The sequence below is a fragment of the Panulirus ornatus genome, chromosome 2 (genome assembly GCF_036320965.1).
Source record: "Panulirus ornatus isolate Po-2019 chromosome 2, ASM3632096v1, whole genome shotgun sequence".
In the NCBI taxonomy this organism is placed as follows: domain Eukaryota; kingdom Metazoa; phylum Arthropoda; class Malacostraca; order Decapoda; family Palinuridae; genus Panulirus; species Panulirus ornatus.
In genome coordinates, this window is record NC_092225.1 from 88,037,955 (window position 1) to 88,110,043 (window position 72,089).

General features: G+C 43.9%; 3 protein-coding genes across 3 annotated transcripts; all 3 read left to right on the forward strand.

Annotated features, from left to right (window-relative positions):
• Nucleotides 1-4,538: 4,538 nt before the first annotated feature.
• Nucleotides 4,539-10,752, forward strand: LOC139753235 (uncharacterized). The gene is made up of 2 exons (XM_071669469.1): nucleotides 4,539-6,397; nucleotides 10,502-10,752. The coding sequence occupies exons 1-2, from the start codon at nucleotides 4,539-4,541 to the stop codon at nucleotides 10,629-10,631; spliced, it is 1,989 nt and encodes a 662-aa protein (XP_071525570.1). The 3' UTR covers nucleotides 10,632-10,752.
• A 2,826-nt stretch (nucleotides 10,753-13,578) lies between these two features.
• On the forward strand, nucleotides 13,579-19,126 carry LOC139753019 (uncharacterized). The gene is made up of 3 exons (XM_071669145.1): nucleotides 13,579-13,699; nucleotides 16,032-17,500; nucleotides 18,936-19,126. The coding sequence occupies exons 1-3, from the start codon at nucleotides 13,691-13,693 to the stop codon at nucleotides 19,081-19,083; spliced, it is 1,626 nt and encodes a 541-aa protein (XP_071525246.1). The 5' UTR covers nucleotides 13,579-13,690; the 3' UTR covers nucleotides 19,084-19,126.
• A 3,124-nt stretch (nucleotides 19,127-22,250) lies between these two features.
• LOC139753035 (uncharacterized) lies at nucleotides 22,251-36,791 on the forward strand. Its single transcript, XM_071669146.1, is given in 4 exon segments — nucleotides 22,251-22,942; nucleotides 32,601-33,314; nucleotides 33,316-34,121; nucleotides 36,219-36,791. Coding segments are annotated over 4 exon segments (1,656 nt in total). The 5' UTR covers nucleotides 22,251-22,933; the 3' UTR covers nucleotides 36,346-36,791.
• The last annotated feature ends 35,298 nt before the right edge of the window (nucleotides 36,792-72,089 follow it).

The following is a 72,089-nucleotide window of genomic DNA, read 5'->3' on the forward strand; positions in this document are numbered from 1 at the left end:
ACCTGGACCAACCAATTACTGGTCCACAGAAAAGCCAGGAGAAGAATAAACATCCATTACAGTAGAATTCTTACACTTAGAAGAAAAAGAAATAAAAAAGAATACTTTTCTTAACTTATATGTATACGTTTATGATTTTTTTTAAACCTAAAATCAAGAGGAATATTAGCGGCACCACAGCACGATACCTGGACGTAATATATAAGTTAAGGTGGGTCCACAGACCAAACGGGAGACTGAAAGTGTTCCACTAGCTAGAAGAAAGGTTAAGAAACATTGACCCAGACCACATGCTCTGCTAAGACCACATGCTCTGCTAAGACCACATGCTCTGCTAAGACCACATGCTCTGCTAAGACCACGTGCTCTGCGAAGACAATATGCTCTGCTAAGACCACGTGCTCTGCTAAGACAACATGCTCTGCTAAGACCACGTGCTCTGCTAAGACAACATGCTCTGCTAAGACCACGTGCTCTGCTAAGACCACATGCTCTGCTAAGACAACATGCTCTGCTAAGACCACATGCTCTGCTAAGACCACGTTCTCTGCTAAGACCACGTGCTCTGCTAAGACAACATGCTCTGCTAAGACCACGTGCTCTGCTAAGACAACATGCTCTGCTAAGACCACGTGCTCTGCTAAGACAACATGCTCTGCTAGGACCACGTGCTCTGCTAAGACAACATGCTCTGCTAAGACCACGTGCTCTGCTAAGACAACATGCTCTGCTAAGACCACGTGCTCTGCTAAGACAACATGCTCTGCTAAGACCACGTGCTCTGCTAAGACAACATGCTCTAAGACCACGTGCTCTGCTAAGACAACATGCTCTGCTAAGACCACGTGCTCTGCTAAGACCACGTGCTCTGCTAAGACAACATGCTCTGCTAAGACCACGTGCTCTGCTAAGACAACATGCTCTGCTAAGACCACGTGCTCTGCTAAGACAACATGCTCTAAGACCACGTGCTCTGCTAAGACAACATGCTCTGCTAAGACCACGTGCTCTGCTAAGACCACGTGCTCTGCTAAGACCACGTGCTCTGCTAAGACAGACAACATGCTCTGCTAAGATTACATTTTCTATCAAGATCGTACGTTCTGCTAAGATAATATGCTCTACTAACAGTATGCTCTGTTAAGGTCGCATGCTCTTGTATCATCACATGCTCTGCCAAGATCGAATGCTCCTCAGAGACCGTATGCTCTTCTAGGATCGAATGCTCTGTTAAGATCGTGTGCTTTTATAAGATCGTATGCTCCGCTAATAGCGTATGCTCCTATGTCATCATATGCTCTGCTAAGATCGTTTGAATTCCTTTGTATTCTTTACAAACAGTAGATGACTACGCAACGTCCGTGTTACCCGGTAAATTCGCTCGGTATGCAAGTTATCTGAAGAAGTTGACAACGATCTCAGCGATCCACTCAGCTGGCACGCTCAAGACAATGGCTTACCCTCGAGTAACACACACACACACACACACACACACACACACACACACACACACACACACACACACACACACACACACTTGCCTGTGACCTAAGACACACTCGGTGGAAAAGCCCCACGCTATAAACCTGACTTCCCAAACACACTCATAAGTGTTGGAGTGTAGACACACAGTGATACATCATACATACGTGTGATACACACTGACACCTATACTGATACATCATACATTCGTGTGATACAGTCTTGCACATATACTGATACATCATACATTCGTGTGATATACTCATAGGTATACACTGATATATGACACATTTATGTGATACACTCTTACACATATGCTGATACATCATACGTTCGTGTGATACAGTCTTGCACATATACTAATACATCATACATTCGTGTGATACACTCATAGGTATACACTGATATATGACACATTCACGTGATACACTCTTACACATATACCGATACATCATACATTCGCGTGATACACTCTTAGACATATGGTGATACGTCACACATTCGTGCGATACACACTTACACATACTGATACATCATACATTCGTGTGATACACTCTTACATATATACTGATACATCATACATTAATGTGATACACTCAGAAATATACTGATACATCATACATAGGTGTGATACACTCTCAGACATACACTGATATATCATACAATCATGTGATACACTCTCGGAATACCGTGAAAATTCATCATTTCCCGTGAAACAGTCTCCACATCATACAGGCCTCTCTCTCTCTCTCTCTCTCTCTCTCTCTCTCTCTCTCTCTCTCTCTCCCCTCCAGTGGTGTGCTACAGTGAGACACAGAGTTGATGGTAGTGGGCGGGTGTGGCTCGCAGGGAAGGTACCCATCTACTTATTCATTTGATAAATCCTTGACTAAAAGGGAGAGTTACTCCTTTATTTAATCTCTCGAGCTTCGACGGTATGACCCTAGAGTTTGACCTTGGTGACCTTTGACCTAACCAGTTAGATGTCAGGTCATGAATCACGCCAAGGGTTGTACCGTCGTGCTCAAGGGTCGGGTCCAGATGGCAGAGGGGTTGTTTACCCGCTCGTAAAGTAGTAGTGAAGATACCCCGTCTCGACCACCATTGAGAGGGACGTGGTGTACTTAGTCTCATGCTGTGTGGGTGACTGACTATCTCTGTGCCTCACGTAGTTCACTACGAGTGCGCCTTTTATGACGTAACTCACTAGCTCCTCCTCCATAGGTGACGTGGTGTATTAGCTCCTCCCCGTGTATGACGTAATGGAAACTTTGCCCTTTCATGATTGATGAGCCACGTCCCTATACGTGACGTACCTGACTAGCTGCCCCCATTGATGACGTAGGTTATTAGCTCCGCCCCCCCATGCATAACGTCACTCATCAACTTCGCCCCCATACATAACGTCACTCATCAGGTCCGCTCTCATGCATAACGTCACTCATCAGTTCCGCCCCTATACATACGTCCTTTATCAGCTCCGCCCCATTATGACGTCACTCATCAGCTCCGCCCCATTATGACGTCACTCATCAGCTCCGCCCCTATGCATAACGTCACTCATCAGTTCCCCTACCCCCTATGCATAACGTTACTCAACCAGTTCTGCACCATACATAACGTCACTCATCAGCTGCACCCCCATGCATAACGTCACTCATTAGCTCCGCCCCAATACATAACGTCACTCTAGGCTCCGCCCCTATACATAAGGTCACTCATCAGATCCGCCCTAATACATAACGTCACTCATCAGCTCCGCCCCAAAACATACGTCACTCATCAGCTCCGCCCCAAAACATAACGTCACTCATCAGCTCCGCCCCAAAACACAACGTCACTCATCAGCTCCGCCTCCACCACCACAAGCTTAAGACATGTTCCCGCTACCACAACTGTACGTATCTACATATACTCTGTGTTTACAGTGACATGTTCTCTGCAGGTGTACACCACTGTGCTCAGTACATGGTCGTGTGCTGGCAGGCATTACAACCGCTAACAACGTATCAACTACCAATATCATCATGCTAACAACCAAATAACAGAAATACAACTTCTCCAACATTCTTCAACCTAACAAATTTCCTTGGTTACCAAAAGTTACGTCGTAACGAGCTCTCTGCAGATGCTATTTGCATATCTGGATACTCCCTCCGCCCCTACGTCATCTTACAACTATACAATGTCTTTTTTTTTTTCCATCACGTTTGTAAAATAGCAATATGTAAGTCAAGCTGCTTCATGAAATATATAAATATATATATATATATATATATATATATATATATATATATATATATATATATATATATATATATATATAAAATCACTTTCTTGTCACAAATCTTAGTTCTTCGTGTGTCTTGTAATGAACATAATCACCTGGACCAACTCTAGTAATTTTCAAGAGCACATCACACACACCACAATAACTGCCCAGCATATTTTGCTGTCACTCCTCTCTCAGCGTGACACGTTCTTGAAGACTTTTTTTCTATTTCTTTTTTTTAAGTTGGCTCACAGGAAGAGTTGTAGGTCGTGTGAGGAGTGGTGTAGGTACACAGCTACACCCACCATCACCTCAAACACGAGCCGCCCACCTCAACAACAATTAGCTGTTTACATTTTCGTCGTGTTACCGTTACCACGGGGAACGGGATCTCTTGTCTCGATGTGGCGGTGGCGGCCGATGTCCGCGAACAAACATTTCATCTCGTGAGTGTGTTGTGTGTGTATGTGTGTGATGAACATACGTCAGTCAGTCTCACGTACCCTCACAGTTCTAACGGACGGATTCTCTGTAATCCGGCACGACTGGAGGGAGGGTATCGTAAACGCAATGTATATTTTCCCCCCTCCACTAACCAACAGTCCCCACCAACACTTGTCATCAAGTACAGTATCATACCTTTAATGAACATTGCTATCAACTTCCCAACACCACGAGTATCATCCATCACATAGTGTACACAGTCGCTAACCCGTCGTCCTGTAAACAGTTTGGTCAGTTCATCGTCAAGTGTTTCATTACAGATCTTGGGTCAACAACGAAGATGGTGACCTTCGTCTTCGTCTACGTCCTGATGATGACTGTCGTCAGCTGGGCCCGGGTCAGCGAGGGCTTCCCAGAATCACCGACTCCGGAAGGCGAGGCGACTGGTCAACGGATGGGTCTCGCTGGCAGGCTTACAGGCAGTTTATCGGGTGAGGCACAGAGCCCAGGGGCTATCGCCTCTCTGCTCTTGCCAACGCTTCTACAAAAATTGTCCAAAGCCGAGGGGCTGAAGACTGCGGTATCGGACACTCTTGGAGTTAAGGAAGACTTTATGAAACCACTGGTCAGAATTGTTAGTGAAATCAGTAAGTTGAATATCGAACAACCGTCTATCAACAAAAAGGCCCAACACGGCTTGTCTGAGAATTATTCTGGTATTGATAAAAACAAAAGATTTGAAGACTCAGCCACGGATCGTGCAACAGACAACATCATGAACAAAATAGATACAGAACACAATTCCGTTGATCATGTGTATCCCGAATCACAAGGACCAGCCATCAACGAACAGTTCCTGAAATTCGCGAAAACCATTTTTGAAGAAGAGTTTGGCCGCCTGGACTCCATTGCCATACCCTCGACCACCGATGACCCAGCTGGAGGGTCGGGAGACTTGAACGTCACCGCCTCCAGCGTGTGGATGATGATCAAGTCCACGTGGCAACGAATCCTGGCTTACGTCGAGGAGGAGAACTCCCTCCAGTACTTCATGCAGCTGACGCCCGTGAGGATCATCGACAGACTCCTGAACCTCGGAGACGAAGTCAACCTCATGAACTTCTTGGCCAAGAAACTGGAACCAGAATTTGCCATGTATCTGGTGAATGAGGTTGACCCTTACCTCGGTCCGTTCAGAGACTTCGATACTTTCTACAACTTCACCAAAGACTACGGCATGGACGGCGCCCTGGACTACTTCAGGTCTGAGAGATTCAGCCACACTATAAACACACTGTCTCGCCTCGTCTCTGCTTACTTAGAGGACAAGATATCTGGAGACATAGTCAACCAGTACATAGAACTGATCTCCTTCGACAACACGGAGCTGCATAACTTTTACGAGTCCGTCCTCAGAACACGAAGCCAAAATGCAACCACAGATGAAACGAACAGATCACAACGCTTCAAGAGGAACGTTCTCGACTACATAGCCAGCAGCTTCAAACACAGCGGCTTTAATCACGAGGAATCTGAACCTGACGACCTCCAGCCTAAGAACTTCAAGGTGGAGGACTACGAGTCCACCAGAAGCGAGGGTTATACTCTGGATGACAACAAGGCTCCGCGGGAGATGATATCCCGCGACGGCGGCTACGGCGGCGGAGGCTACGGTGGCGGCGGCGGCTACGGTGGCTACGGGGGATATGGCGGCGGCTACGGTGTCGGGTACATGAGCACGCTGGACCCGTATGTGGTGCTGGGAGCTCTGGCGCTGGGTACGCTGCTTGGCTTCCTGCTCTTCCGACTCATCAACGGCACGCGCAACGGAAGGCGCGACATCGGCGACGGCTCGCTGTCCCTCTGGCTCTCCGACATGCCAGACAAGTTGCTGCCTTGGGGCAGCAGCGTCGAGAGGATGAAGCGTCACGTCCAGAACTTCAACACGACGGGTGGAGACGAGTTCAACTTGCCGGACTCGCTGAGGGGCGACGTGTGGTCCACGGACCCACTAGTGGGCGACAATCTGCTGGACGACGAGTATGAGGAGGACGACATCGCCGACCACCTGAACCAGCTGTGGAGGGTGTTCCAGGAGACGAACTCACCAGCTTGCGTTCACTCTCATCTGTGTGGCGTCGTGGCCAACAGCACCGCTGAACATCTCACTGGCAAGGACTCCAGCCTGGCTCTCCTGATGTAAGTTGTCGTCATAAAAGTTCTCGTTTTCTACGATGATTAATTCCGACCTAATCCCTGGCTTACAAAAGTGTCTGTAATGGATAACTAATCTTTTCTTTTTTCAGAATTACTATCAAAAAATTTAATCATTCTATAGAGGAAATAGCTTTTTGTGAATTCAACTCATTTTCATCTTAACAACAGTCAACTCATGATTCATGAGGTTACGGAATATATAGAGTGGGATTGTTCCATATGATTATTGAATCACCCTCCGTGAAAATCATGTCATACATTATTTCTTTAAGAATTCCGTCTATGTCACGACGCTTCAAATTTCTTGTATTTTTCAGTAAACCAAAACATTAATAACAAACTCACACTTCACCGTAAAGAAAAAAAGAATCCAAAAACTAAATTCAGAATTAATCATAAAATCTTCGCGTAAACCTTGACAGAAGAATTGCGTCGTAGGTACTCGTAGGTATGAAGTAAGTTACCTTACTGCACTCATCATAGCAATTTTCTACTGTAGGAAATACATCGTATCTTCCCTAAGTTACGCGTAGTTTGCTAATAACGTGCCTACGAGAAATGATAAATAACGTATCTTCAAAAAATTAATTTCAATTTTCTATTAGCATCAATAACTTTTTTTTTTTTCTTGAACCTTGCCACCATATCCAGCCCCAACGAGTCTCAATCACTCGCACTTACTTTCAAGCAATCATGTATATAATGTCTCGAAACCACAGCCCCCTATCCAGAACCTTCCTACAGACCTTCCCTTAAATTACCCCTGACCCCTTCACATACCCTGGTTCACCCCTGACCCCTTCACATACCCTGGTTCACACTGACCCCTTCACATACCCTGGTTCACCCCCTCAGTAATAACTTATCACTGATATTCTAACGACTTAATCGGACGTAAACCGACTTTATCCTAACTTCAACATATCAATCATATTTTGGTTTAGCTAACTGTAAATCGTTAATAACTTACCTTTGACAAATTTACTGACTTCTTCAACCGAACGTAAAACTATATACATCAAATACTCAACAAATTCAAGCCTACTAGGCTCCATAGCCTAACTGTTATAGTCCTAACTCTAACACAGATGAATCAACACCTGCTATCATAGAAAGCATATATATATATATATATATATATATATATATATATATATATATATATATATATATATATATATATATATATATATATATTTTTTTTCTTTTTTTTATACTTTGTCGCTGTCTCCCGCGTTTGCGAGGTAGCGCAAGGAAACAGACGAAAGAAATGGCCCCCCACACACGCAAATATACATACCTACACAGCTTTCCATGGTTTACCCCAGACGCTTCACATGCCTTGATTCAATCCACTGACAGCACGTCAACCCCGGTATACCACATCGCTCCAATTCACTCTATTCCTTGCCCTCCTTCCACCCTCCTGCATGTTCAGGCCCCGATCACACAAAATCTTTTTCACTCCATCTTTCCACCTCCAATTTGGTCTCCCTCTTCTCCTTGCTCCCTCCACCTCCGACACATATATCCTCTTGGTCAATCTTTCCTCACTCATCCTCTCCATGTGCCCAAACCACTTCAAAACACCCTCTTCTGCTCTCTCAACCACGCTCTTTTTATTTCCATACATCTCTCTTACCCTTACGTTACTCACTCGATCAAACCACCTCACACCACACATTGTCCTCAAACATCTCATTTCCAGCACATCCATCCTCCTGCGCACAACTCTATCCATAGCCCACGCCTCGCAACCATACAACATTGTTGGAACCACTATTCCTTCAAACATACCCATTTTTGCTTTCCGAGATAATGTTCTCGACTTCCACACATTCTTCAAGGCCCCCAGAATTTTCGCCCCCTCCCCCACCCTATGATCCACTTCCGCTTCCATGGTTCCATCCGGTGCCAGATCCACTCCCAGATATCTAAAACACTTCACTTCCTCCAGTTTTTCTCCATTCAAACTCACCTCCCAGTATATATATATATATATATATATATATATATATATATATATATATATATATATATATATATATATATATATACTGCCATTAGGAAATATCCAACTACAATTAAACATGGTACTAACTCGTATTATCATATTTCCAGAGGAACAACATTGTAAAACGTACTTCACCTTACCTTAGATAATCATGGGATAATATGACAAAAGTCAGAGTAATACACCCTTCTTTATCCAATATCACCCTATCATACCTTATCCTAACAAAAAAACATCACCAAACTCACTTTCACTTACCCGCAGTACTAGTCAAAATATCCCCCACCGGCTCACTGAAGCTCGCTGACGACACTGCGGAGTGAGGATGTATTCTGTAGTCACGCTCACAAACAACACGTAGTTATGGCATATTGTTTTCATAACAAGAGCCGAGGCTGTTTAACATACGTCTTCGTGACACACCACAGAATGTATCGATACACGTCAGTAACGATGACAAGCACCATTTCGGAAGACATACGTCCACCGACACCATGTCAACAAAACTGGTAGGGTATCCCGACGAATGGTGTGAGTCTGAAGCTACGAACCTTGCTGCTTCGTGATTCACACTCGCTTTACAAACGAACCACTGATATGTTCGACACAGGCTTCGGAGCGAGCTTGGAACTCGCATCACAAATTTGAAATCGTCGTCTGTCTTGGAGTTCGTTGGATCTGCTTGTATCTAATCCAAGGTCCATATATATATATATATATATATATATATATATATATATATATATATATATATATATATATATATATATATATATATATATATACGATGTTTTAATGTATTTAAGAACAATGATATGTTTTGATGTATTTAAGAACAATAATAGATAAGAGTTTCCGTCTGACACAATATACTTTGCTAAAACACAATAATGCACTTCCATAATGTCGCTAGATGTGACATTATTGGAATACACAGTTAACAGACACCGTCCCCTTTTATCATTTGTATTTACAATTCTTTGATTATGATTTAGTCCTTGATAACCAATGGAATAACGGCTATGCTTACAATGTTACTCTGAGAGTGGAAAGCTACTTTCGGAATGGCTGTTAGAAAGGGGTATAGCGTCGTTGGAAGTCTATGCTTTCCCTGCTCCTGCGCAGAGCGCTACGTCGAAGCTGCAGGGGATCCATAAAAGGAGTCCGGCGGTTGTTCAGTGATAATGATAATAATAATAATGATAATAATAATAATAATAATAATGATAGTAATGAATAGTGACAATAATAATAATAATAATAATAATAATAATAATAATAATGATAATAATAACAGTAATAATGAATAGTGACAATAATAATAATAATAATAATAATAATAATAAAGAATAATGATAATAATAATAATGATGAATAATGATAATAATGATGATAATGATAATAATAATGATAAAGGGGGAATGCTTCCAACATGCTTCTTTACTGCAAATTTAGAAGAATCCATTTCCCAGCACCAGCAATACATACAGTGGGAGTGTGTTGTGTTATGATAACAGAAGTTCTATCCTGCTACTCCTACCACTTTAATCCATACGTTTCTGTTCTCTTCCACTATCACGAACAGCCTCGTTAGGAGCCAACGGTTTGTTACTGTACGAATTCAGTCGTTAAACTCATCCTTATTACGTCACTTTCAGTGTTTGATGTGGATGGATCATGTATTTTGACCCAGTGAGCACGACAGTGCCTGACCCTTGATCTGACCTCATATGGATTAGGTCAAAGGTCAGGCCATTATATATATATAAACGAAGGGTCATTGTCCTCGTATTCCAAGGGGTAACAGATTTAGATTTCGCTCGTTGAATCCCTGAACTCTGAGGTCGTTTTCAGCAACGTAAGATGAACCTCATAATCTCAATGTCTAATTTTGAAATTTGATGACTGCTACAACAATAACGTGACCCTAAATGGTCCTTGTTCATTAAGGTCATCCATGATGATTACGTGGTTTAAGGTCATATTGTCTTTATCATTGTAAGTCAATATGTAGTGTGTGTGTTTGACTGGTTTTGCCAGTGTTATCAAGTGGTCTGTTCCTCCCTGCACAGGGCGTCGGTGGGCAACCTGATGGGCGCGGTCAGACCCGGCCAGCTGGTGGATCACGTGACCAACACTTTGGTGGTGGGCAACCCGTTCACCTGTCCTAGCCTCACCAGCTGCCACCACCACCTGCTGTAGCTGGTTAGACCACGTACCCGAGTCTCACCAGCTGTCACCACCACCTGGCTGTAGCTGTCTAGACCACGTACCCTAGTCTCACCAACTGTCACCACCACCTGGCTGTAGCTGTCTAGACCACGTACCCTAGTCTCACCAACTGCCACCACCATCTGCTGTAGCTGGCTAGACCACGTACCCTAGTCTCACCAGCTGCTGCCACCACCACCACCACCACCTGCCTGGTGCACCCCTCCTTCAGGTGGGTCATCGTGCGTCGCCCTAAGGAACACCCAGGTCATCCACTATAATCAACGTAGCAATAAGAAGTTGTGCTCCTGAGTGTGGATGATATCACCACGTCCCATCACACCCCCCCATCAAGGACGCACGGACAAGCGGCGCCTACCAACGCCCTGGCAAGCCGTGAACACACGCGACGCTGCTCCAACCACCAACACAAGACAGTCGAACACGACGGCCACAGCGTCCACAATCTGATGGCCAACGTCTTTGTCGGCGAGTGGACCAGCACCCGGTTACAGCACTGACCCCCTGAGTGGAGTGATCCTCCGGGGTGATGATCCCCTGATATATCCACCCTCCGCCCTACACCTCAAGCCAGCCTGACCCTCCATATATATATATAGTTTGCCACCCGTGGCTGACACCTACAGTTCCAGCCTATACCTCCACACAGTTCCAGCCTCCACCTCCACACGAGGAGGGGTCTACATTATGTTGTATACTTGTATTTATTTTCACTAGAGGATGTCTAATGCATAGGCGAAACGTTGTGTGTAATATTCAATAAATTACGAAAAGTTACGGAAAAGTTGTCTTGGCTAATCCTTCTCAAAAAAAAAAAAAAAAAAATATATATATATATATATATATATATATATATATATATATATATATATATATATATATATATATATATATATAAGAATAAAGTGCATATGAACGCGTAACTTCATAGAACATACAAACCTCCAACAGCCAGGATCGAACCCGTGACCCTTGTGATATTTTTTTCTATCGCTTTTGACAGGCGGAGGAGAGACATCAATAAGCTATTCACAATAGAGGTAGAATAAGTTAAGGAGAACCATAATAACTGTCTATAACTCCCTTGGAAGTCGTGGGGATAAGCTATATAAAGAGGATGTGATTGCTTAGAACACTGGCCAGTTGGGGATCGATAAAACAGAAATAATATGGTAAGGGGAGCGGGGAGAGGGGGTGATGATAACAAAACAAGCACCACACACACACACACACACACACACCTGTCCTCCACATATCCTATGACGAAACAATCACAAATCAACTTCAACGGTAACGACTGCTTGAGGGCGTCTTCCTCTCGAGTACCGTTGAGTGACCATAGCAACCGGTGATAACTGTCGTAGACTCGTTTCCTGAGTGAGGCCTCAACGCGTTGCCCTCCACCTCATTTGTTTACCATTAACGGGCAGCGTGTACCGTAGAGTTAAGACTTTTTCACGTGTTCTGATATAATGTCCTCACGTTTCGTCAGAGTTTGGTGCATAAATCGATAAGAACGGGATCGTATATGTGTCTCTTTCACTCTAGAGATCAGAAAGGTCGCAAGGAGTGGGTTCTTTTCAAGCGGGAGAATACTTCAGTAAGCAAGGATATGTCACCGGAATCAGGATAAATAGTATTCGAGATTTAGACCGAGCGAAACAAAGCGGATGAAACAGTGATCGATTCACTGAGGGCTTCGAATCACGTTAGCGAACACGGATTCTGATCGTCCTCACGTCCAGCTGGGCTGTGGAATGCCTGATGATGGTGACGTATTCCTCTGTATTTATCTTCTTCAGTAGCACGACAGGTCTTCCTGCTCCTCCGAGGTGTGTGACCAGGTGGAACAGGTAGCTAGAGAGAGGAGGAGGAGGAGGAAGAAGAGGTGGTGGTGGTCAGCCAACTCAGCAGTAGTGACTCCCTCCTCCGGCCTCCTGCTTGCCAGCCACTCCTCAGGCGGCTCCCCAGTCAACAGCTCGCACTACTGGCCAGCCCGCCCCTCCACGTTACGCTGAGACACCCGGCGGCTACGGTGGTCTTGTATCGTGAAGTGGTTGTGATCGTGGTGCAGGAGGCGACACCATCAGAAGGTAGTGGTGCTGGTGCAGGAGGTGACACCGTCAGGAGGTAGTGGTGCTGGTGCAGGAGGTGAAACCATCAGGAGGTAGTGGTGCTGGTGCAGGAGGTGACACCGTCAGGAGGTAGTGGCGCTGGTGCAGGAGGTGACACCATCAGGAGGTAGTGGCGCTGGTGCAGGAGGTGACACCATCAGGAGGTAGTGGCGCTGGTGCAGGAGGTGACACCATCAGGAGGTGGCACCATCGGGAGGTAGCGGTTGTAAAGCTGAAAGTGACCTCGTAAAGCCTGGCCTTGACGAGTGATAATGAAATAACGAAGTGATTCTTTACGAGTAACGAGGGTGAGCGGTTGATAGTGAGCAGTACTGGCTGTCCCTGCTGCTGATAGTGAGCAGTATTGGTCGTCCCTGCTGCTGACAGTGAGCAGTATTGGTCGTCCCTGCTGCTGATAGTGAGCAGTATTGGTCGTCCCTGTTGCTGATAGTGAGCAGTACCGGCTGTCCCTGCTGCTGATAGTGAGTGGGATTGGTCGTCCCTGCTGCTGATAGTGAGCAGTATTGGTCGTCCCTGTTGCTGATAGTGAGCAGTATTGGTCGTCCCTGCTGCTGATAGTGAGCAGGATCGGCTGTTTCAGCTGCTAACAGAAAGGAAGACCGGCTCCTTCAGCTCCTGAATGTGAAATAAACTTTCAGCCATTAGCAACAAAAGATGATGGTCATTATTCCTACTAAAAGCGCGAGCTTATCGCCTTAATCTCAAGTGTCGGCAGTGGGGTCATCGAAGTTTGCCACCCTCAACCACACGTAGGCAGCGCCCCCACACCCCACACACACACACACACTGCTGCAGTAAAGCCTCGTCAGCGAGTCGGCTCCACAGCCCCTCAGGCCGAGTGACCTGTGCTCCCCGTCGCCACCTCGCACGACGGTACTGACCACCACCAACATCATGGCACAAGTAAGAGTGATTATGACTACTGAACCTTTATGTATTACACGACGTTAAGGTCTCAGGCTGGAACTATACTTAGGGTGTATTGATATCTGGTAACATCTATGGTGGGTCGGTGAGCAAGGAAGAATATTTAGTGTCTCTTTGTCCTCCTCACATCCTAAAGTGGAGTCATTTGATGTGTGTGTGTGTGTGTGTGTGTGTGTGTGTGTGTGTGTGTGTATGTGATTAACTCTGTATCAAAGGGAGGGAGTGTTACACTCGTACTGCCCCATCTCAACCCTGCATAATAAGTACTACAAAGTGAAGAACACTGCGCTCCACGGAAAAAGAAAAAGAGGCTTTAGAAAAAAGGTTTTTGTATCATAATGTGTAATGGCCTCTAAGACTAAGCTCTGGTACCCATGGATCCTGTCTGTGATCCTTCGGTCTTTTCTTCATCATTATATGACGTTACTGGGCCGTCTAATTCGGCCAACGTGCTGTAGCCTATAACTTGAGCTCAGATTCTGAAGCACATACATTCTAAATCAGGAGCTTTTAGGTAATATGCTTCAGCTAAGAAAAAGTGACACACACACAACTGAAAAAATATGCATTTGATTTCAGACTCACCACCTCAATATGTTCAAGCCATATCAGCACATCCTCTTCAGCTTCCTCAACCACACGCCCCTGACTGCCACACCTCTCTCAACCACACGCCCCTCACTGCCACACCTCTCCCTCAACCACACTCCCCTCACTACCACATCTCTCTCTCAACCACACACCCCTCACTGCCACATCTCTCCCTCAGCCACACTCCCCCAACTGCCACACCTCTCTCTCAACCCCACGCCCCTCACTGCCACACCTTTCCCTCAACTACACGCCCCTCACTGCCACACCTCTCCCTCAACCACACTCCACTCACTGCCACACCTCTCCTTCAACCACACTCCACTCACTGCCACACCTCTCCCTCAACCACACTCCACTCACTGCCACGCCTCTCCCTCAACCACACTTCACTCACTGCCACACCTCTCCTTCAATCACACTCCCCTCACTGCCACACCTCTCTCTCAATCACACGCCCCTCACTGCCACAACTCTCTCTCCCTCAACCTATCACATCTTACTCGATCAACCTTCCTCACACACATACCGTCGTCCTCACGCATTTCAGCCCCAGCTCATCCATCCATCCTCCTCAGCACCTCTTTGATCCAGGGATCCACGCCTCACATCCATACAACACCGTCGACACTATCATGACATCCAACATGCCCATCTTTGTCACCAGAGACAAACATGATGTTATGTGTACACAACTCATAATGGATCACACAGCTATAATAATCATTTCAGCTCACGTAAAGAACGCGGAGAAGAAGAGACAAATGAGAATGTTGAACCGAGAAAGAGGAAGAGCTGGTTCCTCATTGTGTAAATAAGCTTTGTGTATAGAGTGTTCGCTCGGCTTTATATCATGCTCCTCCTCCGGTTCAGAACACTTGGCACCTCTGTTGGTCCTGCGTTACTCGTACGGTTACTGGGCGTCGCCGATATTGGCCAGAGATGTTATCCGGACGAAGGATTGACTGACCCGTTAACATACACGTAATTATTATCCGAACGGTGGGTGAATTGACCCAATATCGGTCATAACTTTTATTCGCACGGTGGATGAATTGACCGGGTAACGAAAAGAATCATTATCCGGACGGAGGGCTGACAGACCTGGTACCGGCCATCATTAGTATTCGGACTGTCTGTGGATCCAGCTGGTGCCATAAATGCTGTAAGGTACCATTCATATATATCACCAGGACGTTCATTGGACGTAGACGGTACAATAAGTGCTATCCGGACACTTAGTGGACTATCCGGACGAAGTAAGGCCTCAACCGGACGGTTAGTGGAGCTAGCTGTTGCCGGTCATAAATATTATCCAAACAGTTAGTGGACTCATTCAGTGCTATAACTCTTAATCCGAATGGTTAGTGAACTACAAAGCTAATCGGCGACTCTGTGTTAAAGAGAAACCATATTGTTATCAGTACAAATAAACTAATGATGATAATAATATGAATATCGATGATATGAATGATTAAAACGTTAATGATGATTATGATTAATGATACTGAAATCAAGACGAAATGAAAATTTATTCATCCCTCACGTATGATCTCTCTCCTTTGCAAACGAACTAAGTCAACAAAGGAAAATAAATCTCTGCATTAAACACCATTATCATGATTTATCATTATCTGTTGACTATTACTCATATCATCAGTTCGTATCTATGGCCACTAGGTCTGTCTAACGTGATATCTCTTATCTTCGTCCACAGTTGTTGGTGTCCGTCTGGCAAGTACTGCTCGTCCTCCAGGCGGTGGGCAGCCACACCTCAGCGTTGAGCCTCCGGAGGATGCGCAAGACTCAGGTAGGGTCAGCGTCCAGCGAGCCCAGCAACAGCGGGGATGCAGCTGGTCTGGTCCCAGGGTCACTGGTGGCGTGGGGACCTTCCCCTGATCCGACCACCACAACCACCATCACCACCTCCTCACACCTCTCTACCACCGCCCCAGCTCCCTTCATCCACTACCCTACAGCCAACACAACCAACAGCGTCTTAAGTAGTTTGTTCCAGCTTGGCCTCAGTGACATTGAGGAACAAGGTGCCATCAACAGTGAGAGAGAGTCACCTCTACGTAACCTCATCAAAGACCTGGGTAATATGACTTCCATTCCTCTGGCAGCGTGGGACGGTCCGCTCTCTCTAGACGATGATGACGCCGCTCAGGACAAGACTCTTCTGCTGCAGTATCTGGATGGTATTAGAAACGACGCCTGGGCTCAGTTCAAGTCTATGATTCTCGGTTACACCGAGTTCCTGGAACGAGAATACGAAGAACAGGAGCGGACAGATGAGCTACCGTTGGACTTGATCAAGAAAATACTTGATCTTGGGGACGGAATGAACTTTCTCCACGTTCTTGGGAGAGATGTGGATCCAGAGTTACCTCAGTACCTAATGAGCCAGCTGCAGCCGCTCTTGAGTCGCCTCAGTAACGTGAATACTGGAAGGACGCTGGGCGAGAGTGTGTCTTCCATCATTGGTACCTTCGTGAGAAGTGCAGCATGGAAATCCTTACGCTACTTCGTCAACCATGTGCTCAGCGTGGCGGAGGACTACGTCAGTAGAGAAGAGCTTGAGGAATATAGCGCCGAACTGACCTCAAGCATTCCTATAGTGGCTGAAGGTCTTGATTTGATCCTGAACGATCCAGCGAGACCTTCAGTCACCAGGGAAGGCCGTTTTCTAGCGAGCTGGCTGGGGTATGGTGGAGGCGGCTACGGTGATGGTTATGGCAATGACAACAGAGTGGGCTATGGAGGATATGGTGCCTATGGCGACTCGTACGGCACGTCAAGTTATAAGTACGGGATTTACCTGGACCCTTACCTGGTGCTGGCTGGGATCGGGGCTGCGGCTCTGTTGTCCTTCCTGGCTCAAAAGATCGTCATGATGACACCCATGCCTGGCAGACACCTGGGTAGTGACTATGACCTGACGCGCTTAATGGGTCTGTCAGATTCGCCTGGCGTCGTCGGCTCGCTCCACACCGCGCTGGAAGCAGCGGGGGACAAGTACGAGTCAAAGAGATCGTCAGGATCTCAAATGGACGACCTGATCCACCAGCTGAACTCGTTGTGGTGGGAGAGTAAGAAGGACGCGGGCTGCCTCAGGTGCTTGGTGTTCAACTTGACTGCCAGCCAGGCCCACGCCACCCACAACCTCCTCAGAGACCTCACCCTGTAAGTCATCGTTATCAAATAAAGAGGTTGTAGGCACCGTATGTGTTAACGTATGTGACACACGTCTTGCAGGTTATACGGTATGTCTGTTTCTCGATGTTATCAGTATAATGCTCTAACTATCTCTATACTTATCTTTACGGTAATGTACACATATGTTTTGGATACGATGAATATCACACGCTGTCCATGTATACATGTAGGAATGAGGTGACATATCTTCGTCCATACATCAGCGTATTACACTCCCATAGCGCCACCTATAGACACTGATCACAACTGGTATGTATCAGTCTATCCCTTTCTCTCTATCTATCATCATTACCAACATTCCCAGTCTTCATATGAGAAATATTTGCATTTTCATGATCAATGTTTTAAAGTCGTTTGACGTGCACGGACATCCAGTGAAGCTCAAACTGACACAAGCAACAGTCGGAGAGACTGATGAGGAACTGGCCAGGACGTGAGACGTGTCTGGAGAGATGATCTCTCTCGGCCTAGCTTCCCTGGCACCAGCCGCTTGAGAGATGTCTTCAAATTCGCTTAAAAGATTTACCGAAGAAAAAATAGATGTTGAGTTGGGTTGTGGTGGTGAGAGTGTACAGCTTTCCTCATGTATTTATAATCGGACCAGGATGAGAGAGATAGATGGATAGATAGATAGATAGATAGATAGATAGATAGATAGATAGAGAGAGAGAGAGAGAGAGAGAGAGAGAGAGAGAGAGAGAGAGAGAGAGAGAGAGAGAGAGAGAGGGTTTTAGGTGCTGTCCATAACAAAATGAGCCAAATGTTACATAAACATCTCAGAATTGTTCGGCAAAACAAGTTAAATACACAAACAAACAAGAAGACAACTAATACAAACACGAAGGCGTCATGCACTGTCTTAATGCTGAAGTAAAGGTGAGACTTTAACAGGAATCCACACAATACTGAATGTAATGATGTCTTCTTCACACAGCAGGATATGTTGCTTCTGAGGTGGGAAACTTGGTACATATTCTCTTTTGATATATACATATATATATATATATATATATATATATATATATATAGCTTTGTAGTTTATTTTCTCCTTGTACATTGTACATTTCTTTGATGATCTTTGACTCTCATCTTGCAAACTGTAACAAGAAATCCCATTATTGATAATAATAATAATAATAATAATAATAATAATAATAATAATAAACAATAATAACTTCCCTTACCATGTTGGCCGTACAGTTAACGTAACGATAACCTGAGATTCATTTCTTCTTCATATTGTAATACTTATGGAGGAACTCTCCTCCCTCTGCATTGCCTTCGGATCACTATTTGGCATCGTTAAAGTCTCCTTACACTGAGGGAAGATATATCGTCTGTTGTTGTTCTATATTTGTAATATTTCTCGCCCTTTGCTCATCATGTGGTTCTGTTGTTCCAGGGTTGTGGTGGCACACTTGCTGGGGTCCGAGAGGTCAGGTCAGCTGCTGGACGAGGTCACAAGCCTCAGGCTAAAGGGCACTGAACCAGTCACCTGTGAGCGGGAGGCCAACACCTGCAGGATCAAAGGACGTCAGGGGATATCCTGATGTGTCTCCCATCCTCAGCTGATGTGTCTGTCATCATATGATGTTCCTCCTTCGTGATCATCTCTTCCTCAGCTGATGTGTCTTCGTTGCTGGTATTTCTCATGGCTGATGGCATCGTAGCTCTCATCTCCCCTCAGCCACTGTCTCTCTCTCTCTCTCTCAGCCGATATATCTTACTCAGCTGAGATGTTTTCTCAGTCTCTCTCTCTCTCTCTCTCTCTCTCTCTCTCTCTCTCTCTCTCTCTCTCTCTCTCATTAATACCAGGGCACTGAGTACGTACAACATAAGTCGTGTCAATACAGACGTATGATAACTTATGTCATCTATATTCACTCGCCATTTGTTACATGTGAATATTTTATATATTTATATATACATATATATATATATATATATATATATATATATATATATATATATTCATCAGCGATACATAATGAGTCAGAGATTCTGTGTGTTGTAACGCATTCCTCAGCAATGTGTTATGTGGTTTGTGAACTTGAATATCACACGTTGTTCGTCTTCTGTGATCAAATGTGACCATCTACTTTGCAATAGATGACAACACGATGACTTAAAGTTTCTCATCGCTTTATATGCGGAGGTTAAGATTTACCACAAACATCCATAATGATATAAATGACACCTGTATTGTTGGAATAATAAACTATTACTTTTTAATTTTGTCCATTTCATTAACAGCATTACTCGTAACCAACGAAAGAATCATGGCAACGGGGTTCGTCGCTGCAAGAACCCCACAAGAGAGGTTCTAAGGATACTACACACACACACACACACACACACACACACACATCTGTATTTGATGTGGCGTGTGTGTACATCAGGAACGCAATCGGTCGAGAGGTGATAGAAGATGTAACATTCCCTGATCAAATGGTCATTTCAGGAACACCTAACAACATATCAGAGACCTGGTTATCTGTGGACAAGACCCCGCGGGAAAATGACAACCCCTTCACCTTATCTGATAACAATATACTATAACCACTACATCTATAATGTTATCAGTATACAAACCTGGATCATATGGAACTCACAGACAAGTCTTGCTGGAACGACAATGTCTACGTAAATGTTAATGAAGTAAACGAAGTTAACGAAGTCCGTAGATGGAACTCATTTAAGAAGAACAACGACCCCTAGTCTTCCATCCTTGACTGAACATATAATATAGGTCACAATGGTTATGACCTTCCCTTACGTGTTTCTCTCTTGCAACCTTTAGTCCACGGTTAACGATGAAGTGGTTAAACGAAATGTCGGTACACTTACCTACGCGGTCGCTACGAACTTCCCCAAAGCTTGCATCATCATAACAGGATCCGCTGAGCACTAATTTAAGCACCAAAAGAAACAAACAAACTTCAGCGTAACCAGCTGGCGGTGCTTGGCATATGATCCCGTTGCTACCGTGCGTCTCACGGCGCTGCCGGCCGCACGATCACTCCCCTCCCAACCCCCGCCTTGCCAACAGACACTGGTGCATTCGCTGACCAGGGAGCATTTTTGTAATAAGGCATAGAGAAATACGCTTAAAAGTCTTACTAATTATAAATAAACACTTCTCTAACTCATCTCGATTCAGGATAAGGCGAAGAAGAAAAGTTGATATAGCTTGCCAATACATGACAAAATATAGGAAAAGCTGTGCCTCGACTTGTGTGGTGAATTAAGTATAACAAGAATCGTGATTGGCACGAACTCCAGAAGGTATCAGAACCCTTCAGATTTCACCTCAAGTCCAGGTTTTGTCTTTTGATGTGCTTGTGTATTTACTAATACCACACGTCCAACAATATTTACGCAGCTATTAGGGAGGGATTGCCATCTACCAACAATGAAATTTTTGACAGATGGACTAGGCTAGCGAGCAAATTTTTCCCGCATGTCTTACCGGGAACGCCAAACTGTTTCTAACCGTTGCTGCTCTGAATGATGATCAATCCTATGTTCATTAGAAACGGATTTCAGGCATGAGAGAGAGATATTACCGAAACATTTTCGTAGGAATCACAATGCAATAGTAATGTTTATGATAACATTACAGCCTAGCCACAAATAAAACCTAACCTTGCCTGGTTACCAACGAGTGTTTGTATCCCTGTGTCCCCATATGACTTACATGCTTGGCTATTTAGTGACGACCATATTTACGCATAGATATAGAAATATCTTCTGTGGAAGATGAAATATTTGATGTCCAGAGAAGCTATCGATCACATACATACGTCATATTCGTCCTCTTCCATCTCCCATGGCGGGTCAGTAAGCGAAAAACATATTAGTTTATATATATATATATATATATATATATATATATATATATATATATATATTGGAAAGGATCATAATTTTGCGCGTGATCAAGTATATCCCTATGAGTCCATGGGAAAAATGAAACACGATAAGTTCCCAAGTGCACTTTCGTGTAATAATCACACCATCAGGGGAGATACAAAAATATAACAGTCAGTTGATATACAACGAACAGACGTAGCTACGACGCCATTTGGGATATGAAACACGATAAATTCCCAAGCGCACTTTCGTGTAATAATCACATCATCAGGGGAGATACAAGAAAGGAATATAACCGTCAGTTGACACATAACTAAGCGACGTAGTTAGTAATGGATGGCCTTGATTAAGGCCTCAGCTACACGTGCCGTCTCAGCTAACATCAAAAAGAAATTCCAAACCTGCTTTTACAGAATCAGCGATTGCGATTCTTAAAACAGGATTCACACCATTACAAGTTCTTGAATCTCTCTCTCTTTTTTAACGGTATTTGATATCACAAAGAAAACTACATACCATCCAAGCAAATTCATCAAAATATTCCGTAATATGGGGAAAACAGTTACTAAATCAAAAGTCAACATAAATTCGCTAACTGAAACCTAGCGGCGATGTTACCTAAACACCAATCAGACCGCGAACGATTAAAATGTCACTCCCTTCACCAACCAGACATACTATTCGAAAACTGATGCGGTTACTTAAACCAATGTCGAATTACGACTTCAACGGCAGGTTAAACAGTTCATGTTTTTACCTAGGACCCAAGAAGGGTGTCCCGCGCGGATGAGCGGGTGGCTGGCTGGCTGGCTGGCGAGCCAGTGTGGCCATGCTGAGTCGGCTGTGAGGAAGCGGGTCATTCTACCTCCGTCGCTGGTCAGAACCTCATCGCTTCCTCCCTCCGCCTAATGTTCATCTCCGACTTGACTGACTTCCAGGATTACTGCTGACACAAATGGATTTCTAAGTGTCCATGGCTAACTGTGAAGGTTTACTGGCTCGTCTAACAGTCTAGCCTAGCCTTGTGAAGGTTTACTGGCTCGTCTATAGCCTAGCCTAGCTTAGTTACTACCGACTTCTAGTGGTTGGTAGTGTGGATTACATATTCTTCCTGCTGCTTGCTGACAGTGAGGGTTACTTCTCGTACCTTCAGCTTGACAGTAAGATATTACATTTTGCCACAGATGCTCATGGAGACGTGTACAAGTCTTCAATGTAGCTGAAGCTGTAGATCTACAGTTTGTATCAACTGCTGCCGGCAAGAGCCCCTTAACCAGTTTCCTCTGCGCTGCTGAAATTTACGAAAGGGACGACGAGGAAGCCCATGTACAACCCCCATGAAAACCAGTGAGGGTGAATCTTCCGAGACAATGCTGATGGGGACCACAAGTTGGCTAGCAGGCGACGTATGTCGAGGCAACTAACGTGAATGCAAGTTTTTGACTCGCGCCAACTGCAGTACGCAAGAACCCGCGTCCGTATCCGCAAGTTTCCTACTATCATCTCCGCGGAGCAGAACCCATATTTATGATGAAGGTAAGTGGAACAGTTCAAGGATGTTTTGTACGCTCTTACGTTCAGTTATTATCCAGAACGTAAAACTTACTAGAAAGGATCATGAGTCTCTCTTAGTACACTTGCACAGGCAGCTGGAAGACACATCTGGGTGTAACTGGGACCGGAGAGTGTAATACTTTTTTTAAATGCCTTTGATATTCCTTCATTGGTCATCGTGGATGTTAAACGGTTTTTTTTTTTTGGCATTTTGTTGCATACTTTATGACTTATCATTCCTTATTCTTGTTACCAACTGGATCGTAAATATTTGTAAATTCTTCATAATGTTAATCCATCTCCACTATACCTAACGAAGTAGTCATGGTGAAATAAGCTATATACAATCAACTGATAAGTCTCGATGAGAGGATCCCATATACATACATTCTCGCCACCTCATCGCCTTTGACATGTAGACAATATTACATGTTCATTTCGGGTAATACAATACAGTTCCCTGACCGAACGCTTCTTACGTCAGCTACCTAAAAAAAACAAGAGGGTAGTTCTCACTGCTGGTTGTTTGTTTACCTGTACAGATCTGAGTAACATGGCAACGAGCTGAAGGATTCGGTCTTCATGAATCGTTACATCCATTGCATCATGGTGCCAGTACTGTATACACTGAACGTTGTGACCCGGCCTTCAACCCGTTCTGAAGCCAGTTTATCATTCACACCTTACGGTATTTTCTCTTCCTGAGCTAAGATAGTCTGGCCCTTGAGCACGACGGTACGGTCTTAATTCAAGCAGACATAAACCACCTACCTTAAGGATAGCCAATTACCAGACCGTTTGTAATCATCCATGAGTAATCAAAATGCAGACATCCTGAATTGCAGGTAGAGTGTGGAGACGAGGGTGCAGGACTTTGAATAAAAGGGTCACAAGCTGCCCTAAGACGTCTCACATTAATTACACTACTGGCTAGTAATCTGCTCGCAGAAAATGTTTCGGGTTTTTCGACTTTATGTGAAGAAATTTGTGAGTCTGATTAACATTTGTGATTACTATTTGCGTGTCATAGGGGAAGAGTTTTACAATCGTGGTGTCTCGTTTCTTAATCTCTTATATACGTATGTTGTCTTCACCAACATGCGTGAATGCACATACACCCCTGTATGTAGTAGTAAAGAAGACATGGTCAAGACTATCTCGACTGGGCTGGCCGATGGTGACGTATGGTCAGTGTGTGTTTACTTAATTATGCTTATGTTGAAGGGCATTTGAGGTCTATCCTAACATGCTTTCTCTTGAATACCTTTATGTTCCCAACATTCAAGACTTCTCCAGCTGCTTCTTCCACTTGTCCAATGTTTATAACTGTACCATGATTTGCTCACATCTCTCCTGGTTCTCCACACGTCTGTTATCCTCTACTGTTGATTCGTTCCTCCTCATCACAAGAAAACAGACCCATGCTACCATCGTCAGATCCAGGTGTGGAACCTTAAAGCTTTGACTGATCATCTCCCCATTGTCACTCTCCTCTAAGGTTCATAAGTCCATAACTGCTGACATCTTCCTTTCCTCACCTATGTTACGTACAATTTCTGTCGCTACTCTTTGGACCCACACCTGCTAATCTGTCTTCCTCTATACAGCTGGGGGTAACCAAAATGATGATATATACTATGGGTTTGAAATGTTATATTATTATTTTCTTCTAAGATCCTTTCGTCCATAACCTTGAGGTCAATATTGATATTCACCAGAGGATGATGTACTTCCCTGAAAATTCTCGTAACTATCGTTTTCTTCGTGAAAGGTTCGGTATTACACCAACACTTTAAGTTCCTCTGGCGGGACGATTCCTGTAAGTGCCTCACCGCAAGATTGATGGACCGAGTACTTAGAGTTATGCGTTGCGTCAATGACAAAGATCATTAGCGACAGCGACCCACCTTGCAAGATGCCAATTATAGTCTGTCTTATGCCACTGAGCCACATCTTCCTCACCATTTCATATCTAATTTGAATTTCATGGAACTTGTATCTAGCCAATGCTAAGCCCCAAGTCTGTGTGTAGGTTAGTGGATTACGTAATACTCTTTATTTCTTCTCAGAGATTTAGACATCAATAAATATCTTCCGATACGATTCAATTTCTTCTGGAAAAGTGATTTACGTAGATTAACAGCGGCCATAAGACTAATCCTTGTGGAACACCACTGGTGGAATAACCCAATTTGAACCGGCGTCCCTGATCTGTGTCTCTTGTTCCCTCGCATTTAGACAGTTGCCGATCCCAAAAGGATTATCCCAACTCCTCTGTCTTTCTAGGTATGTACAGCTTGTTACCAGACCCATGTCGGGCAGTGTCAAACGAATTCTGGTGCTGCAAGTCCATATATCTCATTTATCTAGAGTACCTCTTCGTCTATGGCAAGTCTAGATGATTCTCAGTACAAAATCTCTTTTCTCGGAATCAGTGTCGCATGATGCGTTGCTCTTTTTTTTTTTCTTGTATTCTTTGCGTGTAGACATCGATTCACTTTCTAGTTACCTTCTCCATTAGTTTACAGCCTGTGCTTTTATCGATGATATTGGTCCTATACGTGAGCGCTTTCACTACTGTCTTTGACGTAAACTGGTAAGACATTACCTAATCTGTGTCATCTTTGTACCAATCCCACCTCAGGAAAGTAGTGTTGCATACCTCAAGTGATCTGTCCTGTTACCCTACACACATTGAGTACTCGAGGGGTCATAACGTCAAAGCTGTGTGCTCCCTACCACTCTCCAAAATCCGTCATGTACCTTTTCACACTTCGTCTGGTGAGCTCACTGACTTCTCTTCTACCCTGTCGTCGTGGTACTAGAGGTGATGTTTTATCAACTGAGAATACATTTTGGAACTTAATCAGTTCCTCACCTGACCCTTCAATTTCTTTTCATAATTTGTTTCTGTTAAGCTTAGGAAACTGTTTAGAATTATCTACTTTCGAAAATTCTCAGCTGTTTCTCTCTCTTCCCAATTTCATTCCACATAATCTTTTCTCTGTTATACCATTCAAACGATGGCTGGCAATAGTGTTCACATCTTCAACACAGATCCTCTCTACTTTCAATTGCCTTTTGGCATGCTGAAGAGTCTCTTTTCTTTACATTTCCTCACCACAGTTTATTCTCCTAATACTGACACCCATCTAGCGACATCTTTACACATGCAACATAACTCCTTGCAACACACTCGAATACTCTGACCATGGAATGACGCTTTCCAATCAGTATTCCTCGAAAATGTATTATCCTTATCAAGTATCCCCTTCCTTCGTCTCCTCCGATTCCTATACAAGTTTACAGGCATTTCTCTTTGAAACATCAGCATCTCTTTCTCCTCTTATACCATCCTAATCTATGAGTTTCTGATCTCTTCCACTCTATGATAGAGTCTCGAAAGGATCAAATGGTCCATTGCTGTTTGAATTCCCTTGCAATCCACGAAGTACTTTTACTGTCAACATCGATAATTAGATCAAGTTAACCACATCGTCTCTAAGAATCGTATGTTTATCCAGAATGTAAATCCTGCCTCCCCTTACTGTGTTGATTCCCATTATATACAGTCTGGAGGGACCATCATCCACCACCGTCTTCTGGAAGGTTAGGTTACCACAAGCTAGGAGGTCCAGACCTTCTCCTACTCCTGTCTTCTCTTTGCTGCCTTGCTACTATGTGTTCGTGTTTGAACGGCCAGACCTCCCGCCTCTTCCTTGTTTAATCCTTCCTACTGAGACCCACTCAATTATAATCAACTGTAAGCCACCTGCCCGTTGAGCTTCGTCTAAATTCCTGTTCTCATATGAATCGACCTTTCCGATGTTGACCTCTTGATTCCAGTTCCCGTTCCTTGCACTACCAGACTATCTGCTTGTGTGTGTATATACCACACCTGTTCTTCCACTGGTCGATCTTCTGCCCTCACCTCCGTCTGATGTAGGTGTTTATCCGTCGTTTTCTTTATCTCTCCTCATTTTAGTGGTCTTGTTCTTCTCTCTCTCTCTCCCCTCCCTTGACCTCCCTTATACAAGAGCGGCTTTACTAAAGTCTTCAACTTACGCAAGCTTGTCTCTCTTCAGGCCACCGTTCTGAAAATAACCAAGAAACAACTTGTCTTTTTCAAGTATCATATTTTCTCGTCGTTCTTATCCACTCGACGTTCATGACCTCAGTATACCTCCCACGCCAGTTAAGTAACTCGAGTATCACATTATAGAGTGGAGGTGCTCCTCCACACCAGTTCTCACGTGGTGTCATCATCACTCACCTGCATCTTGCCGCTTCCTGCTCCACTCTAACGTTGCTGGGTCGGACTAGGTCACTGGCCATCTCTCTTGCAAGAATACGTCATCCGTCTTTGACCTTGTGATCTCATCGAATAACTCGTCTTTGTTCTGCTGTGTGTGTGTGTGTGTGTGTGTGTGTGTGTGTGTGTGTGTGTGTGTGTGTGTGTGTGTGCGAGTTACAAGCAGCATTTATGATTGCATAAACTGGAAAATTATATGTCTTTAATCTTTGGTAATCACATATAAATGTATTCATTTTTTTTCTCATCTTCCTTCATAAACTGCTTCCTAATAAACCCCGGAATATAAACAAACTACCAAAGGTGTTACACACGTTATACCACACTCGCTCAGCTGACGTGACCAAAACTCTGCAGATTTTTACTGAAGACCATTGTTGAACCTCCCCAGCTGCCTCACACCAGGTGTGTGTGTGTGTGTGTGTGTGTGTGTGTGTGTGTGTGTGTGTGTGTGTGTGTGGAGGAGGGTGGAGTCCTACCTCGGTCAGCAGCATGTTGGCCCTCAAGCTGTGACACACATTAACCAGGCTGGCCACAGCGCCGCGCTTATTCCTCACACGTGACTATTTCCCGATACTTACACGTACGTTAACACCTCTCAATGAGCATCCAGCAGTGGTGAGGACAGAGGCCCCTCAAAAGCACGAGGATAAATCTTACGGTAGAGACGTTTCCAGGCATAGAGAGAGAGAGAGAGAGGGAGAGAGAGATTGCGGCAAGTCCCGGCCACAGCCTTGAGCAAAGATCACAGTTAGTTCCAGCGATGGCTGGACGACCCGTGCTGGGCCCCGTGCCCGCTCTGATGATGCCGTGGGGCGTCGGGGCGGAGCTCTGGAAGTATGGGGTGGGAGAGGAGGAGGAGGAGGAGGGGGTGTCGAACCTGGATATGATTACTGTCTTCAGGTGATGAGGTGCAGAACGGACAGCGGGTCTTGCTAGTTCGAGGTCGACATCGAGGCCAACTGTGGGTGTCCTTTGGTGAAGCGAGGAACTTGGGGTGGCGTATACACCCCTCCAGACGAAGGCAAGACTGAGGTCCTCCCAAACTTCTACTCCATCAGGAGTGGGTTTGAGGAGGGAAATGATCCAAAACTTTAGGAACTGGGTGAGGAGGGGGTCAACTGTGGTGAGGTGAGGAACCGAGGTGGAGTATACACTCCTCCAAACGAAGGCAAGGCTGGGATTCGCCTACATCTCTTCTCCACCAGGAGAGGGCTTGAGGAAGGAACTAATCCTACATTTCAGGAACTGGGTCAGGAGAGGCCGTTCTTTGTTTCGTAGAAGCTACGAGAAGTGGGAAGCAAAATATTGCTGTATACGAGTTGTGACAATGACCACATCCGCCACACACACACACACACACACACACACAGCGCCGGACGATGGTCTAGCACGACCCACTCCACCTGTTCCTCCATGCAAAACCCTCATCACAGGGGGGAAGGTGGCAGAGGAAACATGAATCTCAAACCTGAAACTGGACTGGATAAGCCAAATCTTCTGGGACGAAACGTTGTATAACCCATCCTCATATGGTGGTGGTATACCCTTATGTATGGTGGTGGTATACCCTTATGTATGGTAGTGGTATAACCTTATGTATGGTGGTGGTATAACCTTATGTATGGTGGTGGTAACCTTATGGTGGTGGTATACCCTTATGTATGGTAGTGGTATAACCTTATGTATGGTTGTGGTATAACCTTATGTATGGTGGTGGTATAAGCTTATGTATGGTAGTGGTATAACCTTATGTATGGTGGTGGTATAACCTTATGTATGGTGGTGGTATAAGCTTATGTATGGTGGTGGTATAACCTTATGTATGGTAGTGGTATAACCTTATGTATGGTGGTGGTATAACCTTATGTATGGTAGTGGTATAACCTTATGTATGGTGGTGGTATACCCTTATGTATGGTGGTGGTATAACCTTATGTATGGTGGTGGTATAACCTTATGTATGGTGGTGGTATAACCTTATGTATGGTGGTGGTATAACCTTATGTATGGTGGTGGTATAAGCTTATGTATGGTGGTGGTATAACCTTATGTATGGTGGTGGTATAACCTTATGTATGGTGGTGGTATAACCTTATGTATGGTGGTGGTATAAACTTATGTATGGTAGTGGTATAACCTTATGTATGGTAGTGGTATAACCTTATGTATGGTGGTGGTATAACCTTATGTATGGTAGTGGTATAACCTTATGTATGGTGGTGGTATAAGCTTATGTATGGTAGTGGTATAACCTTATGTATGGTGGTGGTATAAGCTTATGTATGGTAGTGGTATAACCTTATGTATGGTGGTGGTATAAGCTTATGTATGGTGGTGGTATAACCTTATGTATGGTGGTGGTATAAACTTATGTATGGTGGTGGTATAAGCTTATGTATGGTAGTGGTATACTCATGAATTATCAGAGATTGCCTCTGTACACACACACACACACACACACACACACACACACACATATATATATATATATATATCATCCCTGGGGATAGGGGAGAAAGAATACTTCCCACGTATTCCCTGCGTGTCGTAGAAGGCGGCTAAAAGGGAAGGGAGCGAAGGGCTGGAAATCCTCCCCTCTCGTTTTTTTTTTTTAATTTTCCAAAAGAAGGAACAGAGAAGGGGGCCAGGTGAGGATATTCCCTCAAAGGTCCAGTCCTCTGTTCTTAACGCTACCTTGCTAACGCGGGAAATGGCGAATAGTATGAGAGAATGAAAAGGGGATATATATATATATATATATATATATATATATATATATATACTATCCGCAGTGCATACAATTACATGGGTAGATAAGACAGTAAGCTGTTCACATGCCACATTAGGACCAAAGTATAATATGCATCTCTACGTTTGGTCAGCGAGACAATCAGTAATACAACTGTCCATAAAAAACTGACCATACAAAGACCATCTTCTATTATCAGGTAAGATTCTTAACTCTAATCAGTATCATCTACCCAAACCACCAAAGTCTTTACCCGTTATCACAATCCAGTATCATTGGGTTAATATGTTCCCTGTTTGAATGTAGGCCGCGCCACAGAGCTGGGCCCCAGGCATCACGGAAAATGTAGAAGCATTTGCCAAGTGCTGGATCAGCGGCGTTTGTTACTCATACAGGGAACCATCTTAGTAGTACTTGTTGATGATGATTCAGTGGAAGGAAAACGTGAGGAAGGAGTGAAAATTGAATATGAATTTTGAGAAAATACAAAATAGTCTTTAAGTGTCTGAGTTTTCCTCTAATATTAATCGTAGTGTTCATGACATGTCTCATCAAACAGCATGACCATCAGGCAGAGTCATTTTTTCATAATGATACTAATCTTTTAAATGTGTGTGTGTGTGTGTGTGTGTGTGTGTGTGTGTGTGTGTGTGTGTGCAGGTAATAAAGAAAACGCATATAAGGTTACCACCTGACAACCATTCCTACGTGTGTTAATCGCTGTATGAGCTTAGTGACAGAAGCTTCTTAAGCCTCAATTTTCATAATTAAGATGAGTTCCATAAAAACGAGAATAACATCTCAATATAAACTGCCACACTTGACCATCAGTGTCAAATCAATTTGTTCTTGGGGAACTTTTTTTCCCCATCCTCGGTCTACTTTTATGGAATAATCTGTCGATTATGTAAATTATGATAACGAGCGATGTTTGCTGGCTCTTTTGTCTTTCATTTGAGTTTATATTTGTGATTATCATCAACTACGATACGACACACACACACACACACACACTAAACCGCCACAACAACGCAAGAAAAGTTCGTCCAGAGAAACGAGTGTTGCAAACATTGACTCCAATGGACAAGTTTGATGGTTAACGAGTCCAGCGTCTCTCTCTAACATATTGTTGACAAATGTTTAGTATCAACTTCTTTTTTTGAGTTATAATGTCCAGTTCTCAGCCGCTACCTTGTATATCAGGGAAATAATGTCAGGTAATATTATCATATTCGATTTTTCAAAGCTGTATAAACAATCTCATGGTAAATCATTGTGCAATCACAAATTAGTTTACGCACTAATCACTATTTAATATGAGGTTTATGGCTGATATGTTGCCTCAGCCTTACCTCACACTCCTGCTGTGTATTATATAGAATACCTTCCTCTCCTTACCCCTACGACCACCGTTGGTGGGGTTCGAGACGAAACGAAAATTTTTTGGCCCACTTAACTTAAAAAAGAAAAAAAAGAAAAAAAAATGTGCAATGAATATTTGTCTGTAAATTAACCCGGAACTTATGTAGCATGTGGGGCCATCTAAGTGAATCTAGGTCTTCATCAAGAAGGAAACAAATTATAGTTCTATAATATCCGTATATAAAGTACATATAATGTAGAAGAGTTTCCCCTTTCCGGGGCAACGAAATTGTTTTCTTTGATATATCTAAATCTTCCTTCATTTTCTGTATTGTATTACGACGGGAAATATAAGTAGAACCGTTTCTTAACTTAAAGGATTATCGTCTTGTCTTTTTCATCTTCAAGGATGTTATTCAGACTACATATTCTAAATAAAAGATTTACTTGAAAAGCCAGACAGGTTGTTCACCTAATAAATTCGTAAATCCTCTTCGTTGTCTCTTTCTCCCTCCCTTTCATTAACCTCTGTATTTCACGTAAGGCCCGGCCTTGATATGGACGTGTGTCCTTGACTGGAGCGTTCAACAAGGTCGAAAAAATACAAGGAACTCGAACCATAACTCTACCGTTTTTTCTGGTGTCAGGGAACCAGGCAACGTTCACCGTCGTCGCTTGAAACCATAACTGTCTCAGGATAATGAACATGAGTATGTACGACGAGACGATTCAATATGGAAGATTTAGCGCGTACTGCTCACAGTAAGAAGACCTTGAAGGATATGAGCAGAGAGAGAGAGAGAGAGAGAGAGAGAGAGAGAGAGAGAGAGAGAGATCTTTAATACACACCATGTTGTGTAATGTTAAGCCTCGCTCGCTAAGCCTTGTGTGTTTGCTGTATGACACATACGATGATCAAAGTATTTGCAGACTAACATGATTAATTCAGTTCGAAAGTGATGTGTTGCCCAAGCCAAATATATCTCATTAGATAGAAATCTTAAGAAAAATATATATTTCTCACAACTTCAAATCGTCCATGTTTACGAGACTCATCAGAGTGTGTCCACATTTACAACTGTTGTGGTATATACCTCACTATGAAAACCCATTTTCAATAAATACTTAAGAAAACATATATTACCTTACCATATACGAGCTTTTTTCCCTCATGCGTCCACAACGACTGATACACATTCTCTCTCGTATTTCAGATGTTGTCAGTGTGGCAAGTGATGGTAGTGCTGCTGGCGGTGGACAGCCAGACCTTAGCACTGAACCCACTTGGGTTGCTCAGGTCACACATCGGGTCACTATATGAAATGAGAGACCAGCTCTCCAGCCGTCCCAGTGGCAGGAAGGTCGGAGACGGTGCGTCACGTCCGGCAGAGATTTTCCACGACACCAACCACAGCTCCCTCAATACCCAGCTCCCTCACTCCACCACATCTGCCACCGTCGTCCACTACTCCAGAGCCAACACGGAAAACAGCGTCATAGGAAGCCTGTTCGAGCTCGGCCAGAGCGACATCGAAGGTCAAGCAGACTCATTCGCCAAGAAGAAAGGTCCGATGAGAATCGACCAGAAGCATGTAGCTCCTCTCAATGAAATTCTGAAGGAGATCAGTAACATGACCTTCCTGCCGCTCGTACCGATGAACGGGTCTCCTCCTGCGGCAGACGGTAACGTTAGCGCCAAATCTCCTATACTCAGGTATCTGGACGGCATTCGAGGCAATGCCTGGGGGCAGTTCAAGTCCATGGCTCTGAGCTACACCAACTGGCTAGACCATGAGTACCAAGTGCAAGATATAACGGAGAAGCTGCCGCTAGACCTCATCAAGAAGATACTTGATCTTGGCGACAGGGTGAATTTCCTTCACGCCGTAGGGAAGAGGGTGGACCCGGGGCTGGCAGAGTACCTCGCCTGACCAAATGCAGCCGATCTTCGACCACTTCGAGAGCCTGACCGCCGGCAGAATGCTGGGCGGCAGCCTGGCATCCACCCTGGGCGGCATCGTGAGAGACTCAGCCTGGAAAGCCATGCGCCAGTTCGTCGGTCATGTACTGAAGGTGGCCGGCAACTTCGTCACGAAAGATGAGCTGGAAAAGTTCAAGCTCATGTTGGCCAAGACAAGTCCCATGGCGGCCAAGGGACTTGACTTTGTGCTGAACGGGTTTCCAGGTCGGTCCTCCGCTGCGGAGGGTCGCTCGTTCATGGGCAGGAACGGTTATAACGACCACGACGATGGTTACGGCCACAGTGGTTACAACGTTGGTGGCGGAGGGTACGGGGGCTACGGCGCTTACGACGACTACTCCTCCTACGGGATGCAAGGCTACTCGTCTGGAGGATACGCCGCTGGAGTATACCTGGACCCGTACCTTATCCTGGGAGGCCTCGGGGCTGCTGTGTTGCTGGCCTTCCTCGCCTACCGCGTCATCGTCACCACAGAGGCGGCAAAACGCGCGCTGAACGACCTCACCTTCATGGATCTCTCGGATGTGCCTGGTATTGTCCACTCCATCTACAGCATGCTGGGCGACGCAGACGACAAGTACAAATCTAAGAGGTCCTTATCTGCACACATGGACGACTCGGACGACCTGGCCCAGGGACTCAACTCGCTGTGGCGGGAACACAATCGCGACTTCGGGTGCGTCAGGTGTTCGTTCTTCGACTACGCCGTCGCCCACACCCATAGCGACCACGACCTCATCCAGGGAATGGCTGTGTAAGATGCTTTTACTATCTATATTCGCAGATGTAGTGTGGGATGGGCCTGAAGGCAAAGTACTGTATGTCTAGAAGTGATAACAAAAACTGGACTTTTTTCTGTACTACATTAGCAGCTCTTGTGGAAGATAGACTACTAAATGAAGTGAGCCTTTATGAAGAGTAAGGCGTGTGTGCGAGTAGGAAGTGAGGAGGCTGAGTGGTTCCTAGTGAAGATGGGTCTGTACGAGGGGTTTGTGATGCTTAACCTGTTTATGGAAAGGGTGCTGAATCAATTGTTGTTGTTTCACATGACACGACTTTAGTGTTAGATCCCAGAGAGGAAACCCAGAAACTGGTGTCAGAGTTTAGGAATGACTGGAAAGAGAAAGTTGAGATTCAGTAAGAACAACAGTGATGTAATCAGGTGTACCAAAGGGAAGAGAAAGGAGGGTATGTGTTTGAACAGGGAGGACCTGAGGGAGAAACTGCTGTAGATAACTGGGAGCATACTTGGCAGTGGATGGAACAATAGGGGATGAAGGAAGTCATAAGATGGACTTGGGGGCGTGTGGAAAGAGAGGTTAGGGTTCGTAAGGATACAGACGGGTATGTCTGAAGGTTGACTGGTCCCGACGGTGTTGTTTGGATGCGTCTTGAGTCTTGAACGCAAAGGAGAGAAGGATGGATGTGTTACAAATGAAATGTCTGAGGACATCATATGGTGTAAAGGGATTGACTGTACAAGGAATGACTGCGTCAGAGGTATGGTAGCGCAGTCTGACTAACAAGGGCATCCAAGGTGAGCTGCAATGGTTCGGTCACGTAGAAATAATGGAGAGAGACTCACTATGAGTCTCCATGTGAGTGAAGAGGAAAGAGAAGGCAGAGACCAAGAAGGAGACCTAAAGCCCTCCACTTTCTGCTGGTTCTCTCATTCCAACTCACACACCAAGCAAACTGTCTCTACCTCCCGTGATAAACTTAATAATCTCACTCTTACTCACAGTAACATTCACGTTTTTCCTCTCACACACCCTTCTCAACACAAACACCAGCTTCTACAATTTCTCACTCGAGTTTGCCCACTAAACTGCGTCATCCGCAATCAGCGACTGACTCGCCTCCCACACCCAACATGACTCCATCCGCAAACAGATTAAACAGCCATGGCAGCATCACACACACTTATTGCAGACCCAACTTCACCTGGAACAACACAACCTCTCCTCTCTTCCTACTAGCACACACGCCTTACCATTTCAATATAAACTCCTCACTGCTTCTAGTAGCTTTCCACCGGAGGATTGCTGCGGGAATTGGCAGAATGCTCGTAGAGCGCTACTGTATAAAGACAAGTTCTTGTGCAAGATGCTACGAACATATCTGTGGCGTCATAGATGGGTACGGGTGATGGTGGACGTGAGGTGTGGACTCTGAATGAAAAAGTGTGGAGGGGGGTAGGATGTGTTAGAAATGACATGCCTGAGGTGTTGGTAGCGTAAGTATATTGCTTGGTCCAATAAGAAATGAGAGAGTGAGAGAAAGGTGTGGGAGTAAGACGAGAGTATAGCTGAGTGAGCCGAAGAGTGATGTCGCAATGGTTTACATATATGAGTGAGAAAAGATTGACAAAGACTAAACATGTCAGAGGTGAAGGGAACAAGGAGAAGGGAGATGCCGAGGACGAGATGGAGGAATGGAGTGAGAGATGCTATGAGTTACTAGTCCTGAGTATGCAGGAGTGTGTGAGGCGTGTATGGGATAGAGCGAATTTGGAGTGATGTGGTATACAGGGGGCGACGTGCTATCAACGAGCTGAACTAGGTCATACGAAGTGGCCAGGGGAAACCACGGAAATGGCTAAGGTGTTTGGATGAGGAGAGGGAGACTCTGGATTCGGTACATTATACATGACAGCGAGAGAGCGAATGTGAGCAAATGATGCCGTTTTTCGTGTGTTAGTGGCGGCGCTACCTCGCCAACGCAGGAAACTGCGAACCAGTAAGCAGTTAAGTAAACTTAATATAACGAATCTTTAACTTTCACAGATGCTCATAATGAATCAAGAGAGCCTATGTTGGACTTGTATTAATGAAGTGATGCATCTTTCTAGGGCCGGCTTGGCAACCCTGCTGGGGGCGGAGAGGTCAGGTCAGCTGATGGACGAGGTCACCAGCCTCAGGCTGGAGGGCAGACCAATCAGCTGTGTGCGGGAGGCCAACACCTGCACGGTCAAGTGACGTCAGGGAACACCAGCCTGGAGTCTCCTCCTGCAACTGACGCCCCTTTAACAACTGATCCTCCTTCAAATCTTGTCTCTCTGAGCCGAGGTCTCTCCCACCTGATGTCTCTCACGCAGCTGATCGTCTCTCACATCTGGTCTTGCTACTGATGTCTCTCTCACGCCACTGATGTCTCTCTCACAGCTGATCGTCTCCCACAAATGGTGATGTCTTTCTCACATCTGGTCTCGCTACTGATGTCTCTCTTGCATCTGATCGTCTCCCACAAATGGTGATGTCTCGCAGCTGATATCCTCACTCAGATGATGTCTCAACGACACTGGTGCCGACGTCTTTGCACAGACTACACTTGTGATGTTGACAATAATATGAAATAATGAGACAAGCTGAGTGAGGAGAGTAAACATAAACAAACTCCTGATTTGTACCGATGTTTGAGAACACTTTTGCACCATTATTATCATTATATATATATATATATATATATATATATATATATATATATATATATATATATAAGTCATGTCATCAATAGTTATACAAGTTTTATCATAGTTTAAACTAAAACTATTTACAAGATTATGTTAAAACAGGTAGAACCTGGAAGTAATGATATCTCTACATCATTCTATCTATAAGTAATCCATTCCATTGTATAGCAACGTCTTCATACAGTGTCCTCTCCTCCAACTCTGCCTGTCCACACCTCCTTACATATTAGACACATAAACTTCACCAGCGTCAATCTAAATACACCGAGGCCACCTTGTCCTATCAAACCAGGTCTTCCTCTCTGAACCATCTGTACCATCAATACAAACCAATGGTCCGCTGCTCTATGAATTCCTCTGTAGTCCTCTGAACTACTTTGTACCTCCAGTAGGAATGTGTGGTATCATTATTATCATGGAAACGTAGGTGGTGGATACAGGATGCACGACTGCGGATGAAGTGGCGAGACAAAGGGACTGAAGAGGTGAGGATTTTGGAAGGTGAGAATGAAAAGGAAAACGTGATGAGGTATGTGACGGGTGGAAGAGGACGAAATGAAGGGACAGACGAAGAAGAGACGGACAAAGAAGAGGAAGAAAGACAGAAGGAAAGAAAGAATTGGTTACAGTAAGCAGAAGAAAGGAGAGGACATTATTAAGTTAATGCTGGAAACTAGAGTGAAAGTGAAGGAAGGGAAATGAAAAAGAGAATGAAAACTTAGTGAAGGCAGTGTGAAAAAAATAACGGATGTAAAGAGAAAACAGAATGATAAATGAAAGTACGAATTATTGATTAAAGGGAAAAATGAAAAGACAATAAAGTTGGACCTACATAGTGAGTGTTGCATGATGTTATGATTAGCCATTATGACAGTAGTGTCACAACTTCGTCTTCACAAGTGTTGTTGTCACGTATTGATCCTCACAAGTGTTGTTGTCACGTATTGATCCTCACAAGTGTTGTTGTCATGTATTGATCCTCACAAGTGTTGTTGTCACGTATTGATCCTCACAAGTGTTGTTGTCATGTATTGATCCTCACAAGTGTTGTTGTCATGTATTGATCCTCACAAGTGTTGTTGTCACGTATTGATCCTCACAAGTGTTGTTGTCATGTATTGATCCTCACAAGTGTTGTTATCATGTATTGATCCTTACAAGTGTTGTTGTCACGTATTGATCCTCACAAGTGTTGTTGTCACGTATTGATCCTTACAAGTGTTGTTGTCACGTATTGATCCTTACAAGTGTTGTTGTCACGTATTGATCCTCACAAGTGTTGTTATCATGTATTGATCCTCACAAGTGTTATCATGTATTGATCCTCACAAGTGTTGCTGTCACGTATTGATCCTTACAAGTGTTGTTATCATGTATTGATCCTCACAAGTGTTGCTGTCACGTATTGATCCTCACAAGTGTTGTTATCATGTATTGATCCTCACAAGTGTTGTTATCATGCATTGATCCTTACAAGTGTTGTTGTCACGTATTGATCCTCACAAGTGTTGTTGTCACGTATTGATCCTTACAAGTGTTGTTGTCATGTATTGATCCTCACAAGTGTTGTTGTCATGTATTGATCCTCAAGTGTTGTTATCATGTATTGATCCTCACAAGTGTTGTTGTCATGTATTGATCCTCACAAGTGTTGTTGTCACGTATTGATCCTTACAAGTGTTGTTGTCATGTATTGATCCTCACAAGTGTTGTTGTCATGTATTGATCCTCACAAGTGTTGTTATCATGTATTGATCCTTACAAGTGTTGTTGTCACGTATTGATCCTCACAAGTGTTGTTGTCATGTATTGATCCTCACAAGTGTTGTTATCATGTATTGATCCTTACAAGTGTTGTTGTCACGTATTGATCCTCACAAGTGTTGTTGTCATGTATTGATCCTTACAAGTGTTGTTGTCATGTATTGATCCTCACAAGTGTTGTTGTCACGTATTGATCCTCACAAGTGTTGTTGTCACGTAATGATCCTTACAAGTGTTGTTGTCATGTATTGATCCTCACAAGTGTTGTTGTCACGTACTGATCTTCACAAGTGTTGCTGTCATGTATTGATCCTCACAAGTGTTGTTGTCACGTATTGATCCTTACAAGTGTTGTTGTCACGTATTGATCCTCACAAGTGTTGTTGTCACGTATTGATCCTTACAAGTGTTGTTGTCACGTATTGATCCTCACAAGTGTTGTTATCATGTATTGATCCTCACAAGTGTTGTTGTCACGTATTGATCCTTACAAGTGTTGTTATCATGTATTGATCCTCACAAGTGTTGCTGTCACGTATTGATCCTTACAAGTGTTGTTATCATGTATTGATCCTCACAAGTGTTGTTATCATGTATTGATCCTCACAAGTGTTGTTGTCACGTATTGATCCTTACAAGTGTTGTTATCATGTATTGATCCTCACAAGTGTTGTTGTCACGTATTGATCCTTACAAGTGTTGTTGTCATGTATTGATCCTCACAAGTGTTATCATGTATTGATCCTCACAACTGTTGTTGTCATGTATTGATCCTCACAAGTGTTGTTGTCACGTACTGATCTTCACAAGTGTTGTTGTCATGTATTGATCCTCACAAGTGTTGTTGTCATGTATTGATCCTCACAAGTGTTGTTGTCATGTATTGATCCTCACAAGTGTTGTTGTCATGTATTGATCCTCACAATTGTTGTTGTCACGTCCTGATCTTCACAACTCTGTGACACATGTGGCTTTACAGATCACTGTTGCCACATCTGGCTCTCCACAGCACTTGTGCCACATCTGGCTAACCTGGTCATTAATTCTACATCACAAGAGGAGCTGAAACAGTTAACATAATGAGCAGAATTTTACTGATATATATATATATATATATATATATATATATATATATATATATATATATATATATATATATATATTTTTTTTTTTTTTTTTTTTATACTTTGTCGCTGTCTCCCGCGTTTGCGAGGTAGCGCAAGGAAACAGACGAAAGAAATGGCCCCACCCCCCCCCCCCCCCCATACACATGTACATACACACGTCCACACACGCAAATATACATACCTACACAGCTTTCCATGGTTTACCCCAGACGCTTCACATGCCTTGATTCAATCCACTGACAGCACGTCAACCCCTGTATACCACATCGCTCCAATTCACTCTATTCCTTGCCCTCCTTTCACCCTCCTGCATGTTCAGGCCCCGATCACACAAAATCTTTTTCACTCCATCTTTCCACCTCCAATTTGGTCTCCCTCTTCTCCTCGTTCCCTCCACCTCCGACACATATATCCTCTTGGTCAATCTTTCCTCACTCATTCTCTCCATGTGCCCAAACCATTTCAAAACACCCTCTTCTGCTCTCTCAACCACGCTCTTTTTATTTCCACACATCTCTCTTACCCTTACGTTACTTACTCGATCAAACCACCTCACACCACACATTGTCCTCAAACATCTCATTTCCAGCACATCCATCCTCCTGCGCACAACTCCATCCATAGCCCACGCCTCGCAACCATACAACATTGTTGGAACCACTATTCCTTCAAACATACCCATTTTTGCTTTCCGAGATAATGTTCTCGACTTCCACACATTTTTCAAGGCTCCCAAAATTTTCGCCCCCTCCCCCACCCTATGATCCACTTCCGCTTCCATGGTTCCATCCGCTGACAGATCCACTCCCAGATATCTAAAACACTTCACTTCCTCCAGTTTTTCTCCATTCAAACTCACCTCCCAATTGACTTGACCCTCAACCCTACTGTACCTAATAACCTTGCTCTTATTCACATTTACTCTTAACTTTCTTCTTCCACACACTTTACCAAACTCAGTCACCAGCTTCTGCAGTTTCTCACATGAATCAGCCACCAGCGCTGTATCATCAGCAAACAACAACTGACTCACTTCCCAAGCTCTCTCATCCCCAACAGACTTCATACTTGCCCCTCTTTCCAGGACTCTTGCATTTACCTCCCTAACAACCCCATCCATAAACAAATTAAACAACCATGGAGACATCACACACCCCTGCCGCAAACCTACATATATATTCTGAGTCATTGTATATTAAGGCATTAATTATTATATCAAGGCATTAATCAATATATTTTCAATGGGCTTAAGTACCTAAAATTACTATTTCCAGTGTAGACTGCTAATGAGGCATTATTCATTTAAATGTGTAAGTGTTCACGTATGTGGAAATTACATCATCTTGCTTTACTCTGCTGGTATCTAATAGATTATATAACTTTAAATAACAGATGTGTATATGACCTGCATTTATCATTTGTTATAATAAATGACTTACCATTGTTGTTGTAATCATTATCATGATAGCAATTGAAAAAAAAAATGTGAATGAGTACACATCCTTTTACATCAACGAATAGTTATCTAGAGCAGCTGAACAAAACGCCAACATTATTAAAAAACGCCCTACTACACTGTCTCCCTTGTTACAGCATTTGGAATCCCAGATTATTATAAATGCGGTGAAGATCATACAAGCAATTAGCATGTCAACAAAATGTGACACGTGTTATTCCTACCATAAAGTAAACATGAAAACTGACCCGCTTTACTTACTCCAAGGATTCACATCTATGAAAGTCTGACCTCCTGCAGTTGTGGGGTTTACACGAAAAATGAATACATTAAGTATATACAAAATGCACCAGGTCAAGTATAACAAGAAAGAGGTCCTAATCTAGCACCAAAGTGGGAAGAACGAACTCAGATATACACAGACTATTCATAGAAAACATTCACTAAACAACCAGAGAGAACGAGACGTTTCTAACGTTAACTATTGTATTTTTTCTGGGTGACGCTCATTGTATTTTTCAGCGGTTGAGAAGAAAATCTTAGTGGGTAACACGGACTTTTGTGCGTGTGTTCTACGGGCATGTAAGGCGTCTGGGGTAAACCATGGAAAGTTTTGTGGATGTGGATGTGGAAAGGAAGCTGTGATTTCAGTGCATTATACATGACAGCTAGAGACCGAGTTTCCTTGAGCCACCTCGCTAACGCGGGAGACAGCGACTGAATATATATTTTTTTTCATACATATTCGCCTTAACCCGCGCTAGCGAAGTAGCGTTAAGAACAGATGAAGGAGCGTTAGAGCGTATATCCTCACTTGGCCCACCTCTCCGTTCCTTTTTTTGGAAAATTATAAATGGGAGGGGAGGATTTCAACCCCCTCGCTTCTTCCCCTTTTATTCGCCTTCTACGACACGCAGGGAATACGTGGGAAGTATTCTTTCTCCCCTATCCCCAAGGATAAAATAATAGGGAGCGGGGGGGCCAGAAATCCTCCCCTCCTTGTATTTTTAACTTTCTAAAATGGGAAACAGAAGAAGGAGTCACGCGGGGAGTGCTCATCCTCCTCGAAGGCTCAGACTGGGGTGTCTAAATGTATGTGGATGTAACCAAGATGTGAAAAAAAGGAGAGATAGGTAGTATGTTTGAGGAAAGGAACCTGGATGTTTTGGCTCTGAGTGAAACGAAGCTCATGGGTAAAGGGGAAGAGTGGTTTGGGAATGTCTTGGGAGTAAAGTCAGGGGTTAGTGAGAGGACAAGAGCAAGGGAAGGAGTAGCAGTACTCCTGAAACAGGAGTTGTGGGAGTATGTGATAGAATGTAAGAAAGTAAATTCTCGATTATTATGGGTAAAACTGAAAGTTGATGGAGAGAGATGGGTGATTATTGGTGCATATGCACCTTGGCATGAGAAGAAAGATCATGAGAGGTAAGTGTTTTGGGAGCAGCTGAATGAGTGTGTTAGTGGTTTTGATGCACGAGACCGGGTTATAGTGATGGGTGATTTGAATGCAAAGGTGAGTAATGTGGCAGTTGAGGGAATAATTGGTATATATGGGGTGTTCAGTGTTGTAAATGGAAATGGTGAAGAGCTTGTAGATTTATGTGCTGAAAAAGGACTGGTGATTGGGAATACCTGGTTTAAAAAGCAAGATATACATAAGTATACGTATGTAAGTAGGAGAGATGGCCAGAGAGCGTTATTGGATTACGTGTTAATTGACAGGCGCGCGAAAGAGAGACTTTTGGATGTTAATGTGCTGAGAGGTGCAACTGGAGGGATGTCTGATCATTATCTTGTGGAGGCTAAGGTGAACATTTGTATGGGTTTTCAGAAAAGAAAAGTGAATGTTGGGGTGAAGAGGGTGGTAAGAGTAAGTGAGCTTGGGAAGGAGACTTGTGTGAGGAAGTACCAGGAGAGACTGAGTACAGAATGGAAAAAGGTGAGAACAATGGAAGTAAGGGGAGTGGGGGAGGAATGGGATGTATTTAGGGAATCAGTGATGGATTGCGCAAAAGATGCTTGTGGCATGAGAAGAGTGGGAGGTGGGTTGATTAGAAAGGGTAGTGAGTGGTGGGATGAAGAAGTAAGATTATTAGTGAAAGAGAAGAGAGAGGCATTTGGACGATTTTTGCATGGAAAAAATGCAATTGAGTGGGAGATGTATAAAAGAAAGAGACAGGAGGTCAAGAGAAAGGTGCAAGAGGTGAAAAAGAGGGCAAATGAGAGTTGGGGTGGGAGAGTATCATTAAATTTTAGGGAGAAAAAAAAGATGTTCTGGAAGGAGGTAAATAAAGTGCGTAAGATAAGGGAGCAAATGGGAACTTCAGTGAAGGGCGCAAATGGGGAGGTGATAACAAGTAGTGGTGATGTGAGAAGGAGATGGAGTGAGTATTTTGAAGGTTTGTTGAATGTGTTTGATAATAGAGTGGCAGATATAGGGTGTTTTGGTCGAGGTGGTGTGCAAAGTGAGAGGGTTAGGGAAAATGATTTGGTAAACAGAGAAGAGGTAGTAAAAGCTTTGCGGATGATGAAAGCCGGCAAGGCAGCAGGTTTGGATGGTATTGCAGTGGAATTTATCAAAAAAGGGGGTGACTGTATTATTGACTGGTTGGTAAGGTTATTTAATGTATGTATGACTCACGGTGAGGTGCCTGAGGATTGGCGGAATGCGTGCATAGTGCCATTGTACAAAGGCAAAGGGGATAAGAGTGAGTGCTCAAATTACAGAGGTATAAGTTTGTTGAGTATTCCTGGTAAATTATATGGGAGGGTATTGATTGAGAGGGTGAAGGCATGTACAGAGCATCAGATTGGGGAAGAGCAGTGTGGTTTCAGAAGTGGTAGAGGATGTGTGGATCAGGTGTTTGCTTTGAAGAATGTATGTGAGAAATACTTAGAAAAGCAAATGGATTTGTATGTAGCATTTATGGATCTGGAGAAGGCATATGATAGAGTTGATAGAGATGCTCTGTGGAAGATATTAAGAATATATGGTGTGGGAGGCAAGTTGTTAGAAGCAGTGAAAAGTTTTTATCGAGGATGTAAGGCATGTGTACGTGTAGGAAGAGAGGAAAGTGATTGGTTCTCAGTGAATGTAGGTTTGCGGCAGGGGTGTGTGATGTCTCCATGGTTGTTTAATTTGTTTATGGATGGGGTTGTTAGGGAGGTGAATGCAAGAGTTTTGGAAAGAGGGGCAAGTATGAAGTCTGTTGTGCATGAGAGAGCTCGGGAAGTGAGTCAATTGTTGTTCGCTGATGATACAGCGCTGGTGGCTGATTTATGTGAGAAACTGCAGATGCTGGTGACTGAGTTTGGTAAAGTGTGTGAAAGAAGAAAGTTAAGAGTAAATGTGAATAAGAGCAAGGTTATTAGGTACAGTAGGGTTGAGGGTCAAGTCAATTGGGAGGTAAGTTTGAATGGAGAAAAACTGGAGGAAGTAAAGTGTTTTAGATATCTGGGAGTGGATCTGGCAGCGGACGGAACCATGGAAGCGGAAGTGAATCATAGGGTGGGGGAGGGGGCGAAAATCCTGGGAGCCTTGAAGAATGTGTGGAAGTCGAGAACATTATCTCGGAAAGCAAAAATGGGTATGTTTGAAGGAATAGTGGTTCCAACAATGTTGTATGGTTGCGAGGCGTGGTCTATGGATAGAGTTGTGCGCAGGAGGGTGGATGTGCTGGAAATGAGATGTTTGAGGACAATGTGTGGTGTGAGGTGGTTTGATCGAGTAAGTAATGTAAGGGTAAGAGAGATGTGTGGAAATAAAAAGAGCGTGGTTGAGAGAGCAGAGGAGGTTGTTTTGAAATGGTTTGGGCACATGGAGAGAATGAGTGAGGAAAAATTGACCAAGAGGATATACATGTGTCGGAGGTGGAGGGAACGAGGAGAAGTGGGAGACCAAATTGGAGGTGGAAAGATGGAGTGAAAAAGATTTTGTGTGATCGGGGCCTGAGCATGCAGGATGGTGAAAGGAGGGCAAGGAATAGAGTGAAATGGATCGATGTGGTATACCGGGGTTGACGTGCTGTCAGTGGATTGAATCAGGGCATGTGAAGCGTCTAGGGTAAACCATGGAAAGTTGTGTGGGGCCTGGATGTGGAAAGGGAGCTGTGGTTTCGGGCATTATTGCATGACAGCTAGAGACTGAGTGTGAACGAATGGGGCCTTTGTTGTCTTTTCCTAGTGCTACCTCGCACACATGAGGGGGGGGGGGGGGGAGGGGGATGGTATTCCATGTGTGGCGAGGTGGCGATGGGAATGAATAAAGGCAGACAGCGAGAATTGTGTGCATGGGTATATATGTATGTGTCTGTGTGTGTATATATATGTGTACATTGAGATGTATAGGTATGTATATTTGCGTGTGTGGTCGTGTATGTATATACATTCTGTATGGGGGTGGGTTGGGCCATTTCTTTCGTCTGTTTCCTTGCGCTACCTTGCAAACGCGGGAGACAGCGACAAAGCAAAATAAATCAATAAATAAATAAATAAATATATATAATATATATATATATATATATATATATATATATATATATATATATATATATATATATATATATATATCCTAAGACCCTTCATGTCCACGATGCAACTACCATAAAGAAGACACGCAACACTTAATACTCAATTACCCTGCGTTCTATTTACACAGACACAGAGATACAGACACACACACACACACACACACACACACACACACACACATCATAACACCTTAAGACCTATGTTTCCCACCAGTGGACGTGGCCAGCTTCCTGAGTGCTACGGGAGCCTCAAAAGGAGAGAGGGGACTCCTTAAGCAAGATAAAGATATACACAAGGATTTCATAAAAACCCTTGTGTACTTCAAAAGTAAAATAGCTTGAGTTTTATAGAGGAAAAAAACCATCTGTAAAGGTAACTCAGTCTAGTTTCCGCAAGACCAAATGTAATCTGCATTTATGAACAAAACAAATTACGTTCTTAAGTTATTTTTTCTCTTCGTTTCAGACTCTTAAACGTAAATGGCTTCAGGGAAGAGAAAGCAGACTGTATGTTCTGGCTGGCGGAGCTGCAGTGCATTATCAGCATTAAGGAGACTCACGACACAGCTCCGGAAGGAAACGCCGCGCAGACACTCGTTACCAAACTGGATGAAAAAGCTGAAAGCAGACTGGTTCCGTGTACGGCAACCCCGCGATCTGCAGGGATGAAAAATAGAAGCGAGGAAGTCGTAACATCTGTGTGGGATCCTTCCCAGCCAAGACCACGACAGCCTCTGAACTGAACATCTCTTGAATTAGGCAACTGTTAAAACAGCACTGCACAAAACCCCACAAGGCGAGACCACAACAGCGGTCATATAAGACTCAAAGTTCATCAGATGTTACTAAAAGATGACTATAATGCGAGGTAAAGTATCCTTTTTTTTTTTTTGCCAATACTTTAATGATGTAATATAATTCAAAGCGACGTCCTCTCTCTCTCTCTCTCTCTCTCTCTCTCTCTCTCTCTCTCTCTCTCTCTCTCTCTCTCTCGATGGACTTAATGTTTAGTGATGAAGCCACAGCGTTTCTTGCTAGTGGAAATGTCCATAGTCATAACTGCCTCATTTGGGGAACAGATAGACCCCTTAAGAACCTTGGCAACATGAATGAGAATCCCTCTTAAGGTCAATGTCTGATGCACTCGGGGGGAAAAATCACGCTTAACTGACCCAATTTTCTTTTTTTTTTTTTCAAGAAACAACAGTAAACGGTGAAAGTTAAGTTACTTTGGCAATGTTGCAAAGATCATTTCTATTCTCAGACACAACCACGTTTACAGAAGGCCGTTTTCCAGCACGACGGAGCTACCCTGCCACCTCCCGCGTGATGCACCACTGCTCTTAAGATGATGTGTTCTCAAGAGCTGCATCACAGGAGAGGTGGGTGGGTGGGTGGCCCAGTCGCTCCGCCAGCTCCCTCTACCTCGCTACACTCGTTTTCTATGAGGACAAATTACCAGTACAGTGTTCGAACACTCGTTCCTGTGATGAACACCCCAGCGAGGATGCAATAACTGATGAACAGATGGATAAGATTTTCAAGAAACTCGAGAATACGACTGCACGTTGTAACCTTACATGATGGCGTCTATGGCGAGCAAAATCCCATAGTTAGTCGTTTTTAAAATGAGATACAATACGTTTCTCTTTCAGTTCACAAACTGTTTTGATCTGTGGTATTGCAAGGTCAACTGCTCTGGTCTGCAAGAGCCTGTAGGAAGAGGTTGTGGGTAACACCAAGACATCTTTCATAGAAACTTATCCTCATGTAACCATAAATGAATGAATACACACACACACACACACACATACACACACACACACACATACACGTGTGTATACATCCATATGTAGTGTACACACACACACATACACACACACACACGTGTGTATACATCCATATGTAGTGTACACACACACACACACACACACACACACACACACACACATACACACACACATACACGTGTGTATACATCCATATGTAGTGTACACACACACACAGACAACACACACACACATACACACACACATACACGTGGGTATACATCCATACGTAGTGTACAATATGCTGTCAGGTTGGACGCACATAACTGCTATATCTTATCATCAGCCATTTTGTCTTTGTTTACAAACTGCATTACGGTCTTCACAAAAATAAAATAAAATAAAATGTATTCTTATGGATGATTCTCAAATCCTGGTCCACGTAGTGGCCCTTGTGTGACAGAACCAATATGTCGTGTCCCTAAGTAACTCCTGTAACACTCCCCCCCCCACCCCACCCCCACTACAACAATACACAGAAAACGGAACGTTGGCCGAATCTGCTACTGCAGGCAGGCAGGCAGGCAGGCAGAGGGGGACAATCATGGCGCAAAAACCAAAATAATTCCACATAATTCGTCTCCATTATGGTCCAGTTCATCAAGAAGATCTCCAGGTTTTACGGTAATGTCAGCTTTCTTGCAGACTTTAATAGCCACGCCAACCCCCCCCCCCCCCCCCTTCATCCCCACCTCCTCCTGCTCCCTCGCTTGAACCACATTCGTGACCGGAAGGGGGTGGGGGGGGGTGGGGGGGGGGAGAGAGAGAGAGAGAGAGGACGGAATTACCTTCCCCGGCGACTCACACGAAGCGGTCGGTCTTCCAAGCGTTGTTCGTCTGATATCGGTAAAACAGGACCATTGTCTTTGTCATTTACTGCAGATGTGTTAATTTGATAACGGAACGAAGCAAAGGAAGCATTGATACAGAATAACCAGATGGAGGACGAAGTAGGTGAGTAACGGAACGAAGCAAAGGAAGCATTGATACAGTTTAATCAGATGGAGGACGAAGTAGGTGAGGTAAGAAGGCTCCAACGTATCGTTGCCAGAGGTCGGGCAGATCTTTGGCATATGTGTCACGGGAAGAGTTTTGTAAACACCATTGTCTCTCAAACCTCTCATAAGAATGTAGATTTTTTTCTGGAGTAGATTAGAGGGAGGCAGACGAGACAAAGAGATGAAGGATGTAAATAACTTTTAAGATTACTGGTATGATAAATACTTCTGCTGTCTTAATACTGGTAGAATTATAAAGGTTTAGTTTAATATACAAATATAGAACAATAGAAATAACATCCACAAAGCCTGAAAGAGATTTGCATAGTTATATGAATATGCTATTAACTTAGTTTCCACATGCCTTCCATTATGACATCTTTCCAGTGGTAAACGAGGGGTTAGTCTGTGCTATTTTTTTTTTTTTCGTAATCATCCCATGAATGAAACCCCTTATTAGTGAAATATCATTACTTAACAGGGTCATAAAATACGGGATTAGCTTATTAGTTCAACTAAAATTTGTCTTATTTTGATTCTTAATAATTCGTTTTGATAACAGGTTTGAAGTCATGTCAGTTATTCTTGCTACGTAACTAATATCATATACCTATACAGCCATAAGCCTGATACCTCCTTATATTTATAAACCCATTCCTTCTTTCTCAGAGGTTGTAGTATCCCCCATCAACTACAGCTTTTAGTACGACTGCGTTACATGGCAACTGGGAACTTTGAATATAATGTTGCTGACTGTTCTCATGTGTCTGTGACAGCTATTTGCAAATATGTTGGCCATACCTTAAGAACAAACTGCTGCTTTATCACTCGAATACATCACAGTTTCTTCTTTCAATAGATACAGCTGGTTTGGTTCACTAATTCAAGTAATAGCAGTAGTGACGCCGAGGCTGTGTTGACGGAACACACATACTACCACTGCGAGGTCCTGGAGGAAAGAAATGATGCTGAATGATACTGATGTAAGAAGGTATTTTATTGTATCAAAGTTACGAGAGAAGAAATGGAATGCAATAATACAATACACTTTGCTCGAATGTGACTATACGTGAATTTCACTGCAGACAAAATGCAAAGTAATGGACATTAGGCGTCTAAATTATATATCATGAATACAAAATGACTGGTAAACCACTAATGGAAGTAAAGATATAAAATAAGAGTACCTTGGAATGATTATCAATAATGACCTTAAATAAGGCAAACAATGCCTAGATGCATATAATAAATCTAATAAGATATTAGGTGTCACATAGAAGTATAAACTACAAAACAATGGATACAATATCCACCCTTTCTAAACGCACTGGTTAAGGTCCCATTGGAATACACATTTCAATTCAATATATATATATATATATATATATATATATATATATATATATATATATATATTTATATATATATACACGAAGAAAAACTAGACTGAATTCAATTAAGAGCAACCAAACTATTTATTTATTCAGAATACAGTTGTGAGGAAACACTCAGATACCGAAATTAATTATTCTCTCTAAAAATGCCCCGACTCCGAGATCTGATCGAGGTTTGTACGAAAATTTCTTCACTTTAGATACAGACCAACGACCAGTAATAAGGGTATAAAGATATAAGGAAGGAAGCATGGTAGTAATGTGCGCAAATGTTTATCCTATGTAGAGTGACTGAATATTGGAATATATTACTTCCGGATGTGGTAAACGTGAAGACGATGAGGAATTGCAAATCAAGGCTTAACAAATACATCATTGATATTTGTATCAGTGAGTAATCCAATCTATTACTATTCAATCGCTTCTAATGAGTTTTAATCGATGTGCTAATCATTTTTCCTTCAGAATCAAGCCTCAGAGCAGCTATTCTTAAACTGGTATGGAGGCTTTTTCCAGTCTAAACTTTCTTATAAACTTTCCATCGGAGTATGCTATCCCATGGTGCATGGCAATTATTTTTATCTTTTTAAATTTTTTCCTGGCAACAGTGCGAGTTGGGGATAGAGGCAGATAGAGAGGTGCCTTCCGCTTTACTATCCTATTTCTATTACTATTGTGTCGTAGAGAACAGTTAACCTCGTTATGGACCATCAGGTCTCCTTTACTTTGCCCTTCCCTTATACTGAATCTGGCAATCCCTCGCTTCCTTTTTGAGGCGGAATAAGTCACTTCTAAACACAGTCGTGTTCAAATTCTTATGGCAACGAAGCTTGGGAACGCGTACAACAATCAACGAAGTCATATTACGTCTAATCTCATTCTCATCCAAACCTAAACACACACACACACACACACACACACGATGATCTAGGTTGTGTCTGGTTCTCAAAGTCGGTTCGACTCAGTCTTCTCCGCTCCATATAAAGTTCTCGAATCGCGATGCCGCTGGTTTCATTTGTCTTTTTTTTCTTTTTGTTCTGCTATTTGCGATGAAGTTTGAACTCACGACTGTATCTTACATCGTGTGAAAGACAAGATTTTGTTCTAGTGTGTAACTCTGATGTTATGCTCTGAATTCACGAGTCACTGAGAAAATAATGGATAAATGTACGATGATAAAGGGAAGGAAGTGTCAGAAATAGAAAGAAAATGAATGGTACGTCTTTAGAGATCATCCCTTACATGACTTTAAAAAAGTCATAGAATTGTATACAGGTAATGTGTAATTAACATCACCTGATTGACAGTATTTAAAATGTCGGGATGAGTTCCCTGTAGTCATCAACTTAATATTGTTTGCTCCCTTTTTAACATTAATATCCCTATACAATCTTACAGTCATTACTTTTTCAGTGCTCATTTCTCTTGATTTCTTTTTTTAAACATGTATGCATTATACTTCACACATAGGAACAGTCCAAAGGAAAGATAACCAAAAATCACGACAAGGCTTCCCCAGTTAACGTCTGGGCGCCGCCGCCGCTCCACCCCAGCTGATGGCCTCCCCGTCTGAGCGCCAACAACTCACAGAGAATTACAGATATAAGGATTAATCTCTGACTAAACGATTGCAAAGGATTTACCTCGATATAAACTTATGACTTGTTTCTGTAACTTTGTTCGAGGTAACGCTGGAGTAACCAGAAAGATGGACAATCTGGTACTTTTGGCAAGTGCTGATTTGGTGTCCGTAAACCGAAAGTTTTCCAGCTATGTTTTCGGGTTTCTTGGTTACACGAGAATGTTATGTCATATTGTAGTCCCACACTTTGTTTAAGGTAAGATTTTCGAGTCTGTATTTGTACTGTACATACGCAGTATCTTGGCCATCTCCCTGTGGTACATCTGGTTTCCATTCCACTCATTTTCCACAGTCATCCAAAACCAAACGACCGTTACCATCTTCTGTTACTTCCTGTTTCCTCCAGTCTTATTCACGTCTTGGGCCTTCCCCATCACTGACGGCGACGATGCGTGAAAGTGAACATGACTATTCGTGATATACAGTAATTACTTCACGAGAATAACAAAGGGACATAAAAATTGTCCACGGAGTAAGACACCATCAGAGCTGCTCAGTCGTGGAGGCATTCTTTCTCCGCGCGTCTGACAATATCATAATATCGAACAATACTAATTTTTCCTCTGTTGTGCAAATTCATTATAATTTTCATTTTCAATAGTGTCTTTGTGCCTTGTTCAGGCTCCGCTCTAGTGTGACATGTACCTTGCTGTCCGTCATGGATATGTTATTTCTCGTAAATTGTAAATGAATCAGTTTAGCTAAGAGAGAGCAGATTATATACGTATTTGACCTGTCGAAGTCAAGTCTCACTCAAAGATCCTCTGACCTGGAAAGATGGTTAAAGATAGGAATAAAAACACGAAAATGAGAAATAAGAGGAGAAAAACGAGAAGACAATGAATAATGATAATGAAAATAAAACAACAGCACGAGTAAATGTTTGAGTCACTGGTACGTTTACATTCACAGAAAAAAAGAGACGAAGATTGAGTGCAAAACTCAAACATGTCAGGCAGTGCGTGATAGGGAGGAGTTTACGAGATCTTGGCTCTCTCTCTCTCTCTCTCTCTCTCTCTCTCTCTCTCTCTCTCTCTCTCTCTCTCTCTCATTACTATTACAAACGCAGCAATCTTCAGATACAGTGGCGAAAACGCGTTAATATCTTCCCACGCCAGATAACCCCTCACTAACCTCAGACCTCAACCAACGCTCCCACAACCACAGACCTCGACCAACGCTTCCCCACAACCATGACCTCAACCAACGCTCCCACAACCACAGACCTCGACCAACGCTTCCCCACAACCATGACCTCAACCAACGCTTCCCCACAACCATGACCTCAACCAACGCTCCAACAACTATACACTTCAACCAACTCTCCTGCAACCGTACACCTCAACCAATGCTCTCGCAACCATGCACTTCAACCAGCTTTCCCACAGTCATACGCCTCATCCAATGCTCTCACAACCATACACCTCAACCAACTCTCCCACAATCATACTCCTCAACCAACGCTCCCACAACCATAAACTTTGACCGACGCTCCCACAACCATACACCTCAAGAAACGCTCCCACTACCATACACTTCAACCAATTCTCCCACAATCATACTCCTCATCTAACGCTCACACAACCAAACACTTCGCCTCCTGGGAGAAACACTAGTAATATTCTGTCGCACAGCAACAAAGAAAATATATACAAGATTCAGGACGACATTAGCTCGCTTGGTGGCGGGGAAAGTGTCAAGCAGAGTGACAGTTGATGGACACAGGACCATCCACGCGTCTCGCTCAGCTTCACCTGTGAACTTTACACGTCTCGTAGTCTAACTGAACTGACGACCGAATATATTTTGTACAATTCCTACAATTCCTCGCAACACACTCGCTGTAGGTAACTGGATAAAGGAAGTAGCCCATGGGTATGGTTATTGAGGATATATATATATATATATATATATATATATATATATATATATATATATATATATATTTTTTTTTTTTTTTGCTTTGTCGCTGTCTCCCACGTTTGCGAGGTAGCGCAAGGAAACAGACGAAAGAAATGGCCCAACCCACCCCCATACACATGTATATACATACGTCCACACACGCAAATATACATACCTACACAGCTTTCCATGGTTTACCCCAGACGCTTCACATGCCCTGATTCAATCCACTGACAGCACGTCAACCCCGGTATACCACATCGCTCCAATTCACTCTATTCCTTGCCCTCCTTTCACCCTCCTGCATGTTCAGGCCCCGATCACACAAAATCTTTTTCACTCCATCCTTCCACCTCCAATTTGGTCTCTCTTCTCCTCGTTCCCTCCACCTCCGACACATATATCCTCTTGGTCAATCTTTCCTCACTCATTCTCTCCATGTGCCCAAACCATTTCAAAATACCCTCTTCCGCTCTCTCAACCACGCTCTTTTTATTTCCACACATCTCTCTTACCCTTACGTTACTTACTCGATCAAACCACCTCACACCACACATTGTCCTCAAACACCTCATTTCCAGCACATCCATCCTCCTGCGCACCACTCTATCCATAGCCCACGCCTCGCAACCATACAACATTGTTGGAACCACTATTCCTTCAAACATACCCATTTTTGCTTTCCGAGATAATGTTCTCGACTTCCACACATTCTTCAAGGCTCCCAGAATTTTCGCCCCCTCCCCCACCCTATGATCCACTTCCGCTTCCATGGTTCCATCCGCTGCCAGATCCACTCCCAGATATCTAAAACACTTTACTTCCTCCAGTTTTTCTCCATTCAAACTCACCTCCCAATTGACTTGACCCTCAACCCTACTGTACCTAATAACCTTGCTCTTATTCACATTTACTCTTAACTTTCTTCTTTCACACACTTTACCAAACTCAGTCACCAGCTTCTGCAGTTTCTCACATGAATCAGCCACCAGCGCTGTATCATCAGCGAACAACAACTGACTCACTTCCCAAGCTCTCTCATCCCCAACAGACTTCATATCTGCCCCTCTTTCCAAAACTCTTGCATTCACCTCCCTAACAACCCCATCCATAAACAAATTAAACAACCTATGGAGACATCACACACCCCTGCCGCAAACCTACATTCACTGAGAACCAATCACTTTCCTCTCTTCCTACACGTACACAAGCCTTACATCCTCGATAAAAACTTTTCACTGCTTCTAACAACTTGCCTCCCACACCATATATTCTTAATACCTTCCACAGAGCATCTCTATCAACTCTATCATATGCCTTCTCCAGATCCATAAATGCTACATACAAATCCATTTGCTTTTCTAAGTATTTCTCACATACATTCTTCAAAGCAAACACCTGATCCACACATCCTCTACCACTTCTGAAACCACACTGCTCTTCCCCAATCTGATGCTCTGTACCTGCCTTCACCCTCTCAGTCAATACCCTCCCATATAATTTACCAGGAATACTCAACAAACTTATACCTCTGTAATTTGAGCACTCACTCTTATCCCCTTTGCCTTTGTACAATGGCACTATGCACGCATTTCGCCAATCCTCAGGCACCTCACCATGAGTCATACATACATTAAATAACCTTACCAACCAGTCAACAATACAGTCACCCCCTTTTTTAATAAATTCCACTGCAATACCATCCAAACCTGCTGCCTTGCCGGCTTTCATCTTCCGCAAAGCTTTTACCACCTCTTCTCTGTTTACCAAATCATTTTCCCTAACCCTCTCACTTTGCACACCACCTCGACCAAAACACCCTATATCTGCCACTCTATCATCAAACACATTCAACAAATATATATATATATATATATATATATATATATATATATATATATATATATATATATATATATATATATATATCACATCTGGAGCATAGACCGGTGTTATCAGAGAGTATGGCGGTGCTTAGGGCAATGGAGGGACCGGGTTAGTAAGAGCTGGTGCTATAAAGTAAAGCCCGGATTAAGGCTCCGTGGTGAGCTAGGCGCCAGTCACATCCGGGGCCACCATTCATACTCAGTCGCAGTACAGTAAGACACATTTATTCATCATGTCATTATAATGTATATTAATATTAATATTTCCCCTACGGTATATTGTATTATAGTGTCTCCATTCTGGTAGTTAGACGAACAATTATTTTCTTAATTACGAGGCTGGCCGGAGCCTAGCTGGCCCAGTGTTGTTACTGGGACGATGATGCAGTAGACATGACTTTGGTGTTTCTCGAGTGGCTTGAACGTCACCAACACCACCCGCTCGCCTCGCCTCAGCTTGTAAGTCAACGAATCATCATCCTAAATTGCTGCCCAACACAGATGGCGAGAACCCAGCCAGCTCCTGAACAAATCCACTCCGTTTTGTCTATTCCTCTATCTGTCTTGCCAGCTTTCTCACTACCGTAGAGCGAAAGATGCATTGCGATATACGTTAATCCTGTCAGGTTTAATGACATTCCTGTCTTAACTTTCAATTCTTTCTTCCCCAGGCGCTTACAGTGGGTGCTCGCGCCGCTCGCCCCAGAGAGTCTTAGAAGGATGTCGACTGTGAATCGTGATTTCGGGATATGTATAAAATATAAGAAAATAAACTCGGAATCCAGACGCTAAGGAAGACAAAGTGTGTAGTCGCTTCCCACACAAATTTACGGGACGTATATATATATATATATATATATATATATATATATATATATATATATATATATATATATATATATATATATAATGCATCTTTTTTCTTTCTTTCAAACCACTCGCCACCTCCCGCGTTAGCAAGGTAGCGTTAAGAACAGAGGACTGGGCCTTTGAGGGAATATCCTCATCTGGCCCCCTTCTCTGTTCCTTCTTTGGGAATAGAAAAAAAAAAAAAAAAGAGGGGAGGATTTCCAGCCCCCCGCTCCCTCCCCTTTTAGTCGCCTTCTACGACATGCAGGGAACACGTGGGAAGTATTCTTTCTCCCCTATCCCCAGGGATAATATACATACATATATATATATATATATATACACGATATCCTTTGCGTGCAGGAGCAAGACGTCACACTCCTGTGATCTTCCAGAGCAACATAAACTCGGCACCGTGAGAGCAGCTTTGTATCAGAGCAGGATTTATGTGAGATCATTCAGGGGTTCCTGCGGTGAGGAGGCAACATTCGACCGAGACATACGCGAGTCGGATAAAAATCAGGACGATGGGTGGAACGGTGTGGGAGACAAATGTGGAGCGTGTGGATGACGTGGGGTGGAAGAAGACAGAGTAGTGGAAAAAAGGGAGGGAGGGAAATGCCTGCTCTTTAGTGTGAGGGAGATCAACAAGGAGTCAGGGAGACTATGAAGGTGTAAGGAGAGATAACTCATATGTGAGGGAGACGACTCGTGTGTGTCAGGGAGACTGCGCTCGTGTGAGGGAGATGACCAAGTAGTGAAGGAAACTATCAGGGTGTATGGAGGATACTAAGGTGTAAGGGAGACTGCACAAGTGCTGGGGAGACTGTCGCATGTGTAAGGGAGACTGTGGGTGTGCAAGGGAGACTACCCACTTGTGAGGGAGGCTACCGACTTGTGAGGGAGACTACCCACTTGTCAGGGAGACTACCCACTTGTGAGAGAGACTACCCACTTGAGGGAGACTACCCATTCATGAGGGAGACTACCCATTCATGAGGGAGACTATCCACTCGTGAGGGAGACTACCCACTTGTGAGGGAGACTACCCATTCATGAGGGAGACTACCCATTCATGAGGGAGACTATCCACTCGTGAGGGAGACTACCCACTTGTGAGGGAGACTACCCATTCATGAGGGAGACTACCCATTCATGAGGGAGACTACCCATTCATGAGGGAGACTACCCATTCATGAGGGAGACTACCCATTCATGAGGGAGACTATCCACTTGTGAGGGAGACTACCCAAGTATGAAGGGGACAACTTACTATGAAGTAGACTACCGAGGAGTGAGGAAGACCGCTCTGGACGTAACTACTCCACACACCACAGGCCAGACGGGCTGGGCCAATGGGAAACCTTGAGTAGATGGAACAGTTAAATGTATCAACAACTTGAGTAGATGGAACAGTTAAATGTATCAACAACTTGAGTAGATGGAACAGTTAAATGTATCAACAACTTGCCTGCCTAAGGCTACTGTGAATCAACACCTCTCGTCCAAACTACCTCCCATTCATATCAAGAATAATTCTCTGAATAATTAGCGTGGATTAGTTAACTAATTATGACAAAAACGAACACGTAATAATTGCTTTCTGTCGTAGAAGTAGAGAGAGGCAAGGATGCGTAGGTCTGTGTGTGTGTGTGTGTGTGTGTGTGTGTGTGTGTGTGTGTGTGTGTGTGTGTGGAGAGGATGTAAGTTCATTGCACATTACTGTCAAGAGTCAGGTTCACCACCGGAGCTCCGCCACAGGGGGTTTGTGTGACTGACGACACATCTGGAGAACTTTCTCCCTGTCTTGTGTGGTCGTTTGCATGTGTCGCTGATTCATTCCTGCATCTGACTTGATGACCGGCGGTCTGTCTGTGTTAATCTCTCTCTCTCTCTCTCTCTCTCTCTCTCTCTCTCTCTCTCTCTCTCTCTCTCTCTCTCTCTCTCTCTCTCTCTCTCACCCATCATCATCATCATCTGCTCCATCATCATCATCTCTCTCTCTCTCCCACAGTCCTCTCACCTTTCCTGGCGAGCGTCTAGCATCACCGAGCACGACGCAAGAAACCCACAGGACTTTATCTCCACCACAGCAACAGCCACCCACAGGACTTATCTCCACCACAGCAACCTACAGGACTTATCTCCACCACAGCCACCCACAGGGCTTATCTCCACCATAGCAGCCCACAGGACTTATCTCCACCACAGCCATCCACAGGGCTTATCTCCACCACAGCCACCCACAGGGCTTATCTCCACCACAGCAGCCCACAGGATTGATCCCCACCACAGCCACCCACAGGACTTATCTCCACCACAGCCACCCAGAGGACTTATCTCCAGCAGGTGGTGGGGCCCCAGGTATCCGGCCGTGACTCGACAGTTCCTTCAGTGTGGGAAGCGTCGTGTGGTTTCCGGAGGGCAGCGGTCAGGAGGAGGAGGAGGAGGAGGAGCCACCACACCAAGTTCCTGGTGGACGGAGGGAGGAGTGAGGTGGCCCCTATGTAGAGACGTCTAAGGTGTGTGTGTGTGTGTGTGTGTGTGTGTGTGTGTGTTTCTACCGCCGTCATTGTTTCTTGCCTACCGTCTCGGCCACCTTCAGCCGTGCCCCCGGGGGCCAACTCTCGCCCTACTGCTCAGCTTTCCCCTGGCGTGAGTCTCCGGGATCGCATCACAGGCAGACAGGCTCCCGAGGGCGCGACCAGGCGGTGGTGGCGCTACCGCTGGGTAGGTGGGTAGGTAAGTGGTGGTGTGGTGTGATGGTGGTGCGTGGCGGGTGAGAGGTGAGAGAGGGTGCGTGGGAGATGTCGGGGGAGGGTGGGTGAGTCACGTAACAGAGGACCCGTTGGTGTATGACGAGGGTATCTGCTGCGTAAAGCAGGAGGCTCCTCCCCACCCACCACTATAGACGGAGACAGGATAGTAAAGTAGAAGACTCCTCCCCACTCACCGCTATAAGTGGAGACAGGACAGTAAAGCAGGAGGCTCCTCCCCACCCACCACTATAGATGGACACAGGATAGTAAAGTAAAAGGCTCCTCCCCACTCACCGCTATAGAGACAGGATAGTAAAGCAGAAGACTCCTCCCCACTCACCGCTATAGGTGGAGACAGGACAAAGGCAGAAGGCTCCTCCCCACCCACCACTATAGATGGAGACAGGATAGTAAAGCAGGAGGCTCCTCCCTACCCACCACTAAAGATAGAGACAGGATAGTAAAGCAGAAGGGTCTCCTCCACCCACCACTATAGATGGAGACAGGATAGTAAACAGGAGGCTCCTCCACATCCACCACTATAGATGGAGACAAGACAGTAAAGCAGAAGGCTCCTCCCTTATCCTGCACTCCCCTGTGACACATTAACCCCAGGAAAATATAGAAATGCCACTATACACTATACCAACATGAATATCTAATACAAAAACATGACTGACACACATACATCAGTATAATCACACCAGCCACACGCTCTGAGAAAGACCCCGTAAAATAACAAAGTAATTTGTACACATCATATTATAATTCCTGGAAAGGTTTATGCACTGATAACTTAAGATGTTAATTACTCGTGTAATAAACATAAGTAATGTATTTCTTTTGTTGTGTTTGGATTTTATTGACCATCTCAGCTTTGACAATATGTGATGGTGGATTATTTCAGGGTTCTGTAACAGCACTGATGAATAGATGTGTTTCCAACATTTGTATTACATCTCTAACGTCATACACACATAATTCGCCATTGTCTCTCTGTCTAGCGTGAGGAAATTATCGCGAATCATATTGTCGAAACTTTACAGTAATTTGAAAACTTGTATACGAGTGTTCCGAATTTGATCCTATTTAGAAAAAAAATAATTCTTATTCTGTATCAACATTGCTTCATCATAATGTTTATCATGAGTGAAGGAATTATTTTCGTTGCATTTTCTTGTATATGTTCTATTCTTTTTTTCCTCGTCTTTGATAATATTAAGCGACCAGAGTGATCAAAATGTGATCCAATTTAGAAATATGTTTTATAGCTTTTGTTTTACTGTATGTCTCTCTTGTAATGAAACCTAACCTTGTGTATTGCTTAATCATACGTTGCTAGGTACCGCTTTATCATACGTAGTTGGGTACTGCTTAATCATACGTTGCTAGATACCGCTTTATCATACGTAGTTGGGTACTGCTTTATCATACGCAGTTAGGTATTGCTTTATCATACGCAGTTAGGTATTGCTTATCATACGTAGTTAGGTACCGCTTTATCACACGTAGTTAGGTACTGCTTTATCATACGTAGTTAGGTATTGCTTTATCATACGCAGTTAGGTATTGCTTATCATACGTAGTTAGGTAACGCTTTATTATACGTTGTTAGGCACCGCTTTAGCACACGTAGTTAGGTACTGCTTTATTATACGGTGTTAGGCACCGCTTAATCACCCGTAGTTTGGTACTGCTTTATGTAGTATATCTGAGACTGATGATCAGTTCATGGTGTTAGTATTTTCTACTTTTATATCTATTAATAGGTTACTAAACACTTGAGTCCTGAGTTAAATCTTTATCATACAAATGCGTTGCTTTGCACTGATCACCTGATCACCTCATTCAGCATTTAGGCTCAAGTCTGTGTATGTCAGTATGAGGTCTTCCTCTGTCTGTGTGCTTTATTTCTTCATTTCGTTTCGTAGATATGACAGATGAGGGAGGGTGTGTGGGAGATGGCAGGTGAGGGAGGGTGTGTGTGTGTGTGGGAGATGACAGGTGAGGGAGGATGTGTGTGTGTGATGACAGGTGAGGGAGGGTGTGTGTGTGTGGGAGATGGCAGGTGAGGGAGGGTGTGTGTGTGGGAGATGGCAGGTGAGGGAGGATGTGTGTGGGAGATGACAGGTGAGGGAGGGTGTGTGTGTGTGTGGGAGATGACAGGTGAGGGAGGGTGTGTGTGTGTGTGTAATGTGTGTGTGGGAGATGACATGAGTGGTGGAGGGGTGAGGGAGGGTGTGTGTGTGGGAGATGGCAGGTGAGGGAGGGTGGTGTGTGTGGGAGATGACAGGTGAGGGAGGGTGTGTGTGTGGGAGATGACATGTGAGGGACGCAGTAAAAAGCACTGTGAGGGATGTGAGGGGGAGGGCGAGAGGTGAGGGTACACGACAGTTTTGAGGATCCTGCGAGGGAAGCCGAGAGACACATATGTTGTAAGAGTTTATGTGGGAGTGACGGTGGCACGTGATGCCTGGGGGATGAGGAATGCTGCTGCTGCTGCTGCGTGGGAGACAAGAGACGCTCTTTGTGGGATGCGAACTCGTGTACATGGAGGAGGAGGAGGAGAGTCAGAAGCTTATGCTGGCCACTTTCACAAGAACTAAAAACAAAAACAGAAGACGGAATAAAAAGAAAAAACCAAAATAATGACAGTAAAGTTCCTTCAAAATAATGACAGTAAAGTTCCTTCAAAATAATGTCAGTCAAGTTCATTCAAAATAATGTCAGTCAAGTTCCTTCAAAATAATGTCAGTCAAGTTCCTTCAAAATAATGTCAGTCAAGTTCCTTCAAAATAATGTCAGTAAAGTTCCTTCAAAATAATGTCAGTCAAGTTGCTTTACTGATTTAGATTGATGCGCGTTGAGATTTGAGGTGAAGGTGGTGAATTATATTTCTTACGTTCTTGAAAATGATGGTTATTCTCGCCCTTCGTGAGTAAGTAAGTGCACGTGGAGAACGACGTCCAATCTTTTTAAATCGTCACAGAAGAAAAAAAAAAAAAAGCTAATTCTTCATTTTCAACCGTGACGGAAATTAATCATTTTATTGTCTTTTTTTTTGGAGTTAGAGTCAAAAAATTTTATCACCACCAGAGTGTGTCAGGTGTAATACTGTCGAGGTAGCTTGTCTTCATGTCCTCTCGTAAATCAATGACAGATATACTGTTTATGTGATAACCAAAATTAAATGTCTCCTTCTTTCTTTATCGTGGTTGCCAGAGGCCGTGATCACAAGTGTACGACCCTTGATCACAAGTGTACGACCCTTGAGTACGACGATATGACCCTTGATCACAAGTGTACGACCCTTGAGTACGACGATATGACCCTTGATCACAAGTGTACGACCCTTGAGTACGACGATATGACCCTTGATCACAAGTGTACGACCCTTGAGTACGACGATATGACCCTTGATCACTAATGTACAACCCTTGATCACTAGTGTACGACCCTTGAGTACGACGATGTGACCCTTGATCGCTAATGCACGACCCTTGAGCACGAAGATGTGAATCCACAAGGGCACTCAGCACTCCGCTGGCGTCGCCAACTTAATAAAAACCAATTTCAGTTCACCACGACTCCGACGGTCGTATGTGGTCTTACTGCTGACCTACGCCAAAGTCCCATCTACGGCATCTTTACATACGCCAACATCACGGTGGAGTCATAAGTCAGGCTTCTGAACCATAGGTAAAAAAAACTAGTCGACTGACATGCATTTACACACCTGTGTGTGTGTGTGTGTGTGTGTGTGTGTGTGTGTGTTAGTCATGCAAAACAGTAGGCAGGTTAAGACAGTGTGTGTGTGTGTGTGTGTGTGTGTGTGTGTGTGTGTGTGTGTGTGTGTCGTATCCTATACTCAGCTACACACGTGGAATGAGTGTAACTGGAGAGGATCAAGGTAATTCCCGACACATTGCTGACATATACCACACTCGAGGACAGATATATCTGTAGCCACGTTCACACACACACACACACACACACACACACTACATACACTGTCTGTCTTAACCGTATTCACAGTATTCGTCCTAAGGAAATCTGAACACACCATAGAACACCTACTGTTCGCTGACCTGTTCGCTCCTTCAGTGAAGATCTGGACACAAGAATATTCATTCATCTCATCATTTTTTTTTCAGTGTATCACAATATATGTTGTACCTAAACATTAATATTCAAAACTTTCCAAATCTCTTATATACATAGATATCTAATGGATCTCACTTAAGTTAGTCGCATTCGTAGAAACTGTGGTGAAAATACCTCAATTCCATACATTAAAATATTTAGGGAAGAAAACGGAATCTAATAAAAGAAAATGAGTCATCGAGATCTACTTACCAATAGCGTTGTCATCTACCATCTGTTGCAATCTACCTTCTCTTGTAATCTACCTTCTATTGTCATCTACCTTCTGTGGTCATCTACCTTCTTTTGTCATCTACCTTCTCTTGTAATCTATTTCTATTGTCATCTACCTTCTGTCATCATCTACCTTCTAATGTCATCTACCTTGTTACCATCTACTTTGTTGTCATCTACCTTCTGTTACCATCTACTATGTTATCTACCTTCTTCTGTTGTCATCTACCTTCTGTTACCATCTACTATCTGTTATCTACCTTCTTCTGTTGTCATCTACCTTCTGTTACCATCTACTATCTGTTATCTACCTTCTTCTGTTGTCATCTACCTTCTGTTACCATCTACTATCTGTTATCTACCTTCTTCTGTTGTCATCTACCTTCCTGAGTGATCCCTGAGATGTCTTGACCATGCCTCAGGCTGAGGTATGTGGGTCCCATTCTTCTCAGTGTTCTGAGCTGAGGACAGACGACCGGGTTCATCTTATCTGCCAACACTCTCGTGTGTGTGTGTGTGTGTGTGTGTGTGTGTGTGGCAGCGCAGGGGGAAAAAATATCTGGAGGAGTAGATTACGACGCTGGAATTAGTGTGAGAGTCGTAAATCTCTCTCTCTCTCTCTCTCTCTCTCTCTCTCTCTCTCTCTCTCTCTCTCTCTCTCTCTCTTCCCTGATCCAGCAGCAGACACGCGCTCTCCTCCCTCCCCACCAGCTCCCCCAGTAGTCAAGCACACAATACGAACCTCCTCCTCGGCTCCCCCGCCTGACCACCACCAAAGACACATCAACATAGGCCATAATAAACCTCCTACTTTCGAGCACCCTTGTTCTGGCGGTCCATTTGTCGTGGCCATCGAAAATAAACCTTTCTAGCGAAGATTCCCAACAAAAAGGCAACCATTATATGAGACCCGATTATCAATAATGATTGACTGAGACCCTCGCCAACATAGAGAAAATGGTTGTGTCTGTATGATTCATTTTTCTCGTAACGTAATTAACCTACTGGAGCGACGCCTGTTCTTCGGCTCGGCCGAGAGAGAGAGAGAGAGAGAGAGAGAGAGAGAGAGAGAGAGAGAGAGAGAGAGAGAGAGAGAGAACCCCGTTGTGTTTACAAGTATAGGTTGGTTGTGCATGGCCAGCGAAGCCAGACCGGAGCGTGAGGTCAGTCATGTGGTGCAGGAGGCGAACAAACGACCAAACGAGCAAGGGTGGGGCAAGGTACTCAATACAGACGCCGGGTGTGTGTGTAGAGAGAAAATGAGATTCCCATCTACCATAGTCATACCTAGAATCGTGGAAGGAAAAAAAAAAAGAAAACAAGAACAACAGAAAACGTCGATTAGAATCTGTGAAAGTTTTCGTAGAATGTATGAGAGAAACTGACAAGAAGTGAGACTCTCTTATCTCGATGGTGAACAGCACTGTCTTGAATTCACCAAGCTGATGTATCGTCTTATGGTGACTGGCGCACTTATTAACACAGCTGACGGCAGACAATGAATGGGTCAGGTCCAGAGCGGCTCGGCGTGGAGGGGACGTGAGGTAGTGTGTGTGTGTTGTGAACCTGTGAGTGGCGCGTCCCAGTGTTTTGTGGGTCGTCGTGCACTGTATTTCCCGCGCCCACACCACCACGACTAGTAGGTGGGGGGGTTTCCGAGGGGCGTGTTCGCCACGATACACACGCGCTCGAGAGATGTTTCCTGAAATGTGTCATCAGTTGAGATAATGAGTATCATCTGCTGTCGTCTGGCTGATGGCTGGGGTCGTATGTTTGTATTTATGAGAAGGCAAGGGAGTGTTCAGAACACCTGAAGATTGTAACGTGACTTATGATACCATGGTTCTTCGTCAGCGTTACATCATAATTCACTTATAGAGGTTTGAATCCCACACACACACACACACACACACACACACACACACACACACACACATACAGAATCCTACAATTCATCTCTTGCTAAATGATATCGAAGCATTTTTACGCAGTGATCCATCCTCATCGCCTCACATGCACTTGTGTTAAACATCATCATCATCATCCATCACGTATCAGATCAACTGTGGAGAGAGAGAGAGAGAGAGAGAGAGAGAGAGAGAGAGAGAGAGAGAGAGAGAGAGAGAGAGAGAGAGAGAGACTTAGGAATCGACAGCGGGTCCCTGCGTCTCACCTCAAGAGAACAGTTAAGACGACCAACTGACTCTTAACAAACATTAGCTTTGCATTCCAGTTCATGGTTGAGGAAGGAAATATTCGTCAAGCTGTTCCATATCTTACATAAGGCCTAGACTACATTACAGACTAATTACATTTGGTCACTGCACCGCGAGGGAAGCGCAGAGAACTACTGGAGAAGGTCCAGAGGAGGGCAACAAAGATGGTATCAAGATGGCACCAGAATTAAGAGAACCGAGTCACAGGGAAAGTCTAGAGATCTAAAATTGAACCACCTGGGAAGAGAGAAGAGTGAAGGGTGACCTAATAGGTTGATGACCTAACATGTTGATGAAGGAGAGTGAGCAATTCTTTGAGAAGTCATAACATGACAATCAAATAAGGAACATAAGAAATGTGAAAAAAATAATCTTACAGTATGAGAGCAGCGGATGAAAGTCACACGATGAATGAAGACATGACTAATGCAGACAGCTAACACAAGTTGTATGATGGTAGACAATGTTCAAGAGATGAGGAACCGACGAGTGTAAAACCCTCCTCCTCCTCGTACAACACAAATAGGTAATTACATGTAATGCTCGAGTGTGATTACGTGATACATGATGATATAACACGAAGAGACATGAAACTCAACTGAAAGAGGAGATATGATTGTGACAACTCCACAGAACGAAAGAATTTCTAAGGGGAAACATTTGATGGGGAAACAGAATTCAGTTGCCTGGATACAGGTTATTGGCACGGTAAGGTCTGTGAAACTTACAATGAAGGAGTAGGAACATGGGCGACTTTAGCTTCAAATACAGAGCGAAGATTGAAAAAGACGAAATTCGTTCTATAAACCAAGTAAAAAGGCAAAAATGAAAATAATGAGCAAGTACTGTATTGTATGCGGCACTAGAGAAAGACAACATTTTTTGTCTTTTTCCAAAAGGTCTATGAGAACAAGAAGTGAGTATGGCTACATGAGAAAGAAGAAACAGAGAAAATTTGAAACGAGCGTTGTGGAAAATGCAGATGAAAACCCAAAACTGTCCCATAATCTAATCTGTAGTATTTTGTCAGGTGAAAAAGCAGCTCATCAGGTGAAGGATTTCAGAGGGATAAGTTGTGGAGGATGAGGGAATAGTGTATACGAGCAGAGGCGTAAGAGAGGACTAAGGAGTGATATGGTCACAACCTCGGTGACATTAAACCATCTGGTGACGTCACCAGTGCACGGTTCTTCGAGCGATGGAGGGATGGAACAACCAAAGGCCATAACATGAATTCAGTCTAACAACTTACTGTGAAAGACGTACAGAAGTAACTTTAGAGTATAGAGTTAGTGGATGGTTTGAATAAAAACGAGGTATTGACAGCAAACAGAGGTGAAATATGTTGGATGATTGTAGAGAAAGTTCAAAGTATATGGCCCCACGAGTACAAGACTCCCTTAATGTACCGTAAAAAATAAGTAATTACAAACAGGTAATTACACCAGGTGTTCAGCGAGAAGGGATTACAGACACGAACTAACCGGGCCAGGACGTGAACCTACAGTACGCTGTGCGCAATTACGTATTTGAACTGTACGAGGAGCGAGTTCTACTCATCTCCCAACTCCTTAACTTCTTCTGTCATCATGCCGCCTGATCTGTCGTATACCGCTAGCATTAACAGTCTTATAGACGAACATATTCCATTCTTTCACCAATCTTTTGCCATCAAACGTCTTATTTACGCCTTTCCTAACATGTTTGTTACCTAATTTCTTTTCATGTCTTCTAGCTGTCCAATCTTTGCATCTCTTTACGAACTGTTTATTGGTGACGTGATCAAACTAGACTGTAAACTCTTAAAGTTATGATCAAGTCACCCATTACTCTTCCCTCTTTCCTTGTGGGCGTGTGACCCCCTCCGTGTGCCTCAGGTCTCTCAGTTTATGGTGGCACATCTGACGCTTTCCTCCAGACCTTCTCTAATAGTTCTTTGTGGTTCTTAAAGTGCGGCGACTTAACTTAAGAGAATCATAATGTGAATCTGGTTTAATACGTCCATGCTGGGAAAACTTTGCTGAACATTCCCTTACCCACGTACTTACAAGCAGTTCTGTGGTTGTCAGCAGACACAGTTTGTCTCATCTGTAATTCACTTAAGGTGAAGCTCTGGCAATAAGTTAACTGTCAAGTTCTAAGTCCCACACACACACACACACACACACACAGACACACACACACACACACATTCCTGCAGCTTATTTCCTGACAGATGATATTCGCATCGAGGTCTTGTTGTACCGCGCTCCATCCATCGCTATTCTGCATTTACCCGGACTGAACTTCATCAACCAATTCATCACACTAACGGAGACGAGACTTGCCTGGGTGCCGTTGTGAGGTGATGCAGCCACCATCACTCATTACTTCCCTCATGACCTTGGCATCATCCACACACCTACTCAGCAACGGGCCCAGGCCTCCTGGCCAGTCATTTACTTCGATGAAGAAGAACAATGGTCCCAGGAAGGAACCCTGAGGCACATCACTGGTGACTCCCCCATCATCCCATTTCGAGAAGGCTTGACTGACGTGCGTCCTCTGCTCCCTTCCACTATAGCAATCTGCTGTTTATTGAAGGAGTCGCGTTCTTATTCCTGACAGAAGATCCAGCTGCTTTTAAAGACCAACCTCCTCGTTCAATTACCCATTTGAAATTTCCTACTTGTTTACTGTACTGGGAGGGAGCTGTACACTTGAGGATCCCCACCTCCTGAACATTCTTTACTTATCATACAACTTCTTAGATCTATGCACGCTGTCTGGATCAACCATGTCCTCAGCTATCTTATTCCATTCATCCACCACACCTCTCTCTCTCTCTCTCTCTCTCTGGAGAGAGAGAGAGAGAGAGAGAGAGAGAGAGAGAGAGAGAGAGAGAGAGAGAGAGAGAGAGAGAATGTATGAACTCAGCTCGCCAGACGTCGTAATCATTCGCTGATTCACACCTAATTACACTTACCTTCTTTCCTTTACCGTTAAATACAAATAGAAATATTGCAAGTAACAGAGTCTGCCAAGTACCATTAAATAACAGATATACTAAAGAAGAATCCCACCATTGATCTTCTATATGGAAGTGAGGCTCAAGTCCTTAACAGTACTGGATAAAGATTATATAAACACCGTGGACATCTTGTCAATGCCTTCATAAGGAGAGGATATACCTCACGTGACCCTACACACAGAGGTGTTCAACCTGATCAACAAGAGGTTCTACCCAAGTAACCCTACACGATGGGGTGTTCAACCTGATCTAGAAGAGGTTGTACCCCAGAGTCATGACTTGGTTTACATGATGCTGAGGCGAACACCTAGATAATCATTCACATGACGAGTGTGTGATCGACCTGAGGCAGAGCTCAGGAACACGATCTAAGGAAAATGATTCAAGAATTCGCATGACATGACTTTCTTTCATCCCTTCTCTCCAACCATCCGTTCGGAGACAACAAAAGCGAAAAAGAAAAAGGGGAACCAAAAGGCAAAAATATATGTAAATAGTAGTGTAAACATTAAAGTTTATGTTAAGAAAGTAACAACAAATACGGACGATAGAAAGAAAAACTAACGCGACTCAATCGAAAACGATTTTGTAATATTTCACCAGCACTAGAGGCGCGGGTCGTTGTTGTGTCTGCCTAGCGTCCACAACCTCCATAGACTCATGTTACGTTACTCCCCAGATCGGACCAGGGTCCACGACCTCCATAGACTCATGTTACGTTACTCCCGTGAGCGATTCGTTGTTGCTCAACATAACGAGATAATACATGATCCATCACAACAGCGTCATACGCTTATTCAACGATGATATAAACATATATGTACATAACGCATTTACTTTTACCAGCATTCACGTTCCACCCAATATTTAGGGCGTGGCCACACCACGAAGTAACTACTTGAGCGCTCGTCCCAGCTATGTAACAACGACTGAGGGTTGTTCTGACACACAGATTGTTAACAATGTCTTTGGGAGTGTTGACCGGGTCTCCAAGTTTGTCCGAACCAAATTTGACAAAAGACATGGCCTAAACTGACTGTTTCTCTTACATAATTTGCGTCCGGGGTCAGTAAAGTTCAATGGGGAGATTTCTGCTTTCAACTTAGCCATTGTAACGTTCAAAGGTACATTGTAAACTTAAAATTACAATGTACACTTATAGGCAAGATGTATACTTAAAAGTACGATGAACACTTAAAGGTACATTGTATATTTAAAGGTACAATGTATATTTAAAGGAACGATGCGCACTTAAAGGTACAATGTACATTTAAAGGAACGATGTACATTTAAAGGTACGATGTACACTTAAAGGTACAATGTACAGTTAAAATGAACTTCTCAAGAATTAATTCATTACTTGTTATCTGTCTTTATAGATTCTCAGCAATGTTTGGTCTATAATTCCAGTATACTTCAGCTTACTATGAAGATAGCTAGGTAAGAATATATCATTATATTCCACACCACAATACTATGCTGTAGTAGAATATATCATTATATTCCACGCCACAATACTTTGTTGTGGCAGAATATATCATTATATTCCACGCCACAATACTTTGTTGTGGCAGAATATATCATTATATTCCACGCCACAATACTTTGCTGTGGCAGAATATATCATTATATTCCACACCACAATACTTTGCTGTGGCAGAATATATCATTATATTCTACGCCACAATACTTTGTTGTGGCTGAATATATCATTATATTCCACACCACAATACTTTGCTGTGGCAGAATATATCATTATATTCCACACCACACTACTTTGCTATAGCAGAATATATCGTTATACTCCACACTACTTTCCAGTGTTAGAGTTATATCCCATCCACAAGCTAATGTTACTTTCTCGAGAACTCTGATGAGAGAGAAGTTGATAAACGTTTTCAAACGATGTACAAGTTAGGAATCTGTGTATTTAATGACGTCTGCTTGAGGAGTTGCCTTGGTGTGTCATGTAGCAATCAGTGTTGGGGGTCGTGTGTGTGTGTGTGTGTGTGTGTGTGTGTGTGTGTGTTGGACACTCCCCGCCTCATGCAACGACCCCACCGACTGTGTTCAGATGAACCACAACACAAAAGGTGACTAGATTACGGACATGAGGAATATCATCTGCCACCAGCAATGTAGGGTTTGCTCTCCTTCACGGACGGATCTGACGACTGTACATGACGAAGTAGAGACTTCCTCGTCGGTCTGGGCGAGTACCCGGTCACCCTCTCACAGCTGTGGTGGTGGAGGTGCTGGAGGAGGAGGCCACTGACTATAGACACAGCAGCACCTTATTGGATTTAGCCGCGCAGGTATGGGGCCAGTGGAGCAGGGATGACGGTGAGGGAGAGAGTGTATGAGAGATATATATATGTGCTTTTGTGGGTCAGTGACCGTAGCATTGTGGCGATTCTGTGCTGTTTTCTGGCATAGGAGGCATGGTTGGGTCTCGTGGTCTCTCTCTGGCTTGGTTGGGTCTCGTGGTCTCTCTCTGGCTTGGTTGGGTCTCGTGGTCTCTCTCTGGCTTGGTTGGGTCTCGTGGTCTCTCTCTGGCTTGGTTGGGTCCCGTGGTCTCTCTCTGGCTTGGTTGGGTCTCGTTGTCTCTCTCTGGCTTGGTTGGGTCTCGTGGTCTCTCTCTGGCTTGGTTGGGTCTCGTGGTCTCTCTCTGGCTTGGGTGGGTCTCGTGGTCTCTCTGGCTTGGGTGGGTCTTCCGGTCTCTCTGGCTTGGTTGGGTCTCGTGGTCTCTCTGGCTTGGATGGGTCTTGTGGTCTCTCTAACTTGGTTGGGTCTCGCGGTCTCTCTATTTCACTTCCTCTCCCTGTTCCCCAGTCTCTCTCTCTCTCTCTCTCTCTCTCTCTCTCTCTCTCTGTATATCCATCTGTCTCAACCTGTGGCTCTCTGTCCGTGGCTCAGAGTAACACACTACGTATTGAAATCAAGCCCAGGCAATGCTCCCCCCTCGTGGGCATGTGCTTCAGCGGGTCCACTGGGCAACAGGTCATCATGACAACAAGAGATGCGTCCGTGATGAGTGGGCTCTGATCTCTACCACACTCTTCCCTGCCTCCCAGCCCACTGTTGCCATCACGGTGGTGTGCGCCGGGCGAAAGACTTACGGGTGGTAACGGCCCCTTTCTCCGTACGAGTTAACACACGCTCATGTAACACTCAGGTGTGAGGGGGGTGATGGTCTGTGATGATCTTAGTGACGTCCTGGTGATGGTGTCGCTTCTGTTATATCCTGGTGATGGTGTCGCCTGTGTTATATCCTGGTGATGGTGTCGCTTCTGTTATATCCTGGTGGTGGTGTCGCCTGTGTTATATCCTGGTGATGGTGTCGCCTGTGTTATATCCTGGTGATGGTGTCGCCTGTGTTATATCCTGGTGATTGTGTCATCTGTGTTATATCCTGGTGGTGGTGTCGCCTGTGTTATATCCTGGTGATTGTGTCATCTGTGTTATATCCTGGTGGTGGTGTCGCCTGTGTTATATCCTGGTGATGGTGTCGC

Coding starts and splice junctions, on each gene's coding strand:
- LOC139753235 (XM_071669469.1), top strand. CDS start 4,539: ATGGTGACCTTCGTCTTCGTCTACGTCCTGATGATGACTGTCGTCAGC. Junction 6,398..10,501: donor TCCAGCCTGGCTCTCCTGAT/GTAAGTTGTCGT, acceptor CTCCCTGCACAG/GGCGTCGGTGGGCAACCTGA.
- LOC139753019 (XM_071669145.1), top strand. Junction 17,501..18,935: donor CTCCTCAGAGACCTCACCCT/GTAAGTCATCGT, acceptor CTGTTGTTCCAG/GGTTGTGGTGGCACACTTGC.